Raw genomic sequence first — 72,089 nt, forward strand, 5'->3', positions numbered from 1 at the left:
TGTGGGGCAGTGGGGGTTAAGTGACTTGCCCATGGTCACACAGCTAGTAAGTGTCAAGTGTCTAAGGCCGGATTTGAACTCAGGAACTCCTGAATCCAGGGCCAGTGCTTTATCCACTGTGCCACCTAGCTGCCCCTTATTCATTATTTTTAAATGTTAAATATTTCTAGAAGAGTTTTGACTATAGTAAAGTCTGTTAGGTTGATGTTAATATAATTATTTAAATTAATTTCCTTAATTTTCAGAAATTAAAATGTAATGACTTGGTAATGATTTCAATGGATAAAAATTATACCATTTTAAAACCAACTCATTATATAGAGGTAGTTTTCTATCATTGATAGAGATCTGGTATGGGAATGAGGAAGGCCTCAGTTCATGTTTCACTTCTTTTTTGGGGGGAGGAGTGGCTGGGTAATGAGGGTTAAGTGACTTGCCCAGGGTCACACAGCTAGTAAGTGTCAAGTGTCTGAGGTTGGATTTGAACTCAGGTCCTCCTGAATCCAGGACCCGTGCTTTATCCACTGCTCCACCTAGCTGCCCTCTCAAGTTTCACTTCTGATGCATAATGGCTGTGTGACCCCTAGCAAGTCACTTAACTTCTTAATGCTCTAAGCCACTCTCTAAGACTATGTTACCTAGACTTGCATTAATTAGAAAGAGTTTCCTCACCTGACAAACTATGTAAACTATTGTCAAAAGATCAATTGTGGCTGTCTGTTTTTCATATAGCCTGCAATCTAAGAATATTTTTACTTATTAAAAACAATCAAACTTTATTTAAATATGTAAAAACCATTTAAACAATTCTTAATTTGTGGACTGTACAAAAGCAGGGGATGGCACATACATATACATAGACTGTATATGTGTGTATATATATATGGGCATGTATATATGTACATATGCACATATGTGTGTATGTAAAAATACTCACATGCAAAGAAATTATCTTATATGTTATTATATTTGTGTATATGCACATCTACAGGAAATATGTGGGGAAAAAACAAGTAAATATTGAGAGGAAGGTCCACAGAATGTTGGAGGGATACCCTGATAAGGATTTATGGACAGGTATAGACAAAAGTTTACCCAGGATGGGTAGGTAGGCATGGATGTGTCATTTGTAGAATTACCTCTATTGATAAACAATTATTCCATAGAGATAATGAAGTATATGTAAGTATCCATACAAGCAATTATATAGAGGTACAATGACAATATGTGTGTTAGAGGGGCTTTAAGAATGACATACTCGAGGCAGCTAGGTGGCACAGCGAATAAAGCACTGACTCTGGATTCAGGAGGACTTGAGTTTAAATCCGGCCTCAGACACTTGACACTTAGTTGCTGTGTGACCCTGGCCAAGTCACTTAACCCCAATTGCCTCACCAAAAAAAAAAAATGACATACCTTAAGGAGGAAAGTATCTGCATCAAGTAGTGTCCCATTTCATAAGTTTCATTCACTTTAATGCCTTCTAAGACTTCTTTGATGTCCTTATTTCATCCACCTAGGTTCATGTAACCTGGCAACAACAACAACAACAAAAAGTCCCAGTTATGTACTTTTCTCATGGTAACAAGTGACATTTGAGGTTAAAGCTTTGTTTACATGCTACTACGCAAACATTTATTCCTGTCCCCTGCCATTGTGTAATCTGTTTCATTTTCTCTTGGCCACTTTATCGTAACTATATAATTTGATCATGGGTTTGAAATTGAATCAAAGTGGTGTTTTTTTCTCATTTAAGAGAAATGCATTTTTCATATATTTGGAAATGAAGGTGCTGCTACAAGGCTGAAGAAAGAAAATTATTGTAATCAGTCTTCCAAGTTAAAATATAGTACTGATATGACAGCAGTTTTTTAAAAGAAGAAACATTGAATTTTATTAGTTCTGGAATAAAACCTTAGTGTCATTCAGGAACAGAGAAATAATTAATGGGAAGGACAAAATTATACTGATGCTGCTTTCTTCTTGTTCTCTTCCGAGGCCTGTTTTCTCTGAATTTGATTTCTATAGACTATGACCTATGAAACATTGTAAATATGATCAAAATCACAATTTCTCCATGAAAATGATGCTTTCTGAATTTGTCTTTACATTGCAAACATCATGCATAAAGTCAGTCTCTTTTAGTATTATAATTACTTCTAATGGCTTAAGGTACCAGAAGTAGCTTTGTTTTAAAGGGTTTAAAAAAAAAAAAACACCACAGGCTGAGAAAAAACAAAACAAAAATAAACATCTGGCCTCAGATAGGCATCACATTTTAAGTGTGAGACAGGGCCAACATGTCAGTCTTCAGCTAATATATGTATAGAAATATTGCAAGGAGCATTGCTTCTTGAATACATAACAAGTTAGTTCACGGGGTAGGAGAAAAGGGTCTAGTTGGGGTCTGCTGGTTATGTTGTCCTTTATAAGTGATGCTATTTATAGATAATAGTCTTCTCTTTAGGGTCAGTAGATAAATGGATGATTTCTCCCTCAGAAATAGATTTTAGTGAAGAAAGATAGGCAGAGAGCTATGTACCTAACCTTTTGTTTATGGATGTTTGCTATTTCCATCTATGGATTCACTGGTACTAAGGAATGATGGGAATTCTGTAGCTTTTCTGTAGTTTCAAAAATGTTTACCAAAGGCTAATGTCTCTGACCCCTGGCTACTGCTTGCTGATCCACAGCTTCTGTATTCCAGGAAAGACAGGACAGCTGCTGGAAAGCATCATGACTTTTATTCTGTGGTCCAGAGCCTGTCAGCTTAAACAGCAAGAAAGATCAAGAAACTAAAAGAGTGTGACAGCCTTCTCAAGTTTTCCTAGGGTCTGGATGACCATGTGATAGTCTAGGGTGGCTTAACAGAAGAAAATAATCAACATAAGTAGAACAGAAAAGTAGAAAATATGCAGGAAGAGATTATCTCTGTTGCTCAGCAAATATGGCCAAAATATTAACACCAATTTTCCCATGTATCAAGGTTTGTTTTTTTTCTAGTACCTAAACACATGTTGATGGCCTCATACAAAGGAGGCATTATGGGACAATGAAAGAAGTGGAGTTGGAGGGTCTAGGTTCAAATCCCAGCTTTGCTATTTATTGTATCATTTTGGGAATGTCACTGAATCTTGAAGCACCTCAGTTTCCTCATCTGTAAAATGAGAGGATTGGACTAGGTAGCTTTCTAAGTTATTTTCAGCACTACATTTATGATCTGGAGACTATCAGTCAAATAGGATAGTACCAGTAGTGTTTTGTTTTTATAAGTTTAATTACAGAATAGTGTGATACTGAGATTAATATCATGAAATCTAATATATCAGACTGCTTTTCAGTTAGTAAATTTCTTATAAAATATACCCCTTACTCCTAACACTCAAACTGCTCTTAGATAGTATTGAGCAACATTTGACACTTTAGAAAAATAGATGTTCATTTCAGAAAGGTTATAATCATCCATATTCTAGAAAGAGGAGGAAACTTTGAGACAGAACACCTGGATTTTATTCCTGCTCAATCATTACAAGTTACTTGACTTCTCTGTGCCGATTTTCTCATCTGCAAAATGTGAACACAATTAAACTTACTACTTCTCAACATAGTAATATAAAAAGAAATTCAATTCAATAAAAATATTTTAAGTATCAATTATGGGCATACACTCCAGTACAGAGCAAGATCCAAAATATAAATAATGTGTATCAGTATGTTGTACCTATAAACCACTATACAGCTGGTGTTTTTCTTCCTCCTTCTGTTCCCCTCTTCAGAGACTGTGCTATTACAAGGAAGAGCAATGTGGATTCGACTAGAGGTAGTGATGGGCAGTGAGGAGGACCTTAGAAACAGCTGGAGAGGGTGCATTCAGGGTTAAGGTTGGAGTCATGCCCAGATCAGCACTGGGAGCATTAGTCCTTGACCATACTGGCTATTGAGTCCATTCATCCTGCTTTATGATGCTTTAGTCAAGACCAGACAATCAGAGGTCCCCACCAGGAATCAGACCACCCAAACCAAGGAAAGCACCAATTCCCTTGAATTCTAGTTCAATTGGAGCCTGAGTTCCACAGTTCCTTAACATGAGACCAAGTTCCAAAGTTCTTCCAGGGTTTCTACTTTGCTATTACCCATCCTACCATTAGTCAAATATCTTGTAGACACTATATTGTTATATATTACTTTTCCTGCTTAAGAGAAGACAACACAATAGAACTAGATGTTCATGTCTAGAATTTCTGTGTTCAGATTGATACTATATCTGGTGGATTCCTTGGGTCTGAGAGAATGTTGAGATCAGTACCATATTGTAGATATTTCATATATATATTTTTAATATATTTCTTAGAAATGTCCTATAGCTATTATGTACTCCTTATTTCTGTATCAATTTTGTGCTGAGAAAATAGTGCAAAAATATCCAAGCATATTTGCCTACTTCTGAAGACAATCATTTTGTCAAGGTCATATAACACTACTTATTGAAATACAGCAGGTCAAGAAGGTTGCTAATTGTTCACCGGTGGATGGGGGCCCCAAACTAAGCTCCAATTAGATAGATCCACAAATTCATCTATCCCTTGATAGTCAGTCAGTGTCATATTCTAAGAAAGAACAAGTTGAGAGGTAAGATATTGATAAGTCTTTGGTAAATACTTATATAGAGAACATAGTACTCAGAATTTCTAACCATTGGGACATGCATGAATCACCAGGTTGAAAGTAAGATTCCCCAGAAAATTTCAGGGATTCAGTAGAAAGTAGAAGGGAAATATGCACATATACACAAATATATATGTATGTATGTATGTGTATATGTATATGTACCCACACAAATATATATACAAATGTACATATATATAAATATATTCACACACACACATATATATACGAATACACACATGTGTATCTGTATATATCAGACTCATTTTCTTTCATAAATTATTCAATCCATCCAAATTTCTTCTGTAGTGAGAGTTACTACATACTTCCTCCTATCATTAGGCACCGTGAGTCCCCAAAGTAACCCATATTTCTATATAGCATTCAGTCATGTATACCATTTAACTAATGAAATTTTCTTATCAACCAATAGTTTGGTAGTCTACCTACATGTGTTTTATTTTTTCGTTATAATGTCAACTCACCAATTTTTAACAGAAGGAAAAAAACCAAATTAATGGATGAATTTCTTTTTTCTTTACTTTCATCATAAAGTACAATCAATATATTATTAATTAAAAATAAAAGTAAAATTTGACTAAAAGGGATGAGTGAATATAGAAAATGATGAAATGGAAAAAAATGGTGAAGAAAATTTTTTAAAATCCCAACAAACAAAATAAATTGATGAAATAGAGAGAAAGGGAAATTGTTCCAGAGACCAGCTTTCCTGACTGTGAGGCCAGCTCGTGTCATAATACTTAAACTAAATAAAGGAGGATCTCCAAAAAGGTCCTTGTACAAATACACATAATTTTCACAAATAACTAGTGCCAGAATTATAAGTATATTGAACATTTCTGTTTACTGTTGTTTTCTGTTCACAGCTGCTATTTCATAGTTTCAGTTGTGCTAGCAATGAGACAAAATGTATCCTTTTACCTGCAGTTGCTTTTGTGTTACAGAAAATAAATTTTGCAAAACTGCATTATGATTGGACTAAATAAAAATTTCTATTTTAAAATAACTTTTTATAAAAATGTAATAGCCAATTATTCAAGTTTAAAAGTTTTATATGGTATTTTTTTTTTGCGGGGCAATGGGGGTTAAGTGACTTGCCCAGGGTCACACAGCTAGTAAGTGTCAAGTGTCTGAGGCTGGATTTGAACTCAGGTACTCCTGAATCCAAGGCCAATGCTTTATCCACTGCACCACCTAGCTGCCCCTATATGGTATTTTTTAAGGCTCTATGTTTTATGTTCTAATTTCTAATTCCACTCAGATAATTCCAGTATTTGATTTTGTTAGTAAACAATGTAAATGTGGTTATTTTTATAAGCCTATTCCTAGCATCCAGCATTTGTTAGTGTACTAGAATACATAGTCAAAACAATATATATTTTTTCAAATATATTTTAAAAGTCCTCTAAAAATTTATTTTTTTCTTTGAGAGACATAATAGAAAAGAAAAAAAATCTGATAATGTTGAAATAATTTTTCCCCTCCATGATGGTTGACAAATCAATGGCAAATACTTTTTGTATAGGGAGACTTCTCTATTTAGGTCTTTTCAGAGAAGGAATTTCCTTAATAGCAGAATTTGCTCTTACTGATTTAGTTAAGCCTCTTGGGAATAGTCAGAATGGGATTCAATAAAGGGAGATTGAAATGCGCTCCCTTTTCACAGATGTTTTACTAAGAAAGGAAAGTCAGAGCAAACTATATTGGAACAATCACATGGTGGACAGTTTCCCTAGTAAAAGATTATAGCTAAGGAAATTGGATTAGAACACATACTATTACCCTAAAGGAGGGCAAGAGAAAGAATCAATTAGATTTCCTACTAGAAAATAACAAGTCTTCTGGTTGTCACAACCTGACTTAGATTACCCTTCCATGTGGGGTAGGAAAACTATCTACCAGAATTTCTCCCTCTTGTAGTAACATGGTTTACATGAAATTTTCCCAGAAAGGTGAGAACTTGGGAACTGGATTGCTTTAGGGGGCCAAGGAATCAGCTTCTCTTCCCTTGTTTCATCTTCCCAATAGCCTTTAGTCCCATTAACATTGCTTCCTGATCTCTCAAGGACATAAATCTTTCCCACCCACATGAGGTCATTCATATTTAGTAGCTATTTTTAAAACCAGTCATATCCCTTCCTGATGATCAAATAAGTTTCCATATGGAGACTTAGGGACAACATCTACTCAAGCTAAACATTGAAGTATTCTATGCTATGGCTAAACAAAAGTTCTTGTTAATCATTAATAAAAATGCCTCATTTCATTCCAACACCAGGCTTATTACAAATTATTCTTCTACATTGATTATATTCCACGCAAACAGTCCTAGCTCACACAAAGTATTCTATCTCCCATCTTTGGGCCTTTGAATACAATAATACTCTTTAACTGGAATTTATTCCCTCCTGACTTATCCCTCTGAGAATTTCTAGCTTCATTGAAAATATATCTCAAGGGGCAGCTAGGTAACACAGTGGATAGAGCACCGGCCCTGGAGTCAGGAGTACCTGAGTTCAAATCCAGACTCAGACACTTAACACTTACTAGCTGTGTGACCCTGGGCAAGTCACTTAATCCCAATTGCCTCACTAAAAAAAAAAAAAAAAAAAAAAAAAAGCAACAAAAAAAGAAAAATGTATCTGAAGTATAACCTTCTACATGAAGTCTGCTTAACTCACCAAATGCTAGTTTCCTCTGTCTGTATCTTGTATCTCATTTGTATATATTTTATATTTACTTGTGTCCATTTTGTTCCCCCTATAATTGTAAGCTACTTGGAGGAAGATTTTTTTTCTGTGCATTTCATTCTCAAACACTCAGTTTGGTAAATGCTTGTTAACTGATTGTTAGGAGTCCATTAAAAATTATCTAAGCACTATCTCTCTCCTCTATCATCTATTTTTGGCCTCCTCTTCCCCTTTTCTAGCTCTTCCTTCTCTCATTTTTCTTCGTTTTTCCATCTTCCAAACATCTAAATACATTAATTACTGGTTCTAGCTACAATGTTATATTTTATAACATCATTACACCTTAAAATATAATAAAGTTCATTTAGTCCAATTCATACCTTCAAAAGGATTATCTACTACATACCTGATGAAGGGTCATGCAGCCGTTTTTGAAAATTTCCAATGATGGAGAATTCAATATGTCCTGAAGCAATAAACCCTTTGTTTGTATGCCTTAATTTTTTAGGTATTTTCTCTTTTATCAAACATCTGTTTGCCTCTTTGACACCCTTTGATTTTTGCCTTAAACTTTGAATCTAATTTCCTCTTCCATGATAGCTTTCATATTTTTAAACACATACTATACACTCAACAATTCAAATGAAGTTTTCTTTTCTCCATGCTAAATATTTCTATTCATTTCACCTAAAGAGCATTAACTTGAGCTTCCTTAAAATCCCAGTTGTATTCCTCTAAATGATAGTCTAGCTTATTTAAAAATAATCCTTTCTTAAATGTGGCATTCAAAAGTATGGACAATGTTTCAGATGCTATCTGACCATATGTGGAGTATAGAGGAGCTATCATCTTTCTATTCATAGAAATTATGTTTCTCTTAAAGCATTTTAATATTGCATTACTTTTCTTGGCCTCCACATCAAACTGCTGACTCAAATTGAAGTTTCAGTCTACTAAAACCCCTGGGGCTTTCCCATTGAACTGCTGTCTAGCCATACCTTTTCTATCTTGGACTTGGGAAGTCTATTTTTTCAACCCAAGTAGAAGACATTATCTTGATCTCTATTACAGTTTAACTTATTTGATTTTGCCCAATGTGCTAGCCAATTGAAATATTGTTTGTATTCCAATATTGTCATTGAAGGCATTAAAATCGCTCCACGTTCATGTCATTTTTGAGGAGGTCAGAATGGGAGAGAGGTTTTTTTTTTGTCCTTCATTCTAGAAGAGGGCCATTACATCAGGAGGCACTGTCATGACTTGCAGTGAATTGGATTTAAGGAGGGCTGTGCAAAGTCATTAGCCTCACTCTTTCATCCAGAGGCATATCTGGGTCCAGTGGCAAGGTATATATGAGGATGATTGGAGATGGTCCCAGATGTTTGAAGCATTTAGGGTTAAGTGACTTGCCTATAGTCAGTCAGTTAGCCTTCTCAAAGGGAGGAGGGAGGAAAAGAATTTGGAATGTAAAGTTTTAAAAATGGATGTAAAAATTGTTTTTACATGTAATTGGAGAAAAATAAAATATTACATAATGAAAAAAGAGATAAAAAAGAAAATGTTAAAAAAAAGTGAGGAAAACCAAATTACCAGGATCAAAAATAAAAAGGGTTGATTCACCAACAATGAAGAAGAAATTAAAGCAATTATTAGGAGTTATTTTACCCAATTATTTGTTAATAAATCTGAAAACCTAAGTGAAATGGAGGAATTTTGACCAAAAAATTAAAAATTATCCAGATTAATAGAAGAGGAAGTAGAATACTTACATATCCCCACCTTAGAAAAAGAAATGAACAAGCCATTAAGAAAAAATCCCCAGGACCAGATTAATTCACACCTGCATTCTACTAAATATTTAAAGAAAAATAAATTCTAGTACTATATACATTTTTCAGAAAAATAAGCAAAGAAGGATTCCTTGAAAACTACTTTTATGACACAAATATATTGTGACACCTAAACCAGAATGAATAGAAACACAGAAAGAAACTATAGACCAAACTGTCCAATGAATATTAATGCAAAAAAATGAAATCAAATGCTAGCAGGGAGATTACAGAAATATATCACAATGATCATGCCCTGTGACCAGGTATGATTTAAACCAGGAATTTAGGATTGGTTTAATATTAAGAAAAGTATCAGCACAATTGACCATGTCAATAACAAAAACTATAATAATCATATCATTTTCTAAATAGATGCAGAAAGACAAAAGACTATGCCTATTCCTATTATTGGAAAGCATAGGAATAAGTGGAGCTTTCCTTAAAATTATAGGTAATATATTTCTAAAACCATCAATAGGCATTATCTATAAGGGGGATAAACTAGAAGCCTTCCCAATAAAATCAGAGGTGAAGCAAGGATACTCACTATTATCACTATTATTCAATATTATACTAGAAATGCTACCAATGACAATTAGAGAAGAAAAAAATTGGAGGGATTAAAATAGGCAATGAGGAAACAAAACCATCGCTATTTGCAGATTTTGTGATGGCATACTTGGAGAATTCTAGCAAATCAACTAAAAAAACTACTTAAAGTAATTAACAACTTCAGCAAATTTGCCTATCAATTGGGGAATGGTATACGATTGTGATGACATACTATTGTGCTATCAGAAATGATGATTAGAGGCATTTCAGAAGAAATCTAGAAAGACTTGCATGAACTGATGCCAAGTGAAATGAGCAGAACCAGAGGGACATTATACAGCAATATTATATGATGATCAATTGTGAATGACAGCTATTCTTAGCACTGCAATGATTGAAGAAAAGTCCAAAGGACTTATGGTGAAAAAATGCTATCCAACTCCAAAAAAAGAACTGATGAAGTCTGGATGCAGAAAGATGCATACTTTTTTGTACTTTATTTTTATTTTTGAAAATGGATAACTTGAGATATGTTTTGCATGACTCCACATGTATAATGTATATCAAATTTCTTGCCTTCTCAAGGAGTGTGAAAGACAGGAAGGAAGAGGATTTGGAGCTGGATATTTTAAAAAAAGAATGTTAAAATTGTTTTTGTAATTGGAAAAAATAAAATTAAATATAATATTCTTTTTTTTTGTTTTTTTTTTTTTGTTTTAGTGAGGCAATTGGGGTTAAGTGACTTGCCCAAAGTCACACAGCTAGTAAGTGTTAAGTGTCTGAGGCCGGATTTGAACTCAGGTCCTCCTGACTCCAGGGCCAGTGCTCTATCCACTGCACCACCCTATAATATTCTTTAAGTTGAAAAAAAAGTAAAATTCATGTAAAGGCCATGAGATTGAGCATTTAAAGATTGTTGATTACTTTGGAGAAAGCAGTTCCAATCAAATGGCAAGTCTAGAAGCCAATTTAGAAGAGATTGAGAAGAGAGGAGGGGAAAGTGAGGAAATCAAGACAACCAGTACAGATATTCTTTTTGACTAGTTTAGCTGTGAAAATAAAGAATGTTATAGAAAGGTATAATTTAAATAATTATAAAAATAATTTTTTAAAAGGATTTTTGGGGGGCAGGGCAATGAGGGTAAAATGACTGGCCCAGGGTCATACAGCTAGTAAGTGCCAAGTGTCTGAGGATGGATTTGAACTTGGGTTCTCCTGAATCCAGGGCCAGTGCTTTATCCACTGAAACCACCTAGCTGCTCCTATTTTCATGTTTTTAAGAATAAAGGAACCTGGTCAGTTTTACAGGAAAATAAAAGATAGGAGGCAGTAAATGAGAGATGGAGAGGGAGGGAGGGAGGGAGGGAGAGAGGGAGAGAGGGAGGGAGAGGGAATGGGAGGGAGGGAGAGAGAGAGAGTGCACGCAAGAAAGCAAGCAGGAGGAGAATATGCCAGCAGTACAAAGCCTAGCCTTTTCTGTATACCATGGTCAGCTAGTCATAGTGAAAGATTTTTTTTTAACTCTTTTTTTTTTTTTTTTTGTCTTTCAAACATAGGCGAGCTGGCTGATGCAATGAAAGGTGACAGTTTAATAGTTCTGGGTAGTACATTGTTCAGTTCAGACACATTATACATCCCACACAAACAGTGAAGATAAAAGCATCTCTAGTCTCCTCTGTCATCATTATCATCAACAAACATTTTTTTGAGTGCCTGTTATACGCAAGGCAATGTACCTTGTCTCTCAATTGTTCTCAACCCTAATTTAAAGTTATATGCTCTATAAGTTTCATTGTCCCACTATTCTCCTCCAGAAATAGTCAAGGATTATATAAATTCCAATAACACTGATTTTTTTTTTAAAAAAGTTATAACTGCTTGTTTTTCCTGAAGATGAGATGGATTCAAACCATCAAGGAACCATCTAGTGAAATTTTCTAGTGACTGTTCCTCTAGGGTCACATCCAAATCAGGGCCCCATAATGAAGAGGTGTTCTTGGCATTATCAAAGCATTTACCCCAGCAGAAAAGGAAAGACATTCAAGTCTCCTCTATTCTAGGTGGGTTTTTTTTTTTAAGATCTCTTAAAAATTCTTGCCTGATGGAAAGGTTTCTATGGAAACTGACTTCAAAATACAATATGAGGGAAAAAAGAGAAGTACCTTCAGTGAGTGAATTAAATGGATTTCCAAGAAGCCTCTAAGTAGGTTAAAATACAAATGCAAATTTTTTCCTATGGAAAATGTCTAAAGGAGATTAGATTTGTAGAAGATTTAACTTCATATTACTGGTGCTCTGAGAAGAGTAGGACTATTTTGTTACCCCCCCCCCGCCCAAATTTACACATTGGATGCAAGTCATGCATTGTTTTTAGTACGGTCCATCTTCCTGATACTTTACATGAATACTAATGACCCCTTTTTGGCTACAGTACCCCCATTTTTCTTGCCATTATGGTGTACTCAAAATACATTTCCATTTTAACACTGTTAGTCCTCTAGCACATAAAAGCATTCTTTTATTAGGAGAATGAATTATAAACTAAAGAGTACAGCACATTCCAAAATGTGTGTGTGTGGGGGGGGGGGTTGGGGAGGCTCTTCCTTTGCTAATTGAAAAATATTTGAAAGCAGTTAATTGTTGTTGTTTTAATCTGTGATCATTTTGGTCCTCCTCCTCTCTAAAAAAATGGCTTTCTTTTTAAGGATTAGAACTACCATCATCATTGAGGAACAGGTAAATATTTTCATGTAAAATATCAGTGAATAGGAATGTTTCTCTGCTGTTGGAGAAAGTGGAAATGTCAGCACCCTGGTACCCTGTTCCCATAATTGGTATAACATAATTAGATGCTTAGTGGGCTATTATTTCTTGATAACCTTTTCTAGGCTATTATATATAGTGCTATTATATATTTATAGCAATGTAGTTATTATATATATATATATCACAGGGCAAAGTTTTATCTATTGTCATTTTATCTTGTACTTTTTGTGTAATTTATCTTTTTTAGAAAAATCATATAGGAAATTAAAGAATATCATGGGTATTGAAACATTTGTGTGTGTGTGTGTGTGTGTCTATGTGTTCTTTGATCTATGATATTTGATTTAAAGGCCTTATTCCATGTATAACTGATCAACCTTACATGGTTACAGAGTTGGAGTGATTCCATGCACCAAGCTATAGTATATTTTACTGTATAATTTGTATTCTTTACCTACACCTTTGAGTTTGCAAGTGTTAAAACTAATGGTCGAGGCCTCCAGGGTTAAGCTTTGGGGGGATATAGGACTACTAGGGGTTGAGATTCACATAGTCCTTTATACCCTATGAATTTTATATAGTCTTGGAAATATCCTAAAGCTCAAGATTCTGAATAACATATTTATATCTACATCTTTGTCTTTAAATTGTTCAGTGTTTCCACAGCATAGTCCTAGAATCACAAAATATAGATTAGAGGTATCTTAGTGTTATGTATTGGTAGCACAAGCTCTGGGGTTCATTTTCCCAATTCAAAGTCTGACTAGCAGATTGAATTCCCCAATTTGAGCTACTGTTACCTTCCTCAGAGCTTTAGGGATAGCATTGAGGGAATAGGGATTTTTTTCTACCAGTAACATTAGGGTCACAAGACCTCAACCATTATGTTCCCTACACTATCAATTACTCATTTACCAGTAAAATTTTTGTTCAGTTGTGTTTCAGTCATGTCTGACTCTTTGTGACGTATTTGGGGTTTTTCTGGCAAAGATACTAGTTTGCCATTTCTTTTTCCAACCAGTAAAATATCTCTCTAATATTACTTTAATATTTAACATCACTTACATTTTACAAAAGGGTATTTATTGAGAAAACATAGTAAGGACAGAGGGAGGGGGGGAAATCCCAAATAAGGAGCCTAAAATGTTGGTTCTTCAGGAGAGTAAACTCAAACATAAAATGGTAACTCCTGACTTTTTCCTTCCACTGAGTTTCTGTGTGGCATAAGTGATGGATGAGAAGTTCTCTTGCTGAAATGATTGGAACCTTGGCTACTAGGTACATTTCTGCTGGGCCAAGATAAGCAGGTTACTCCTTGAGGGAAGCCTGTAACCAAGATCAGCTGCTATGGCTACTGGCAGATCCTAGTCTGGATTCCAATTGCTGGACCTCTAAGTGAATCTCCTGGCATTTCAAGGTCAAATGGTTTTAATCTGGTCTCTTCAGACTCTGATACTATTTTACCTAAAATGAGGAAAGGATACAGATAATAGAGACAGAAACAGGTGGAGACTGTACTCTGGGTAGCACCCAGAGGCAGCTAGGTAGCACAGTGGTTAGAAATCTGAGCTGGAACTAAAGAAAATGAGTTCAAATCTCCTTACACACTTACTAACTTTGTGACTTTGGGCAACCCAACTTATACTCTTCTTTCCTTGGTTTCCTAAACTGTGAAATGGTAATAATAAGAGCATTTACCTTCCAGAGTTATTATGAGGATCAGTGCCTGGCACACAGGAGGCATATAATCAATGCATGTTTTATCCTTGATTCTACCTTACTGTCACAACTACATGGTAGCCTGGATGAGAATTAAGGCAGACACAGCATTGCCTGTCAATAGTATTTCCACATCTTTTCCTCCCACCTGAAGTCTCTCCACATTTCTTTTTTTTTTCCATAACTCGAAAGCCAAAAGGGTAGAGACAGAAATTATAGCTGTTTGAGTCTTTCGTATACGCATTCATTTATGGCTCAGAAGTCAATTAAAAAGGGCTTTTCTTCACTAAAATGTAAGTTGACAGGTAACAGAAAATATTAGCACATGTTCTAAGACAAGGAAAAGACCCTCTCTGGCTTCTGTCTTCTTCAGAAATAGCAGCCTGGCAAAGAGTATTGGAAATGACCCAGCCTCCCTTGGCCAGTCCCTTCATCATGAGAGAAATCATCTAGTAGGGAGGTATCAGACTCATGACCTAGGGGCCCCAAAGCATCATGCATAATTCCTTAGTCCAAGCAGAACTAGCTTAAGATGCAGTTGGGAACTGTAGAACAAAATAAATAAAAAATATAGTACAACAGAGAAAATGTGAATGTGTGGTTTTTGGAGTCAATATACAACCTGGCTTGCAGGGATCAGTTTCTATTTGATTTAGATACCACTGATCTAGTCTATTTTTCCTATTTTATATATGAGGGAGAGAATTTAGAACCATAGATATTTGTTTTCTCTCTTTCTCATTTTCTCTTCTCTATTTCTTTCTCTTTTCTCTCTCCCCTCCTTCATATGTATACATATACATACATTACAGTCAATTAGATTTTCTCTTTCTCTCTCTCTTCTGCCCTCCCTCTTCCTCTCCCTCCCTCTCCCTCTTCCTCTGTCTGTTTGTCTCTGTCTCTTTCTCTCTCTCCCTCTGTCTCTATCACTGTCTCTCCACAGATATAATTTTGTACCCTAAATCTATCATTTCATTCAGGAGATAAGTGGTATGTATCATCATCCATCCTCTGGGATCATAGATGATCATGGGTAGTCACCATATTGATCATGGTTCTTACAGTTTTCAAAGATTATTTTGCCTTTATAGTGTCATTGTTTTTGTATAAATTGATTGGTTCTGTTCATTTCATTCTTCATTATGATTGTGCCCAAGGGTTGTTGCAAAGATCAAATTAGATAAAAATTGTAAAATGCTTAGCACAATTCCTGGGACATAGTAAATGACAAATGGATGTTAGTTATTGTTGTTTTCATTATTGTTGTTTTCCTTCTCCTTTTATCTGTAATAGACTTGGGAGGGTGTTGAATTTTTTTTTAATTATATAATGAAAATGATCCACTTTATCTTCTGAGATACTCTCTATCTTATTTTGTCATGAACTTTTCTCCTATTCATAGATCTGATGAGTATTTTTTCCATGTCTCTTAAATTTGCTTTTGATGTGACCTTTTACATCTAGGTCATATACCTATTTGTAACTTATTATTGTAAAGGTCATAGGTGTTGGTCAAAGTCTACATCCATATTAGTATAATTTTCCCCAGCATGTTTTGACAAATGGTGAGTCTTTATCTTTCTAGTTGAGTTCTTTGTGTTAATGGAATAATAGATTAGATATATTTGCTTCTGTATGTTATGCAGCTAATCTGTCTCACTAATCAATCTCTCCCTCACTCTATTTTTTAACTATGAAAAATTGTTTTGAGAGTTATAGCTTTGTAGTACAGTGTGAGACTTGGCAAACTCAGACCCCTTATTGTTGTCTAACTTGTTTTAATTATTTGCTTTCATGTTTATGACCTTTTTTCCATTTCATATGAATTTCATTATTGTTTTTCTGGTTACATAAAGCAATTCTTTGGTAGTTCGATTAGTATTATATTTGATATTAAATTAATTAAGGTACTATCATCATTTTTAGTATATTAACTTTAGGTCTGTTCCTCTTCCCTCTCACTCCTTGCTGTAATGTATATTGGAAAGTTGACTCACAGGTATTTTGTATATTTCTGCTTATTTTAAATTGAATTTCTTTTTCTGTCTCTTCCTCCTGGATTTTATTTGTGCTATATGGAAATTCTGATGGATTTTGTGAATTTGTTTCACATACTACAAATTATATGAAGTGATTGTTTTTAATTGAATTTAAATTAATTTCCCTAGGGTTCTTAAAATATGTAATCATATCATTAGCAAATATTGACAATTTTGTTTCTCCTTTAGCTATCCTTATTTCTTCAATTCCTTTTTTCTTATTGCTATAGCCAACATTTATAGTATTAAGCCAATTCATATTAATAGTGGTAGAAAAAGCTTTTTTACATAATACAATACCATATCTGTTTCAAAAAGAAATTTTATAGGAAGCCCTATTTTTCTACTTTTGCCATCACTTTTTCTCATAGTAGAATTACTTGATATAAAAGGTTTTGGTTTCTGCCATGGCATTTTATTTATAGCTAGTTCAATTTCTTCTACTGAAAATGAACAAACTGGTTTTTTCCCCTATTAATTGGAACAATTTCTATTTTTGGCAAACATTTATTTATTGTCCTTCCAAAAATAGGTAATGTTCATCCACCTTACCACTCATCCATTTTGTTTCTTCCAGTAGCAATGGGCATTGTTTCTTCTTCACACTGAGGGGTTAAAAAAAAAAAAACACAACTCATTCATCATATCACCATGATCACCACCACCACCATCTTCATTTTACGTAAGCATCAAAGACTTAATTTTACTTTAATCCCGCAGGAATTTTCTTCCAGATGAGGTCTGAGGCTTTCAATTTTGCTTTTGTTCCTTAGATTTCTTTCAACTGAAATATTTTCCTTTTCTTTTGTTTAAAGCTTTTCTCTTTCATCCCTTAAGAATTTGGATTTTATTTACTTCTTCTCTAAAAGGGTACATTTTTATTTTAGTAAACTTATAATGCTGTATTGTGCTCTTTTTGTGTTTTCCACCATCTTGATGCTCCCCACTCCATTTTCATTTTTTATTTTGGTGAGGCAACTGGGGTTAAGTGACTTGCCCAGGGTCACACAGCTAGTAAGTGTTAAGTGTTTGAGGCCAGATTTGAACTCAGGTCCTCCTGAATCCAGGGCCAGTACTCTATCCACTGTACTACCAAGCTGCCCAACTTTTCATCATTTTTTATAACAAAATAACATTTCATTAGTTTTATATGTGACAACAAACTTGTTTAGGTATTTCCCAATTACCATACACCAACTTTATTTCCCATTCTTTACTACTATAAAAATGCTTATAATACAAATATTATATATATATGTTTTTAACATCAAAATTTGTCTCAGCATATATTTGCATTTTACACATATATGAGACCTTATATTTGAGGGGCAGCTAGGTGGTACAGTGGATAAAGCACCAGCCCTGGATTCAGGAGGACCTGAGTTCAAATCTGGCCTCAGACACTTGACACTTACTAGCTGTGTGACCCTGGCCAAGTCACTTAACTCCCATTACCCACCAAAAAAAAAAAAAAAAGAAAAGAAGCAAAGAAAGAATAATTTATTGACGAATGCCAAAATTCTGAAGTGAAGGACAGTCTGGAAAGGGAATAAAAAGGGAGTAATATTAAAAGAACAATAATTTCCACATAAACAAAACAAATTGATCTCAAGGTTAGGACATGTGGAAACAACTTAAGCATTCCATAAGCATTCCAGAAAAACATAAGTAAAAATGCCTGAATATGAGAATGCAAGAAATAATATGAGAAATGTTCCCAAAATTTCTGAGTATAGAAATTTGGTGACACAAAACTATTAAACCACCAGAGATTGTAAATGAGAAAAAATATATATTTGAGATTATATATAATATATATATCTTGACAAATACACATGTACATATATACATATATTTGTATATAAATGTATGTATATACATATACATAAACATACTTTTATAAACACAAATACACATATTTATATCCTTTTATTTTCTTTTGTTTTGTTTTGTGGGGCAATGAGGGTTAAGTGACTTGCCCAAGGTCACACAGCTAGTAAGTATTAAGTGTCTGGGGCTGGATTTGAACTCAAGTCCTCCTGAATCCAGGGCCAGTGCTTTATCCACTGTACCACCTAGTTGCCCCCTATTTATGTCCTTTTTTTTAAAAAAAAAAACTTTTACATTTATGTGACACCTGTGTCAAGCATATAGACATTTAGTCATTTTGGATGGATGGAAGGAAGGAAGGAAAGAAGGAAGGAAGCAGGGGAACAGGAGAACAAGGTAGAGAAGGACAAAGCATAAGAGGAGAAGAAAAATGAAATCAAAGAGGATTAGTAAAAAAAAAAGAAAGATACATATATAAGAAGAGAAAGAGGGAGAGACAGAGAAAGGAAAATACTGAATAGATATTGAGGGTTACTAAAATTTAGTTAATTCATCCTGTTTTTACTTATGCTATATTTTTTCAAATCTTACCACCTTTTATCTTTGCATTTTGGGATGCCAATTAGACAATTAACCACAATTCAGTTCTGTTTATACCTTTAAGCGTTGATGTTTAGTGGCTTATTTTGAATATAAGGTAGTGGCTAAGGAGATAAACTATTTTTTTAAATATAAAGAAATGAAAATCATACTTTTATTTTAAGTTAATATTATGTTAGAAATTCATTTAAAAACAATCTATGCTAATTTGAGTTTAGAAAACACATTTATATAAAATTACCTTAAATCCTATATTTAAAATATTATATTTGGATTTAAAATCATTATGAGAATAATAAACATGTGCTTACCAGCATCAATGCTTGTTGCTAAAATACTGCATTTGTACATGCTCAGAATAATTTTAAATTCATTTTGATTAGAGCAAACCACTTACTCTCAAGAGGTTGACAAACGTTAAAGATTTCCACTTTAGTGGTTTACACTGACATCAAAGTTGTATTGCATCTTTGCAAAGATCTGTTTCCTTGGCAACGCAAAGCATACTTTTCATTTCAGGAGAGCCAATAGAACCAAATGAGATTTTATTTTCACGTTAAATACCACAGCTTAATATGGATAATTGCATTGTGCAGAATATAGGATTCTAATTAAAAGGATTCTGCAGTCCTCTTAAACAGGATAAAAGCCACATTGCCTAGTCAATGATAGTAAATATTAAAAAAGCTTCTTTTAGTGATGCAAAAATAATCAAGATGATATTTTTCATATATAGTAACCATGTAAAAATATGGTAAACTGAGGGACATTCAAATTTCAGCTCTACACACAAGTATAACTTTTAAGAAGTCATTTAACTTCTCTGACCCTCAGTTTTCTTAGCTGCAAAATTAGCTGCAAAAGTCTCTACTAGCTGTAAAGCTCTATATATTTATGGTTTCTAGTTGATGAGGAATCTAATGCAGAGACCAGTACAGTTAGCATATACTATCGATACAAAAGCATTTGCAACACTCAGCAGCTATTCAGTAGGTTGAAAACAACCAATTGATCTTGTTGTTTGTCTCCTGTTAATAGTTCCTTGATCATTTTGGGAAAATAGTAGAATAGGAGTGCAAATAAAAAGCATAGGATAGTTCAGTAACTTTGGTCAAATATTGTGCATCCAGTTTTAAAACCTGAACAGTCTGTGCAGACAAGTCTGTGTTTTCTGAAGAAGTTGTGGCATTTAGGATCGTACTAAACAGGGTCAATACTAAAACCAGAACAAATATCCCCATGCAGTAGGATTTGAAGGACACATGCAAGTTCTTCTGGCGGAAAATATAGGAAGGCAGTATGGTTTGCTGTGTTTGTAATTAGAAGATTTCATTTCAAATGAACTTTGACAAAATCATAAGCTCTGTGGTGGTAGGGACTGTCTTTTGCCTCTTTTTGTATCCTCTGCACTGAGTATAGTATCTGGCACAAAGTAGGTGCTTAGTAGATGTCATAGATTGCTTGATGGAAAACCCTCCAGTCTTTCTGGACTTCATTTTTTTCATCTGTAAAATAAAGGTCTTGGTTTAGGTAATCTCAAAGATAATTTCTGGCTCAGAATCTTCGATCCTATGAATCCTATGACCCTATGTGATTGAAATTCCACCCCCACTTTCCTTCCTTTATAGCTGAAAGTCTTAAAGACAAAAGCTTTTGTATGTTACAGTTTCAATTCTTGTCATGGATGGGTTATATTGCATGGCCACTGATGTCCCTTTGTTAAGGCTAAAATTCTAGCTATTCTGTCTAAAATATCTAATGAGTGGTCGCCAACAAATTACAAGCCTTAGCAAGAGTTAGGCTTTTAAGCATTTATCAAGGAGAATAAGAATTTGGTAAAGAGAGAAGAAAAGGCCTAGATTCCTATCTATTAAAGGGAGAGCACATTTCTAGCTCCGCTCTCCACCGGAGTCCTCAGGAAAGAGCTCGAGTCAGAGCACCCAGCTCTTCCTTCTTCTTCCCACTAGCAAACGTCACTTCCTGATGCCAAAGAAACGACTCCTGGTCTTGCCCTCAAAGACCTTTGCTTCATGGGCGGAACTCTTCTACAGTAAGTCTCCAGCAGGTGGCGTCATTCCAATCGTTACACCTTCTAACTCACAGAATCCATGTTTCCATATATTTGGAAAGGAGGCAGGATGAAACAAAACAATTTACCAACTTCCTCCATTCTTTTGCTTTTTAGTTCACTTGGGATAATAGCATTTCAAGGAATCTCATATCATTTAGGCCAACTCCTTCATTTTACAGAGTTAAAAAAAAAATCAAAGACCCAATAAATGTTAGTTAATTTGGTAAGGTCACATATGTATTAAATAGAAGAACTATAATTTGAATTTAGGTATTTTGCTGCCAAATCCTATGCTCTTTCCAGTATACCTGTATATTAAATACTATTTTATTTTGGTGAGGCAATGAGGGTAAAGTGACTTGCCCAGGATCACACAGCTGGTAAGTGTCAAGTATCTCAGACCGGATTTGAACTCAGGTCCTCCTGAATCCAGGGGCAGTGCTTCATCCACTGCGCCACCCACCTGCCCAAAAGTACTTTTTTTGTTTTGTTTGTTTTTCTGTTTTTTGTTTATTTGTTTGGTTGTTTGGCTTGGTTTTGATTTGTTTTGCAGGGCTATGAGGGTTAAGTGACTTGCCCAGGGTCACATAGCTAGTAAATGTTAAATGTCAAGTGTCTGAGGCCGGATTTGAACTCAGGTCCTCCTGAATCCAGGGCCAGTGCTTTATCCACTGATCCACCTAGCTACCCCTTATTAAATACTTATTAGGCACCTACAGGGTTGTGAAAGATTTTATTTTCATCTCTGAAGTAACCAACACTTAAACATGGGACAATTCACAGTCTACCTGGGCCTTGGTTTCCTCATATGCTCTACATGAGGAAGGGATGAAAAGGGAACATAAAACAAAAACAAAAACATCTTCAAATGCTGCCTGCTTCTCAACAACCAAGTATTATCACATTCTATGCTTTTAATATTGTAGCCCAAAAAACAAAATAAAATAACCAAAAATCATTGTCACAATATGACACAGAGTTGTTTTGGTACTAAATAGCTTTCATTTTTTTTCAAAATGAACCAGGTACTACTTTTCCTTCTGAAGTGACCTCAATTCTTCAGAGACAAGGATTTCTGTTGTTGACTTTGCAAGTCAGGAGCCCATTTTTTCAAGCTTGGCTGTATATATCAATAGTATGGGAATGTTTATTGCTTTTTTTCTTTAATAATAGCTAGCATTTATATTTCTATTGAAAACATTTTAATGTAATTCTATTATTCAGTCACAAATTACATAATGTGAAGATGGTGTTAATATCCTCAATTTACAAATGGGGAAGTAGGAGGTAGGTGTTATTATTATCCTTATTTTACAAATAGAGAGACTCAGGCTGAGAAAAATTATGTTACATCCCTAAGATCCCATAGGTAGTAAATTTTCGAGGCAGGAGTCAAACTCAATCAATCAATGTTTACCACTTTGTCTGTGTCAGGTACTTTGCTAAGTGCTGGGTATACAAAAAGAGTCAAAATATAGAATCTGTCATAGAGGAACTCACAATCTAATGGAAGTAAACCACAAACAAACAATTATATACCAACAAACAGGATAAATAGGAAAAAAAACTAACAGAGGGAAGGCACTAGAATTTAAAGTGTTGGGGAAAAGCTTCCTATAGAAGATGGAATTTCAGTTGGGGCTTAAGGGAAGCCAGAGAAGCCAAAAGTTGGAGATGAAAAGAGAGAGCATACCAGGAATGGGGGATAGCCAGAGAAAATGCTCAGGTCTTGCTGATTCCAAATCCATTACTCTATTTAGTATGATACTTACCTGCCACTTTGAACAGAAATGCTGTCTTGATTACTAACACATGGTCCCATGAAAAAGAAGAGATAACAGGTGACATATAAGATGTGAATCACATGAATAGATTATTTTTAGGTGTACCAATTTCAGATGAACATATTATCCTTTTACCTTTTCTGCCTCAGTTTCCCTAAATATAAAATGTGTATAATAATAGCACCTACTTCCCAGGGTTGTTGTGAGGTATTAAATAAGATAAGAATGATAAAACATTTAGGTCAGTACCTGGCACATGTAAGTACTATATAAAATAAATAATAGGGATGATAGCTAATAATAATAAATGCTATTGTAATATTTTTAAATGATCAAAATATTATTATTGTTGTTGTTTTTATCATAATCTTATGGCATTGGAAACATCACTAAATTTATTTAGGTTGCAGCTGCCTCATTTATTAAGTAGATTTAAAACTAATTACTTGTGTGAAGATGTTCTGGTGCAGGAGACCTCTTAGGGTACTTCAGTGTTCTAAGATCAATGATTTCACTAAAGAATGAGAAGGAAAATGTCATGACAAATAAGTGATCATCTAGTTTGGAAGATTTGGTTTCAAGTTTTGTTTCTAATTTATAATCTATGGTAAAGAGAGTTCTCCTTATCCTTGAAATCACAGGTTCAAAACCTACCCTTCCCTCACCCATTCACTCCCAGTGAAATCAAAAGCTAGAATATAATTATTATCCCTGGATCTCCTAGAATTAAAAAGGTTAGCAGCACTAACTGCTTATCACCATTTACCAGGACAGTATATGGGAAACTGGAAATAGTCTCTGGGTCATATAACTCAGTTGTTCAGAACATAGTGTTAATGAAGCCAAGATCATGAGTTCAATCTTTCTATGAGCCAGCTAGACACACAGAGGAACACTTTATTCCAGGCAAAAGCTGTCCCCAAGTCCCAGCCAGCTGTCTCACAAATGTGAACTGTTGGTCTGAAGATGGTTCAACATAATGAATTAACCCTGAAAACCCTAGAAAAATAACTCAGAATATGTGCCTCAGTTTTTTTTTTAATAAATGAAAAGAAGTAACCAAGACATGATGATCCTAATTTTTCCCTGGGTTTCATATACCTTTCTACTCAATCACAAATATGAAAATCAGTTGACTATGTAGAGTATTAGACAGTAGTAGTGCTGACCCAGAAGGTCCTCTGAATTTGATAATATAGTAGTATTTATGAAATTTTCAAGTTTATTGAGAAAGTTAGCAATAGGATATGGGCCATAATGTCACTGAAATTATAACTAACAGTTCTTGGATGATGGGACTCCATCTACCAATACAGATGGGCACCTTTTTTGTAACATAAAACTAGGTAACTGAAAGGTTAGCATACTTGCCCAAGACCACACAACTCTTATATGTGAAAAGCATGGCTCAAAGGGCCATGTTTCTCTGGCCTTCAGGCCAGCATTGTATCTACTATGTCACTACCACTTCTCAGGAGGGAGGGCATTGATGAATTGTTTACATATATTTTCTACAACATATGGTGTACTCCTACCAGCAAGATCTTATTCAAATACCTTACTGAGACATAGAAATTTTACCCTGAGGTTTCAAAAGCTAAGCTAGAGAAGGACAGTCTCTGGAATTTCCTACTAAGTTAGAAGGGCTTCAAATAGGGACTTAGATAAAAACAATAATTATATCATGCAAGAATGAGCATGGCTAAGTTGATAAGTGTTTATCCTCAGATGAATATCACCTTATGTTGTTTTGTTTTGCTTTTGGTCACAACAAAACTCAACCAGCTTGGAAGTACCAAAAATTATATACCTCAGGACCACTTCTTTAAAAAGTAGCACAAAAGAACTGAAGCTTGCAATAGTACCCCATTATGCTCTAGGAACATAGCCCAACTTTGGCATAAAGTTAAAAGTTAAGAAATAAGCTGGAGAAATAAGCAAACGATAACAACAACTGATACCAAAAACCTACCATGGTGACAGGGAAGATCAAGACACAAACTTCAGAAAGAAACAATGATATTAAAATACTTATAAGCAAAACCTCAAAGAAAAAATGTGAGTTGGAAATAAACTCTAGATTTCCTGGAAGAGATCAAAAGTAATTTAAAAAATCAAGTAAGATAGGTATAAGAAAAAAGGAAAAAAGAAATGAGAGTGATGCAAGAAAATTATAAGTGTCAACAAAATGGTAAAAGAGACACAAAAATGCATCCACACACTCCAAAACTAATGCCATAAGACAACTCCTGGAGCAGCATAACCAAGAAAAGAACAGAATGAGACTATTTTCCAGCCAAAGATGGCTTAATTAGGCAACTGGGATCACCTGCTGTTCAGGCTTAGAGAGGAGAGCAGCACATAATGCAGAACCAGCCCCAGGAAGGCCATGCCTCCAGAGCCTCAGAATCTTCAATTGCTTTTTCTGAAGCTTGGCTTGTGGACTGGTGAGGGGGTCCAGCAGTTGGGGGGCATAGCTGTGGTCTTTGCTGGAACTGGGGCAGAGCACCCATATTCTGAACCAGCAAGCAAAGTTGAGGGACAGACACCCAGTGGGGGAGGTGCACAGGCATGCCAAGCTTCTGACCATAGAGAATCAGATTTCAATCAGGCATCTGTTTTCAGGTCAAAGAGAAAGTGGGCCATGGTTATTTCCAGGCCAGGAAGGCTGAGAACAAGCCCAATCAACCCCTGGGTCACTCTGTACTTCAGGACAGTAAGTCCTGGAAACATTGTTACACATTAAGAAGGAGTTAAAAGCCAAGAAATAGGTGGTCAAGATGAGTAGGCAGAGAAAACAGAGGACAATAGACAGCTTCTTTGGGGAAAAGGTAGACCAGAATATACACTCAGAAGAAGATAATAACAAAGTTAAAGCTCCTGCATCCAGAGCTTCCAAGAAAAATATGAATTGGTCTCAGGCCATGGAAGCACTCAAAAAGGACTTTGAATAGAAATTAAGAGAGATAGAGGGAAGATTTAGAGAGGTAGAGGAAAAAATGTAAAGAGAAATGAGAGTGATGCAGGAAAGTCATGAGAAAAAAGTCAACAACTTGAAAAGCCTAATGCAAAAGGAGATACAAAAGCTCTCTGAAGAAAATAATTGCCTAAGAATTAGGATTGAATAAATGGAAGCTAGTGACTCTATGAGAAACCAAGACACAGTAAAGCAAATCCAAATTAATGAAAAAAATAGAGGACAATATGAAATATTTCCTTGGAAAAACAGCTGACCTGGAAAATAGATCCAGGAGAGATAATTTTAAAATCATTGGGGCAGCTAGGTGGCACAGTGGATAAAGCACCTACCCTAGATTCAGGAGGACCTGAGTTCATACCTGGCTTCATACACTTGATACTTAGTAGCTGTGTGACCCTGGGCAAGTCACTTAACCCTCATTGCCCTGAAAAAAAAAGAAAAAAAAAGGATTACAGCCTTTTGCACATAATTCAATTAGAATAAAATAGTCTTTATTTTAGGCACTAGGAGAAAATGACCAAGTGGGAAGTCAAAGACTTTGCCTCAAGGGGAAATGATTCAGAGAAATATCTGAGATACCTATCTCCTCAAATAGAAGAAAGGCAAAAGCTTTTATAGATGGTTGATGGGGTGACCACCAGTCAATGGAAAGTTCCCTTTGGGGGTGGGGAAAGCTTGAGTGTGGTGGTGGTCCTGACTTCTGTAGTTATCTCTCTCTGATCAGGCAGTAGCCATGCGTAATGGGCTTATCTCTCTTACTTTTCAAGGTGTGTCTGTCCCTTAGCTAGTAGGCCAGTTTAAACTTTAATAGTTGCAATCCTTATGTCAAAAAGATGATGAAATCATGTTACTAATATCAAAATTAAAAGGAAAATTCACCAAAACCATGAAGCAATAAAGATTATTATTCAAAACTATTTCCCCACAGTATATGGGGAAAAGCCAATAAATCCTACAATATAAATGAAATTTATGAATATTTACAAAAATATACAGAAACTAATCTCAGAAAAAATAATTGAAAAATCAATTAATATTTTGTTAGAGGGAAAAATGAAACTAAAGAAACAAGAGATAGCAAACAAAACAAAACATAACAACATTCCCCCTCAAAAAAAGTTCTAGGATCAAATGGATTTGTAAGTGAATTCTTTCAAACTTTAAAAGAAAAATTAATCCCAATAACATGTGATGTTTATAAAAATAGGAAAAGAAGGTATCCTCTCAGACTCCTATCATAGAAATTTACTTTTAATATCTCAACCAGGCTAAGTCAAAATAGAGAGTAAACTGAGGCTCTAGATGACTCTGTGGTTTATCCCTAATTTTACTGGAAGTAAATGGCAGATCGAATTTTTGATTCTAGGGTCTTTAACTCCAGACTCTATTATCTTTCAGATCTCACACCAACTTTTATTTTTGTTATCATTTTTTTACCCCTAACTTTACAAGAGCAGCCTAGCATTTGGATGATGATTTTACATTCCACTTACAAATATCGTTCTTTACAAATTTTGGGCCTTTTAGTATTTTCTTTCTTCATAACAATTGAAACCTGCCACTGTGTCTCCTTATGTAAATGATATTCTAGTGAAGAAGAGAGCACAAACTCCATGTTATCAGTTTTGAATACCAGTTCTCATATCAATGACTGACAAGAGTATTAGTTGAATAGGGCTTTTTAGAATATTGAATCACTTATGTGCCATGTATTTATTACCCAGCGGCATATATGAATCAAGCATTCTTTACATAAATTAAGTTATGCAAATGCTCTTTAGAATACAGAGTCTATTATATTTCCTAGTCATAAAATTGCCTTTGGGCTTCAGGTCAATCATCTAGCTTTGCAAACTTCCCCACAATTTACATGAGGTATCACTTCTGATTCTTTGCAAAAACCTCAGAGGAAAGTGGATATGTCAAATAAAGCACCTTTAAATTATTGAAAGCCAGAAATTTTTCTAGCATTGTACCTTTCAGGCTTTGAGCTGATTTCTCATCTTAATTTATATATAACTTCCCTGGAACCAATCTACATGGGGAGTAATACAGCCTTGCTTCTATTCCCCTTCCAGACACAAAGAGATTGTGTAAATTTTCTAGGGTAGACTGGGTCCTTGCTACAATGCGTAGATAGAACAAATGGAAATTAAGCAATCTAATGACTCTGGACATGCTTCCCATGACTGGAGCTGGAGCCCAGAATATGAAAGGGACATTGGGAAGCACTCTTGCTCAAAAATATCACTCTTCCTCAATTCTTAGCAAGTTCTTTTAAAATGCAAACTGTTGGGGCAGCTAGGTGGCACAGCCCTGGAGTCAGGAGGACCTGAGTTCAAATCCAGTCTCAGACACTTAACACTTACTAGCTGTGTGACCCTGGGCAAGTCACTTAACCCCAATTGCCTCACCAAAAAATAAGTAAGTAAGTAAATAAATAAATAAAATGCAAACTGTCTGAAAATTTTAAGCCCCATTTTTTTATTCACAGTGTTATTTGTTTATGGATCCATATTGCTTGGTCCATAGATCTTTGGGGACATTGAAGACACTCCAAAATGTGATAAATTCTCCTTTCTTCAACCTTACCTCATGTTGCTTCTCCATATAACTCTAGGCTCTGGCCAAACCAAACTGCTTATTATAATATCTTTTCATCCATCCAACATAATTTTGCATTTATATATATATATATATATATATATATATATATATATATATATATATATATATATATATATAGTACTATTTTACATTGAATTTATTGTATATGTTCTTTACAAAGTTCCAGGAAGGCAGGGATCATGTGGGCTCTAAACCTTATATAACATACCCAGCTCAGTGCTCTGTTCACAGTAGGCACTTGATATTGATAAAGTGATTTGTTGTTTGACAATACAAAGAGATGATTTTTTTCACATTTAAAAAAAGCTACATAAAAGGAATGGATTTTAAATGCTTGGGAAAAGAGGATAGGAATACATTTTTGGCAATGATACTTTCCTAGGGGACATTGGGATTGCAAACATCCATATGAAAGTGGAAAAAATTCAGCTGGTATATGTTGTCAATTTTAATATGTGCTGTCGTGAAGTTCTTTTGAACCACCATGTAAATTTTAAAATGACGCATAAATTAAAGGGTAGAGAAAACAGTAGAAAGACAGAGGAAGTTCAGTCCATAGTTTTTTGGGGGGGAGACTGGGGGAAATTAGGCAAAGGTTAGTCTTTTCACTTCTCTTCAGTCAACACCACCCACACCTCCTTGAGGGTTGCTGAGGGAATGGGGAGGGAAATGATTTAATGAAGGTAACAGTTTGAAATCAGTTTTCTTAGTAATTTCCTTCACCTCCTTTTCCATTAGGGAAAGTAGAACCACTGGGGATACTGGTCTTATGCTATGGGGTGTGAAATGAATTGACTGATGAGAACAAAAACATACTGGTAGCAGCTTGTGCGCTATGATTTGGAGAGGATTTTGATCAACATATTACCTCAATTCTAGGGGGTCTGTGGATGCTACATATATTATCTTTTTCACTCTCCAGACTTAGGATTTATTTTGTACATGGAGGTCCCAAGTGAGGAAGCTTCTTCTATTTGTCAGGAGCTATACTGTAATTTAAAGTCTTAGCAAGTTCCCTAGTTCAGTCAGAGGTTATATGATTTCCCCTAGGTCATACAGTCAATATGTGACAGAAACTCAACTGAAACCCAGCTAATTCTGCTTCTAGAAGCACTTTATTTCTTGTACATTATTGTGCCTCTAAATAATTGTGATTATAATTATTTTTTATGAAGAAAGACAAGGATTTATTATTAAGTGGGTTTCAATGTTTTTCTAGCTAGTAGTATGGCAAGCATTGGCCTTATACAGTTATTAGGTAGAAAACATATTTGTTAGCCATAGTTCCTAGTAGGCAAATCCCTGGAGGCAAAATAATTTAGAACTACATAATTCAATAACTTTAAATTGAATAGAATATTAAATATAAAGATTCAATTAAGGAATAGCAAGTTTGCAAATGCTCCATAACCAGAACAATGCATTTCAGACTTCTGGTTTATTTTGATTTCCATTCTCATGTATACTTCTGATACAAATCACAAGTAAACAGATTTCAAGCAAAAGGTTTCATCTCCTGATTTATGCAAATCACTTGATTCAGTTCCAATTAATTTTTTTCAAGAAGTTAAGCACCTAATTTAGTTAGCTGACAATGGTTTTCTTCATTAAGATTTATGAAAGCTTTGAATCTGGACACCAGTGTAAAATGAGGGAGTGACTTGTAGGAAAGCCAAGACTCCAAGAGGATTATGGATTAAATTTCTCCTTCCCTTCTCTGTTTTAAGGCACTATCACATCATATTGTCAAAGCTTTGATCTCTAAAGGGACAATCCTTATCTTTTAAGTCAAATAAGTAGAGTGATGTCCATAGAGACATACATACATTAAGGCACAGATTTTACAATGAAATTCCAATCCATAATTGTTCTTTAGTCAACATCTCAAAACCTTTTTCAGAAGTATCTTCAGTAGTGTGAGATTTAAAATTGGATATTAGATCATAAATCTCCCCTACTTAACCTTTCCCTGGCGTCTTTCAGTTATCCTAACCGACTGTTAAAAACTTTCATATTTTACCACAGTAGACAAGCTCCAAAACTGAACTTTCTTCAGGTTTAGATTGTATAATTTGCCTCTAACAAAGGTCAAATGAAGACACAGAAAAACTGGATAAAAAATTAAATTAAATTAATTTTTACTGAGGGTTTTCTAAGTTCTAGTTTCTGTTGTAGATTCTAAGAATACAAGGACTACCAGATATGCCTTGATGTGTATTACAGTTTAATAGAAGGGATAAAATTAATATTGAAATTATTATGACACAAAATATAATGTGATAAGAACAAAAGGGAAATACAAAGAGATCTAAGAAAGTTAGGAGAGATAACTTTCAGCAGAGAAACAAGAAAACAGAGTTGTTCCCAGCACAAACAAACAAACAAAACTGATGCCCTGCCCAAGCTTCAAAATTTAAAAGAAAGAAAAGAAGGAAACATGCATTTATTAAGTGCCTGTTATATATCAGGCCCTGTGCTAAGTATTTAATAGAAATTTAAAACAAATCTCAGTTCATCTTCCCAACCATCCTTAGACATAGGTGTTATTTTATTTCCCAATTTTACAGTTTAGGCAGGCAGAGGCTAAGTGACTTGCCCTGTGTTACCTAGCTATGAGTATCTGTGGCATGTTTTGAACTTAGATTTTCTGGGCATTAATAACATATATTCCTTCAGCAGAATAGAAGTGAACTGAACCTTGAACCTTGGTATTACAAATTATCAGTGAAAATAGAAAATTGTCAGGTAGTATATTTTCTTCCTTGCTAATTATCCCTACCTGCACAGAAATCCAGTCTAGTCCTCTTGTATTCCTCCTCCAGGATTTCAGCCTCTCCAGCAGTTACATTGCTGTGTCCCCAGTGTCTGTCTCCCAGTAACCTCATTTTACAGGGTCCTTCCTACACCTCCAAATGAAATTGTCGTGAAAAGTTTACTTTGTTACAATATTTATGCTGCTTTTTCCAAGACATATTTTATAGCTCTAGACAGTAAATTGCTAGTTATCACTATCAGAGTTAGTTTCATAGCTCCTGAGGTATTTATGTTGAGAAAGAAGAGAACTTCAAAATGGAGAGAGATGAGTAAATAATGCCACAAAGCTAGGAATGCTTAGACAAATGCACATATATGGGTCAGGTTATGAGTAGTTGTGGGAACACTAAGTAATCCCATTTGATAAACGGGGAGTACAGAAAGAAGAATAAACTGTAGTGTGAAAAAAAATAAATTAAAAGGTCAAGAAGTGAAGGTGGAGCCAGATCATTAAAGATCTGAAGTCTGTAAATAGTTGAAAGACACTGACCATTGTGAAGCAGAGAAGTGGATGTGGTCAGAATTGTGCATTAGGGAGATGATTTCCATAGTTTTAGAGAAATTGAAGAAAAAAGAGACTAAAGGAAGGGATATGAGTAAGGCGGGTTTTCTTAGTCATCTAGGGAAGAGGTCTGAACTGAGGTGGTAAAAGGTTGAGTGGAGAAATGCCAAAGAGTTTGGAGTTAGAATCAACAAGAATTTGTAACTGATTGGATGTGAAGGTTGAGAAAAGAGAAAAATCAATCATGAGCCTGAGGTTTTGACAATGAACCACTGGTTAGATAAGGTTTCTATTACCCAAAATAAGAAAAGTAGGGAAAGGAACAGGTTTGGATGTGTGTGGTGGAGGGAGGAGAGGGGGATGTGGATGTTGCATGGCAAAATATTTAGTTTTGTGAATTTGGAGATTAAGGCACAGGAGAGTGTAGAATATGAAAAACCAAAACACAAGAAGAAGAACAAGATTATATAGATTTGGCAGCAATTTCTTAATGGTCAATGGAGAAGGCGGGGGGAAGGGAAGAAGGAAGGAAGGAAGGAAGGAAGGAAGGAAGGAAGGAAGGAAGGAAGGAAGGAAGGAAGGAAGGAAGGAAGGAAGGAAGGAAGCTTTGAAACACATGCTTTGCAGATGGGAGCAAGAAAATAAATTAACCAAGGAAACTAAGAAAGGACACACAAAAATATGAAGAAAATAATGTCATGGATATCAAAAGAATAGCAGTTCTCTAGAAGAAGATGATGGTCTACAATATCAAATGATATGCCAGTTCAAAGAAGTTAATGACTTAAAAAGAAAAAAAAAATAAGTGGTCATTTTTGTGAAAATAATTACCTTGATTGGCTTGAGCCCCGCAATTATCCAGGTAATGAGAATAACTGTATAAGGACTGGCTCCATTGGCAAACACACCAGCAATCTTTGCATCACCAGGAGTAAACCTAACTGGACACATGCAGAGAATCAGTAAATCTGAAGTCAAATCCTTATCTGACTGCAGCATATGTGACCATGTATATGGATCTTATCTTCAGCTATAATTTTTTTTTTCTTTTTGAAGAGATTCCTCATCAGAACCTTGAACTGAACTGCCTATCACCAAGAACGCCTTCTGATCAAAGGCCATATCTTCCACACCTGGAATTCCTCACACACATAGCCTCCCTTTGGGAGTGGGCCTTTCTAATCCCACCTTTCCTCCAAATTCCTTACCTGCCTTTGTTTATATAAACCCTTGCAATCTATTGTATGGATTCCTATTTGGCAATAGGCTGGATAGCACCCATGATCATGTTTGATTTTTTTCCTTGCTTAATAAAATCTTAAAAAAATATATAGGCATTGTCTTTGTCTAGCTTTTCTTCCCTGATTAGGTAGAAGGGGATTTAAATCTCAAGAACTGGTCCTTGCATTCTCTGGTCTTCCCTTTTGGGGAAAGAGAGATCTAAATTCCATTAAGAGAGCATTTGCCTCAGTTTATATTTGTGACCTTGGTGAGTAGATTTATTGCATGGGGGATTAAAAAACATGCTGTCAGCAGTTTAGGAAAGAATGGTAAATCAGTGGAGTCAACAAGTATAGACTACTTATTCTAAAAGGTTAGAAATGAATGGGGAGGGTCAGCTAGGTGGTACAGTGGATAGAGCACAGGCCCTGGAATCAGGAGGACCTGAGTTCAAATCCAGCCTCAGGCACTTTACACTTACTATCTGTGTGACCTTGGGCAAATCACTTAACCCTCATTGCCCCACAAAATAAATAAATAAATAAACAAACAAACAGATAGATAGGGAGAAGAAATATTAGGTAATCAGTTTAGTGAATTTTTTTTGGGGGGGGGATATTTTTTTTTGTTTGTTTTTTTTGTTTTTTTTAAGGGAGGCAATTGGGGTTAAGTGACTTGCCCAGGGTCACACAGCTAGTAACTGTTAAGTGTCTGAGGCCGGATTTGAACTCAGGTACTCCTGACTCCAGGGCCGGTGCTCTATCCACTGCACCACCTAGCTGCGGGGGGGGGGGGGGGGGGGGGGGGGGATATTTTTATGTTAAACACAGCAAAGACCTAAACAAAAGTACAGATAAGGGGAAGGTAACCTGTACTTATAATCACAATGGTGTTTACCACCCTAAACTCTCTTGGAATAAGTATTAGGAACCAACATTCATTCAAACTTTCCACTTGGATATAAATCTGGAGTACTGCCTCCAGACTTATTCCTTAATCTTTACTCTACCTCCAGGCTCCCACCACCCAAAACAAATGCAACCTTTGAAGATTTGCAACTGGATACATTATTCATTACTTCTCAAAGTCTTTCCCTAAAATCACTCATGTATAAAGATTAATATTCTTTCAGCATCCATACTAATAATAGTCTATCCAAAATTAAAAATGAAACAATATTTCATTGAGTTTATTTTGTATAAGGCACCTTGTTAAGTTCTGAGGACACAAGGTAAGGTTAAAACAAAAAAGTACCTGCTTTCAATAAGTTTATATTCTCATGGAGGGGGCAATATGTGAATGACTTGGTATATGTAAGCTATATAGAGAATAGGGAGGAGGTAAATCTCAAAAGGGAAAGCCTTCTGTAGAAGTTGAGATTTGAGCTGAATCCTAAAAGAAGCCAGAGAAATAAAGAGTTAGAGTTGAGGATGAAAAACATTCCAGATATGGTATGAAGATTGAGAAAAAGCCATTAAGAGTCAACACTTAACAAATCACTGACAATTTCATTTGAACAATGAGATTGAAAACCAAACTGTAGGGGATTTAGGAATAAAGGAAGCAGAGGCACCTAGTATAGATATATTTCTCAAGGATTTTAGCTGAGAAGGGTAGAAAAAATATGGGATGGTAGCTGGCAGGAATGTTAGGATCTCATCAGGAGTTTTATTTTATTTTAATTGATCTAGTTATCCACCCATTTATTTATTAACTTATTTACTTGCTTGCTTTTTATGATTTTTAAAAAAATTTCTCCTTCACTTTTTTTTTTCTTCAGGGCAATGAGGGTTAAGTGACTTGCCCAGGGTCATGCAGTTAGTAAGTGTCAACTGTCTGGGGTTGATTTTGAACTCAGGTTGTCCTTAACCCAGGGCTGCTGCTTTATCCACTGTACCACCTAGCTTTCCCTCTTGTTTATATTTTAGAATAGAGATAGACATAAACCCTTCTAGGCAACAATGGTGTGTACAATAGGTATGGGGAAATTAAAGATTACATAGATTGGAGGTGATAGTGGAGACAATCTAGTAGGTATCTTTTCTTTAAAATATAAGGAGGAGGAATAAAAGAGGAATTGACCTGGGCAAGGGAAAAAAAAAAAACACTATCTCTTTATCTCAGTCTGGAATGAAGGAGGAGATAGTGGGAGATGTTAAAATGGTCTAAGATAGGGAGTAGAGGAGAAGGGGGAACTCTTAACAAATGGCCTAATTATTTTCAGAGAATAGAGATCAGATCCTTAGCAAGTGGGGTGAGAGAGTGGGGTACCATTTCTCTAATTCTTTTTTTTTTAGCTTGTTTGCTATTTTGTATGGATCACTTTTCAATTATTTATTTATTTATTTTGTGAGGCAATTGGGGTTAAGTGACTTGCCCAGGGTCACACAGCTAATAAGTGTTAAGTGTCTGAGGCTGGATTTGAACTCAGATACTCCTGACTCCAGGGCTGGCGCTCTATCCACTGCACCATCTAGCTGCCCCCATTTCTCTAATTCTGTCAATAATAGCTTAAAGACCAGTTGTTTGTACTTAGTTCTTAAAGAGGACCAGGAAATCAGGGTGGTGTCATGACTTGTGCTGAATTGGATTTTTAAGTGAGGGAGATCTGTGCAAGGTCACCAACCTCACTTTCTTCTCCAGAGCCATCTGGGTCCAATGGCAAGATATACATCAGGACAACTGAAGGTGGTCCAGATGTTTAAGGCAATTTGGGTTAAGTGATTTGCCTAGGTTCACACAACTTCTAAGTGTCTGAGGTGAGATTTGAACTTAGGTCCTCCCAATTTCAGGGCCAGTGCTCTATCTACTGCACTGTGTAGCTGCCACTAAAAAAAAAACTACTATTAAAAATATGTCCCCTTAGCTTTCAATATCCCATCACAAAAAAAATCAAAAACTCTTCCTTTCTCTCTCTGTCTTCTCCACGGTGGCTTTATTCTCTGTTCTCTTTCTATTGACTATTCTTCTCAGGCTTTGATGAGTTAGCAATTAACTGATGCAGTCATACAAATTCGATAATGATTTATATGATAAGAATAATGACATAAAGGAAAACAACTTTGAAAGACTTCAGAATTCTGCCTTATGGAGTGACAAAGCTATACTTTGGTGAAACATGATTCACACTTTTGTAGCGAGGTGGTAGACCACAGGCACACAATAAGTTATCCACATTTTAGACATGGCCTGTTTGTGTTTTTCCTTGTCTGTTTAGCTTGATTACAGTTATTTGTCATAAGAGATGGCCCCATGGTAACAAAGGGAGGAGGGGGAAATGGGTGAGAAATAACAGTGATGTGAAAACAAGAAAATGGTATCAATGAAACTTTGCTGATTTAGAGAAAAAAAAACAGTTGTGAGCCCCATTTAGAGAGAACTCGTAGATGCTAGTAGCAATGGTTTACCTCCCCTCATCTATAAAGGAACTGAAGTGTCATTTTAATTTTGGAAGTAAGTGGCATAATATAGGGCTGGCAAGGAGAAAAATAATTTATTCTTTGAGACTGGAAGGAGAAAAGAAAGGACAGATAGTGATTAGGAAAGCTTTAGGGGTATGGAGGGTGCTTGAAACTTCAAACTTCTTAACAAAGTCAGTTATTTGATGAAAGAGAAGAGAGTTTAGGGCTCAAGGAAAGATACAAAAGTTTGAAGCAGCTACCATGGGGAGGGAAGCAAAGAATCAGAGTGCTTGGCACTGGAGTATACATAGGAGAGGACTGTGATAAGGCTAAATATTACAGACTATAGTGGACCAGTAAGTCCAGTACTAAGACTTCCGTTAGCTGCTTTAATGAACTGATTTCTATTTGAGCCTAAACTTAGGTCAAGAACTTTGTAACTATCTCCCATTAGCCTGATGGAGTTCAAGGGGGAATAGTTGAGGGAAGGAGTTTAGAGAGAGGAAGGAAAGGTATATATCTTTGTTTTATTTTATTTTTTGGTGGCAAATGGGGGTAAATGACTTGCTCAGGGTCACAATATCTAGTGAGTGTCTGAGACTGGATTTGAAATCAGGTCCTCCTGACTTCAGTGCCTGTGCTCTATCTACTTACTGTGCCACCTACCTGCTGCTGTATAGATCTTTATTTGCAAAAATACCCCTGCAAAACAGTGACTAATTTGCTACTACATAAATTCAAATCTAAAGAAAGAAGATTAGAATCCACTTTTGGTAAACCAGAATAGTTCAGCTATTGTAGAAACAATTGTGTGTGTGTGTGTGTGTGTGTGTGTGTGTGTGTGTTTATGTAACAAACCAATTTAGAATGTTCATGGACTTATTTCTCTATCCTTTCTGTAACGATTGGAATAACGCCACCTGCTGGAGATTTACTGTAGAAGAATTTCACCCATGAAGCGAAGGTCTTTGAGGGCAAGACCAGGAGTCTTTTCTTTGGCGTGAGGAAGTGACGCAGGTAGTGGGAGGAGGAAGGAAGAGACTGGCGCTCAGTCTCGCACTCTTTCCTTTGGACTCTGGCGGAGAAGGGAGCTAGAAATGTGCTCTCCCTTTAATAGATAGGAATCTAGGCCTTTTTCTCTCTCTTTACCAAATTCTTATTCTCCTTAATAAATGCTTAAAAGTCTAACTCTTGCTAAAGCTTATCATTTATTGGCGACCACTCATTAGATATTTTAGACAGTTTAGCTAGAATTTTAGCCCTTAACATTTCTCTTTTATCTCTTTTCAAGATCTCTGATCTACAATCTTCCATTGCTGAAGATTTGTAATTGACCGAATGGTCAAAGAAGGAACAAAAAATGTTAAGAAATGAACAACAGGGGACAGCAGGAGGACCTGAATTCAAATTTGGCCTCAGACACTTGACACTTACTAGCTGTGTGACCCTGGGCAAGTCATTTAACTCTCATTGCCTTACTAAAAAAAAAAAAGAAAGAAAGAAAGGAAGGAAGAAAGGAAAAAAGAAAGAAAGAAAGAAAGAAAGAAAGAAAGAAAGAAAGAAAGAAAAGAAATGAACAGCAAAAGCCATGGTAGAGTGAATAGAGTTGGCCCCAAAGAGTGTTATTCAAGTCCTGCTTCTGATATACACTATACGACCCTGAACAAGTCACTTAAACTTCTCAGTGTTCTAGGGAAATGTCTAACACTTGTAAAGAATTAATTGATATTTGAGGTTTTTATGACCCCATCTGGAGCACAAGATATGGTTGCTCAAAGTTTACAAAGGAGATCACGACCTAATAAATTTACCAGGGCATCGGACATAAGTAAAAATGGATGTCCTACAGTTAAAGGCCACATAGATACCATGTAAGGGGTTAATTCTGCCGTTCTTTGGGCCTTACCTGAGATTCCTACCACATTTAAAGAGTCAATAGCATTGCATCCAGGGTCTGGTTTATGTACTAATTCTGATTTAGAAGCTCCTGTATCTAGCAGACAATCATAATATGTGTCCCCCACTTTGAGGGTCGCATGGGGTTAAAATTCTTTCTTAATTCAGGTCATCTTTTTCTTTGGCTTCCTGCAATTTGGGCACTTCTGGAACTTCAGGTTCTAGTAATACAACCAAATCATTCTCAGAGGCATCTTCTGCCTTCCACTCCAGGTATTTGGGAATTTCTGGGTCATAATAAGGAACTCTTTTCTTTGAGATAAAACTCAGTTCTTTTGTGATTCTACATTAGGGACATTTTCTGAAAGACCTCGGGTAGACTTTTGTGCTTCTGCATTCCTATCCATTGGTGTCAGATCAGAAATTGCTTCTTTAGTGTTATCCACAGGGTCACCAGCTTCTTCAACTTGAGAGTCAGCAGAATGAGAGTGAACCCTCTTTGACACTCTGGGGCCTCAGGAGTTCATGGAGTTCACATAGCCTAGTTTGTAGTTTCTGTATATAGGAAGCAACAGAATTATCACCTCCATCCATTCCACAGTATCCATTGCCCAAAGAAGCCATAGAAGGGATCACGCCTGTAATCGAAGCTCTGAAAAGTCAGGGTATTATTGTCCCATGCCATCATTCTCCATGTAATACTCCCATTTTTCCAGTTAAAAAACCCAAGCCAGATGACAAACCTGTTTATCATTTTGTATGTAATTGTGACTATGTATATTCTGGGTATGGTTTGGGATTATATTTATTTATATATATATATATATATATATATTTATATATATATATTTATATTTATATATATACATTTATATATATATACTTATATATATATATAAGTATATCCTAAGTTATGCAGTGTAGCATGCATTTTTACCATCATATAGTCTTTGGTGAAATTAATACGAGATTTATGATTTATGGAAACTTACCATTTCAGAGACTGATTGCTCCTACAATGAGCTTGATGGAGATGGTTCAACTCCATGTTGTAGGCCCTGGAGAGAATATATGTACAACAGAAGGAGAGATAGGTACATGTAAGATACCCTGATGGAGGCTGAGAAAACAGCCAAATATATTCAGGAAATCCATCGTTTGCTTATGAGAGCAGCTATGTAAAGCACAATTGCTGGACATAGTCCAGTTTCTTCCTTTCTCACTCCAAAAATGGTCTGGTGTCATGTTAGCTTTAAAACATGTACCTGGTTTAACTTGGCTTTTTCACTCAATCTGGTGGCATGGTCAGAACCCATCCACCTGAGACCTAGCATAATTATTAGATGTCTATGCACCACGAGATGTAGTATGGTAACCTTTCCATAACATTTTCAGGTGTCATCATGGACACATAACTAAATTTGGCCTTGATCCAGACAGATAGTGGTAAAAAGTGTTGGTAATGTCATAACTGTTTCAATTTTGTATTGCATATGAATATGAGTATCCTCCAAAGGGGGGACTCCAATATGCTGTATATATCAAGTTTAAAATTTTTTTGTATATTTTGAAGAACTTTCATTATTTAATTTGAACAGTTTTGGACAATGCTATGCTAAAGGTTATTGAAAACCCAGCAGTTCCAGAGACAACCAGAACCCAGAGATAGCCAGAATCCAGACCAGAGTCCAATTCCCCTGATGACATCTCAACCCTCCTTTGAAAAAGAAAAGATTTTAAGGACTTTAAATGGACATTTTTGTTTTTTTGTTTTTCCTTCTGTTACTACATACCTCATCCATAATATGTATTTTCCCTTTCCTATATTGTTATTAGTATATTGTTTGTTAGCATTGGTTATGATAGTCTGTTATTTTAAACTTTATTTATTGTTTATTATTTATTGTTCCATCAAAGAAACATCCCGTGTTTCTTGATGAAACAAAGGGTGGAATGTAAAGAATTAATTGTTATTTGTGATTTTTATGACCCCATCTTTTGTCTAAAATTATTTTAAAAATCTAGGTGCGCATATTGGCCTCTGGAGCTCTGCAAACAGCACAGTGCTCCATCCACTGACTGTAGCCATCGCCATGGTGCTGACACCTCACGTCATCACCACTTGCCAATGCCTACATGGGCCTGGCAAAATTATAATGATTGGAAGCCAAGTGAGGGAAGTCATGTGACTGTCAGAGCAGGCAGACAATTGGCCAATTGGCTGGGGCTGTGTGTGGTCAGCTTGGGGTCTGCTGGGAGGAAGGGAGGTTTTTTCACCGAAGGCAACAGGATGCTGCTGTGTGTTCTCAGCTGATTCCTGGGCGGGGGTGTTGTTCAGGTTGTATAATTTCCCTTTCCCCATTTTATTTCCTTTCCCTTGATCCTACTGATTCCGTTTGTGTTTTTTTAAGTTCTTTCTTGTTAAATAAATCCTGCTCTGTTTTGAGGGAGTTTGTCTGTCTCCTTCCTTGCCCCAATATTGTGGCGAGCCACTTAGCTAACACTCTCCAATTAAAAATTGGTCCCCACAGACTATAAACTGTAAAGATTGTTACCTTCCATTAGGGGAGGGAATTTCCTCATTTGGGAATCATCTGTGGAAATGAAACTAGAGGTTCAGTCATTATGCTGATCTGTTCTGACCCTGAGAAGAGGGAAAGGGACAACAGAGGGGAGAAATTCATTGTGACTAAAAACTCATAGCAGGGTAGACCAAGGATCATTTAAGGCAGAGGAGTTAACTGTTCACTTATTTTCTCTCTTAATCTTTGAGAAAGACAGCATACTTACATACAAATATTTGTGTATGTATGTGCATATGTTGTATATATGTGTGTGTATATATATATATATATATATATATATATATATATATATATATATATATATACAACTTCATGCATGGTTCAAACATCCTTATTTTAAAATTACAAAAGGGAGAAAAGCTACCTGATTCTCCTACAGTTTTTGCAAGTTTGAAAAGTAAATGTGCCCACTCATTGATTGAATCATTACACATTCACTTGTCCAGCCAATATCTGTTTTTACCCATGCTTGCTTAGGATGACATTTTAAAATGTCACTCTAATCACTTGGCTAATTTCAAAGTATATATTTTCAAACCATCAGGGCACTGCTTTTGCCAGATATTTAAACCTGAGTCGTAATGCTGTCTTGTAAAAGACTGATTATGTGAGTTGCAAGTTATTTCTTGGGATTATACTGGGTTACTACTGTGTTATCCCCTGTCTTACAAGACACTCATTTGCTATGGAAAATTTGTTATAATAGTAACATTGAACCTTTAAAGGTACTTTTAAAATCAAAATATCAGCTCAGCCACCATCTGGGAATCCTTGGAGGTAAAACTTCAATGGTAAGAAGGGTCAAATAGGTGCAAAAAAATATCTTCATGGATGAAAGGGAAGCAGGAAAAGCATTAGAGCCATCAGGAAAAAAATCAAAGATCTTTACTACATGGTTATTATCAGTATGGCATGCAGGAGTCAGAAGAAGAGTCAGTGTCTCTTTTCCTGAGGGAAGATGAGAGTATAAGATTTGAACCTTTGTTTAGACCAGTGAAGCATTATGTTGTTTAGTTGTGTCCAATTCTTTCTTACCCAATTTGGGGTTTTCTTCACAAAGATATTGGAGTGGTTTGCCATTTTCCTTTCCAGATCATTTTACAGATGAGGTAACTGAGGCAGTTAAATTACTTGTGTAGGGTCACTTCCTGAGTCCAGGGCTGGCAATTTATCCACTGTGACATCTAGCTACCTATTCAGGGGCTACAGTGGTTCAGAATTATCCCTGTAATAAGAATCACTTATACATTGTTTGAACCAGGGTGAATTTGGACTTTAACAGGAGTAGTGTTTGTCACTTTAACATATGTATGAAATTATTTAGAACCTTTGGGCCTCCTCAAAGATGAGACCTAATTCTGTTGTGTTTTACTTTCACCTAGTACAACATAGTCTTTATTTTATAGGTGGTGGAGAGATTTGTAGGTGTATTTTTGAGGAAAATAAATTAAATTTAAAATAAATTCATTTGATACAAGCCATTCTCCACTTGATAAATGGTCACAGAATATGAACAGGCAGTTTTCAGATGAAGAAATCAATGATTTCTATAGGCATATGAAGAAGTGCTCTGAATAATTTTTGATTAGGGAAATGAAAATTAAAACAACTCTGAGGCACCACCTCATACCTACCAGATTGGCTAATGTGACAAAAAAGGAAAATGATAAATTTTGGAGAGGATGTAGGAAAATTGAGACACTAATGCATTGTTGATGGAGCTGTGAACTGATGCAACCATTCTGGAGAGAAATTTGGAACTATGGCCAAAGTGCAACCAAATTATGCATACCCTTTAATTCAGCAATACCACTACAAGGTCTCCATCCCAAAGACATCATAGAAAAGGTAAAAGGACCCACATATACAAAAATATTTATAGCAGTCTTTTTTGTGTTAGCAAAATATTAGAAACTGAGGGGATGTCCATCAATTGGAAAATGGTTAAACAAGCTGTGGAACATAAATGTAATGGAATACTATTGTGCAGTAAGAAATGAGGAATAGGAAGATTTCAGAAAAAAAACCCTGTAGAAACTTCTATGAACTGATGCAAAGTGAAATGAGCAGAACCAGGAAAGCACTTTACACAGTATCAGCAACATTGTTTGATGATCAACTGAATGACTCAGATTTTCTCAGTAGCACAATGATACAAAACAAGTACAAAGGACTCATGAAGGAAAAAGCTATCCACATCCAGATAAAGAACTGATGGACTCAATGAAGAGCGAGTATCTTTTCATTTCATTCTTTTTTTCATTTTTTTCTTTTTGATCTGTTTATTCTTTCACAACTGTGACTGATATGAAAATATGTTTCATATGATAGCACATGTATAACATATCAAATTGCCTACCCTTTTCAGAAGAGAGGAGGGGAAAGAGGGAGGGAGAAAAATTTGGAACTCAAAACCTTGTAAAAAATAGTGCTAAATGAGGCAGCTAGGTGGCACAGGGGATAGAACACTGGCCCTGGATTCAGGAGGACCTGAGTTCAAATCTGGCCTCAGACACTTAATGCTTCCTAGCTGTGTGACCCTTGACAAGTCACTTAATCCCAATTGCCCCACCAAAAAAAAAAAAAGAGTGCTAAATTTTTTCTTGACATATAATTGGGAAAAAATTACTGAAAAAATAAAATAAATTCATTTGGAATGATTTGTAAAATACCTTTCTGAGAAATACCATCTTATGTCTATTGAGAGTACTGGGGACTATTCTATAATAACACCATCTGCTAGCCTTTATTCAGAGCCTGGGCATACATTTGTTTAAGCAGTAACCTCATCGTTGTTTAGGTTGGACAAATCATTGAGGAAGAAGTGTTCTGATGTACTTTGGTACCAGAACAGAATTTTATACTGGGAGAATGCCAGAGTGATTGTGTAAGGGAGATTGTAAAAGAAGGGTGAGACTGAAAGATGGTGGTCATGGGGAATAAATTATGCAATGGGAAGAAGATTGTGATGCTTTGTATTATGAGGTATGTTTAGGGCCTTTAATTGAAAAAAAATGTCATTACATTTATAGCTCTAATAGAAAATAAACTAAAAAAAGGAGCTTGTAATTGATTTTCCTCTTTTTACACTCAGCATCTACCCCCGTGCCTTGAACTTAGTAGTTTAAAAGTATTTGTTGAATTGAATATCTTTTTCTCCTGCTGCTCCAGAGCATAACTACTCAGTGACCTTCACATGGCTCTCCAGCTTTTAACACTGATGTATTAAACATTTTATTGAATGAATGAATGAATGAATGAATGAATGAATGAGAATGTTCAAATGCCTAAAGATGCTGGTAGGGATTTAGATTTTCTGCCAATTAAAATTATCCATCCTGTCCCCCACAAGAGGTCTTTGCTACTTAACATAAGATATACATTTTGGTATTCACAGGTTCTGAACCATTTTTTCCCTCAGTTCATATAATATTATTTATTCCAAAAATATTTCATGAAGATCCACTACATTCAGGAAATGATGCTGGGTTTTCAGTAGTATATGCTCTGTGTGTTTGCACATACACTCATATAGCACCGTATTAAATACATATCATTTAATTGGGTCCTGTCCTGCTCAGCAGTAAGTCCTCATGTAAGTATGACTATATTCAGACATGGATTTTCTTTTATCTGATTTGTTCTTAGATTTCAGGCTGTATTTCCACCCAGAAGGAAAAGCAGAAGATAAATCTTTTATGTATCTAAAAATGTAATTTTCATGGAAAGAGATATATTGCTATTAATCTTATCTTTTAAAATGCTGCAGTTTTCAGACAAATATTATTCCAACTTATTTTAGGGCAGGTATCTTACTTTTGAATAAATATACTTGGTATCCCAGGCCTTATTGTGAGTTTATGTTCATTCATTTATTTGTCAGTACCACTAAAAACTGAACAAAGGGGGAAATTTTAAAAAAAGGAAAAATTCTAAATCATTAGACTTTGATAACTTAAAAGTAAAAATTAAACCCCTAATGATATACTTTCCGATTTGATTTAACTTGAAACATCAAATAAAGTTTCTTCAAAATTCTTAAGAAAATATATATATAATATATATAAAATAGGTATTTTGAGTATATGTAGGCACATAAATCTACATAAATATTTATTATATAATATATCAGATAGTAAATGTATAATTGCCTTTGCATAAATATATTCATATTACATATTTAGTTTTAAAATATACATTTTCCTATAATATAATAGTTTTCTAATTTTATATTATATAACTATACAATATATTTAATAAAATAAAACAATATAGTATACAATAAATATGTTTATATTTGTACAAATATTACAAAGCATTGATACTGTATTAATATAGTTATTGTCATAAACATATACTATTTCAAAATTATACATTCATGTCACATATAATACATATGTACATAATACACACAAATATATACTCAAGTCAGTAGGACTTGAGTTCAAATCTCACCTCAGATACTTGACACTTAGTACCTGTGTAACCGTTGGCAAGTCATTTAACCCCAATTGCCTCAAATATCCTGGGCCATCTCCAGTCTTCCTGATGTGTAATTTGCCAATGGATCTAGATGGCTCTGGAGGAGAGAGTGAGGCTAGTGACTTTGTGTAGCCCTGCCTCACTTAAATCCAGTTCACCTCCTGATGTCACAGGCCTCTCCTAGACTGAAGGAAAAACAACAACAATGCAATATAAAATATATACACAATGTGCATGGTACATATACATGTAATATAGATATATAGATATAGATAGTAGATAAAGAGCTGTTCCCAAACTCAAGAAAGATCTGAGGTCAAGGCCTACCCCTGACATATACTGGCTGTTTGACACAGCACATGTCACTAAAATGTGTATTTCTACACATCTGTGTATATACATATCTATGTAGACATGTATATATACACAGAGAGCCCTATGTAAATGCTAGATATTATTATTGGTAGAAGTAATATTGGTATTCATGTATGTGGCATAATCTTTTTTATTCATTTTTGTATTATACAAAATAGATGTGCCTACTTTTTTTTCCTCCCCCGGAACAATTTAACTTAAAAAATTGTTCTCTATTGGATAACTTCTAATTCGCTCAGTCATGAAGTCATTCAAAATGGGTTTGCATAAAAAAGCATTCATTTAAAATACAGTTTGAATAAAATGGTAGTTTTCATTTAGTTTAAATGATTGCTTAGTAACCCTCAGTTGCCCCTGAATAAATTTGCAGTAGCTTGAATCCTGATGTATTTTTTTTTTAAAACAAGTTAAGATTTCCTGAGTGGTCTTCCTTTTCTTTGTCAAAATGAGTTTGAGTGATTTATATGGAAGATAGACAAGGGAACTAATCAATTGTTGGTTATTAACTAAACATAAAATTGTTTCTGTTATTCTCTTTTGGTCCTTATGCTTTGGCCTGATTAGAGCCTTTTGAATGTCTTTTTCTTTAACCTGCGCAATTAAGCACTTAGGTTTCCGACTTTCCTTCACACAAAACTCTTAGAAAATGGATCACCTGTTTATACCATTTAATTTTCTACCTTAATGTTTCTTCTCTCTAGTCTGTGTCTGGGAGGCCCTGTACAGGTAGGACAAGCATTGCAGTGAAGACGGAGGAGGATCCAAACTGTCCTATCTACCAAACCATACAAGTTGGTCAGGAAGGTTTCTTCTGAATAATCCAACAGGATAATATAGAAGCAGAAAAGTATTTATAAATGTTTCAGTTCTGTCAAGGAAGTCAGGATTAGACCAGAAGGTAGGATGCAGGGAATTCTTAGACTCAACCTGTCTCAAAGTCTGACTCAACCTGTCTCAAAAACAAAATAAAAAACCCTTTATGGGAGTCACATCTTTCTTCTAGGCTGACATTTTGAGAAATGGAGAGGGACTTGAACCCAGTCTATTATGCCCTCAGTTAATGTGGTTGAACCAGTGAGATTGCTTATAGAGACACTATGAAATAAGTATACAAAGCTCCTTTTGGTTATCTAATGTTTATTGCTACTAATAACTGTAGAAACTTTCATTCACTGATATTTTGATGAATCTGTGGTTTCCTCAATTTAGTATTCCCTCCACAGGTGTAGATCATAATATTTCTTTGTCTTCTTAATCATTTATTCATTTTTGCTTTTTTTAAAGGGTCTGATATATATATATATACATATATATATACACACATATATATACATATATATATACACATATATATGTGTATATATATATACATATATATATGTATATATATACACACACACATTAATGACTTAAATAACAAAATCATTTAAATTTTTAAAAAATATATTTTTTTCCCAATTTACAAAAACAAAACAAAACAAAATAACAAAATCTTTCCCTCCCTCTGAATCCTCTTTGGGATGAAAGATCTTTTGTAACAAATTTGCATAGTCATCTGTATATTTCCATATCTTTTTTATAGAAGATGAAGCCAATGTAATGGACCACTTTCATTGGTTTTTAAATAAACCAATTAAAATCAAAATTGAATATTTTGAGAGTATGTAAATTTATACTTTGCCCATTTTTATCTCTTTTCATATGACTGGAAAATATTTTTAAAATATTCTTAATGTTTAGGCCATTTCTGCAAAAAAAATATTTGTAGAATCATAGATTTAGAAATGCAAGGGAATTTATTTTACAGATTAAGCTGCCAAAAATTAGAGAGCTTAAGTTATTTACACAGAATGACACAGATAACAGGATGAGGAATAAAATTAAGAACTGAGGTCCTTATTTCTAAATCTGCTGTGCTACCTTGGTAATATGAAGCAGACTTCTTAAGCTCATCATGAAACATTTCCATTTTACTTTGAGATACTTATAATTTTGGTTCTTTTGAAATCATGGCATCCTGTGATTCAGTCACACATTGCTATGATAACATTGGTGCTAAGGATTCATTGACATTTGTGGTTCCCTAGAACACATATCTGGGTTGTTTTCTTTCTGCTTATAGTTTCATCTCATTGTTATATCCTACAAAATTTATCCAAAGTTTGTGTGTGTGTGCTCACACATGTATGTACATACATAGATGCATGAATGCATTCATACACATCCAGAAAATGTGTTCATGTGTATGCACATATATGTACACACAAATCTCTATGTATCTCTCTCTCTATATATATATGTATATATCTATATAATCTATATTTCCAATCTGTCCAAGGTACATGTGTATCAAGAGAAAAAACATGTTTATGTGCCTAAATACATGTGTATATATCTACATATATGTGTGTATAGGTACATATAGAGAGACATATAGATAAATAGATTTATAGAGATATAGATAAATACACTTATGGGTACACATATAAATGTGTGTATATATGTATAAGTATGTATATGTATATATGTGTGTGTATAAACATTTAATTCAAAGAGGCAATATAATATAAACACTTGAAGACAAGTATTAACTGACAAACATTCAAGACAAGGTATCCACCCTATAGTTAGACATAGAATGATGTTCCAAAGTGCCAAAAATAAATGAGGGCATCTATTGTCTCTTCCATCATGAGATAGCATTTGGTAGCAGTGATGTTGACCAGGAAAGCTATCCAATGGCAGCTGAGTCTGTTGAATATGTGTTTTCCCTAATCACTCTCTAAAATGATATAGTTCTGAATTAGTTAGTCTGTCATGTGGCAATAGCAATAGCAATTGAAGGTTATAAGACATGGGTAATCTCATGCATCTGCTAATGTAAAATTGTATTTCTGCCACATTGAGTTGAATAATCCACTTGTTTGTTCAATTAAATTAAAAGAAGTCCCTTGAAAGTGCATTACAAATCAATATTTAAAAATGTACAACCAATTATATGTGTAACTCTATAGAAAAAATCCCATTAACAAATTGTAATAAAGAATAGATTTTTACAAATAATGAAATTCCATATTGGTTAGTCACCTCTGTGATTGAGGAGGAATTTCAGCAGGATATTAATTTTTCCCAGGAAACTAAGAAACATAGCTTCTATGTGGTCATGGAAAGTTGATCACTTTAACATCCATGTGGATCTTCAGATGATTCAATTTGACAAGTATTTTTTTAAAGCTCTTAGTAGTTATAAAACACTATGGAAGTTGCTGGGCATACACACATACATACAGACTCACACACATGGACCCTTTTCTCAAGGAATTTAAAGTCTCATATAAAGACAAAACTAAAGAATATTCAAATTTAGTAATATCATTAAAGCATGTATTTTCCTAGAAAGAAAATAAATTCTTCAGTATCACTTTTTTTTCCAGAAAAAAAACGAGAGAAAAAAGTGCAGTTGGGTACACTGAAAAATAATGATAAGATAATATTATTAACTTTGTGGCTTTCATTTTCCCCAAATATAATAATAATAACAACAGCAACAACACCAATAATAATAATAATAATTTAAAAATAATAATACTGTCATACTATGGCAATGAAAATTTTAGAGTTCTTTCTTAAAAGTAAAGAGTCACCTGTATAGTATAAATAGATTTCTCATTATGTAGATAAGGAAACTACGAATTAGAGAAGTTAATTATATTGACAATGATCATACATCTAGTACCTGTCAGTCAAGAATCGAACCCAAGTGCACTGTATTCAAGTCCAACGTTCTTTCTAACATTCCATGCCAAGAAAAACATCACACACATACAAAATAGTCTTGAAAGATTTTATAATTCCATTTTATGAGCTAAACATGATCTATGGTGATATTAATAAGCATCACTTGCTTCCCTCCCTGAACAGAATTTCACTAACACTAAGGCCCCAACAGGTTCTTCTCTAGCCCTTCCTATGAAATTCATAAAAAAGCCATGAAAATACATTATCCATTTATCTCTATGTGTATATGTTGGCGTGTATGTATGTGTGTGTTTAGGTGAGGGGGTTTTGGGAATGTGTGTGAACAGTTATACGGAAATATGTGACAGTGTTTCCCTGGTCTACAGATGGTTTTTACCCAACTGACCATTAGTCATAGAAGCTCTTCTCTTTTTTTCATAGGAAATAGGGTTGATGACAAAGTCACTGCTTACAGGAAAAGTATTTACAATCGCTCTAGGTGGAAATATTTAATACCTTAAAATACTTGTTGTTATCACTGAAATTCTTCCTCTGGAAGACTGCCTTTGTGTGTTTAAGTGGAACAGTAGTGTTGTCCTCTTGGATGAGGTCAAAAGATTCAAGTTAATGAATAGTAAATTGGAAAGGAGCAATTGGGATAAATAATGGCTTCTCTTTTTGACTCCAATTCATAATGATACTACAACTAGGAAAGTTCTCACAAGACCTATTTAGGTAAAGGGATTGCAACTGTGATTTCCTTGGTACAGTACTACCAATACAAATTCTCACCTTCTCTACATCTTAAAACCTTAAAACATTGTCTAGAGTACTGTGAGGTTAAGTAACTTTCTCAAGGTCACAACACGAGTGTGTACCAGAGATAGGACTTGAACACTTGTCTTCCAAGCTTCATGATCAGTTCTTGATCCATTCCATCATACTTCCTCTCCAAGAGCACCATAACCCAATTCAAAGTCTTCCCATACTGAAACTTTGTAGGTTAGGTGTGTTCAGTAGCTCCCCCAAAAAATGTAAAGGTGGGGTAAAATGAAACTGTGGTATATGAGACTCTAAATATCTATTTCAATCTTATATTGACTCATCCCATGAGTTGGGCTTCTGTTTATGTGTGTGTGTGTGTGTGTGTGTGTGTGTGTGTGTGTGTTTTCCCTCCATTATAAATGGAGAGTTCATTCATTTTACAGAAGTCTTATTTCCTTCTTCCTCTCTCCCTTTCCTCTGACATGAACCTCCTAGTGTAGGAATGCAAATACAAATCTCTCTAATATAGTCCTTTCTGAGGAGAGTTAATGACAGTGTAGACATAGCAATTACATAAAGCTTTCTGTGTTGGGAGCAGTCTCCACTTTAGCATCTCTCCTACATCCAGGTCTTCTCACTTTATATGTTTTTTAAAAAATAACTTTGATTTTCTCATCTACAGGCTGACCCTGCCCTAGGGTTTTCCTGTTAACAGTAAGGGTCAAATTTTAATTGGGAGGCTCACCATAATATTGGGGTTCAGAAAATAATGAGAGACCTCTAGGTCCAAAGATTCCTCCCTTCCAAATTGCTTTTTTTTAGTTATTTCTCCCAGACTAATAAGAAAGGAGATTAACAGCCTCTTTTACACAAACAAAACAGGTTTTATTAATGGGAACAAAATTTACAACAAAGGTGACATTAATAAAGCCAGGGACAACAAGGAAGGGAATAGGTGAAGAGAAAATGAATAAGCTCCCTGGCTCTAGCAAAGACTGAATCAAATCCCAAACTTGCTTGCTGCTCAGCTAGCTCAAAGAGCTTCTACTCACCACTACCTGGGGCCTGTAGTTTTTCAATGAGGGTCAGCTGTGCAGTCACTCTCCAATTCGTTCTGAAGCTATCTCTCACAGCTCCTCTCTCCCCCCCCTTTTGCCGCTCCTACAGGAAGGGGAGGTTCTTAGCCATGCTGAGTCTCCAATTGGTTCAACATATGCCCTGGGCTATCTCCATTATAATTTGACCAGGCCCATGTGGGCTTAGGGGAACTACTAGAGGAGGCTTAGATACTTAGTTGTTCTTTTCTATAATTCCTTCAAGTACACACTCATCTTCTCTTAGGCTTTTTCAAGATCACATATTTTCAGTATGACAATAATGAAGCAGAGATGGGGTGATGGAAACCCCAAATCACAATTAATTTCTTACATAACTCAGTAAGGGGAAGAGTAAAAGCCTTTCTTCCAGGTTAAAATGTAGCTTCTTCTTTAAACTCTCTTTGTTGCAAATAGTTTATGGCTTCTATTTTGACATCATGGTGTCTGACCCACCGCCCTGCCTTGACCTCCAGTTACCATATATCTCTAAACATATATCTGTCATATGTATTTCTTGTCTAACTTCCAAATCTCAATTCTTAGTCACTTTTTTGGTATTCTTTGGTTCTGGTCCATTCTTTCTTCTCAAGGTTGTCCTTGTTCACCTGATCCTATATGTCCACCCTTTCCTTGAATTTAACTTATTTCCATGGTCTAAGCAAGACATTTGAGGTCGCTCTTCAAGTTTTCACGACCACTTCATTGTCCAAAGATGTGTGGCACCAAAGAAGATTTAGAGCTGGAGAGAATCTTAGAGATCATCTAATGCAGCTAACCATTACAGCAACAAGAAAACTGTGGCTCAGGGAAATCATGGCTCACCTACTGTCACAAAGGTAATAAGTGGCAGAGCCAAGATGCATTGTTCCTTCATTACTGTACTCTACATTTTATGAAGCCAGGGACTATGTTCTATTTGAAATTCATGTTTCCCATAGCACCCAAAACAGTACTCTCTACAGAAAATATGGTAAGCAGATGATTTTATCTTTTGTTCAATAAAAAAATCTAATTTTGTAGCCTAACTAATAATGCAAAAATCATAATTTTTAGATATAAAATTGTTATTATTATTATTATTTTGTAGGGCAATGGGAATTAAGTGACTTGCCCAGGGTCACACAGCTAGGAAGTGTCAAGTTTCTGAGGCCGGATTTTAACTCAGGTCCTCCTGAATCCAGGGCCAGTACTCTATCAACTGCACCGCCTAGCTGCCCCTGTAGATTTTTTTTTTGATTGCTAAGGATGAAAGTATTAAAATAGGTAACAAAAAGTTTTGACAAATTTTTGGATAGGTAATTGGGTAAATCAATTTTTTAATATTGATTTTCTATTATATGGGAGGTACTGTGGTAGGAAATGGAAGGACAAAAAAGACTAAAATTAAATCATTTCTAACCTATAGGGGCTTATGTCCTATAAGTGGAAATCTGGACATATTGTTGTAAATATGTATTGTAAATAAAAAAATATATGAAAGGGAAATTTGGTGTGATTTTAAGAGTGGGAGGGAGTCAAGAGCAGATGGGAGGATCAGTTAAGACCTCATGAAGAGGATGGTGCTTTAGCTTAAATTTCATGAAACTAGAGATTCTATGAAATGGAAGTGAGCAGGGAGTACATTCCACAAATGGAGGACACCTTGTGCAGAGGAACAGAGATGAAAGACATCATGTTGGGTTTGAGCAATAGCAAATGAACCAATCTGGTTGACTGTAGAGGGCATGAAAAGTAGCAATGGAAAGAACGGTGGAAAGGTAATTTAGAGTCAGATTATGACTGGTTTTAAATATTAAACTCAGAGCTTGCATTTCTTCCTAGAGTCACTGGAGCTAATTTAACAGCACTATGATGTCATCTAACCTATTACTCCTCACCAGAAGATACTGGTCTTTACTGTCCACAGAATATCAGTAATAATGATGGCTATCATTTCTGTATTGCTTTAAGATCTACAAAAGGCTTTCTTTATAATAATCCTGTGAGGTAAATGGTATAATTATTTTATGTACATTCTGCAGTTAAAGTAATTGAGGCTTGGTGAAGTTGAATGATTGTCTAGGTCATACAGTTAGTATGTGTCATAACTCAGATATGAAACCAGGTCTTCAGATTCTAAAACCTATTCTCTTTGCACTTTACCATTATTATGTACAAAAGAACTATAACCATAAAAGGAATGTGTATGTATCCTGAAATTAAGGAAGATGTAGGAGTTGGAGTCTAATATTGCTTCTTACCTATATATTATTATAATTCCTAACAAATAAAGCACATCTAGGTGGCACAGTGGATGGAGCACTGGCCCTGAGTTTGGAAGGACATGAGTTCATATTTCACCTCTCTCATTTAGCAAGTCATTTAGCCCCAAATGCCTTGAACATCTGGGGAACCCTCCAGTCAACCTGATATGTATCTTGCCACTGGACCCAGATAGCTTTGGGGAAGAGTGTAAGGTTGGTGACTTTGCCCAGCCCTCCCTCACTGAAATAAAATTCAGTGCAAGTAATGACATCACCTTGATATCATGGTCCTCTTCCAGAATGAAGCACAAATGATGACAACAACAAATAATTTAACACATTTTCTCATTTTATCCTCATCACCATAGGAAGTAGATGCTATTTTATCCCCACAGAGGAAGAGATTGATGCAAACAGAGGTTAAGTGATTTGCCCAGGGTCACATAGCTTGCTCATGTCTGAGCAAGGATATAGGTCAGGTCAGCCTGACTCCAAGTCCAGGGTTCTAGCCACTGTGCTACCTACATACCTCCATGAGTCCTTATTTGTCTTGAATTCCACCGCTAGTCAACAACATATGTATAACCATAATTTATAGATAGTTATTTAAAACATGTCTCTGAGTTATTTCAAAATGAATTACAATGAAATAAATTTAGAAAAATAATAATTGATTTTTTGAGTAGCAAATTGTAGAAATCATATAAACTAGAAGTTTTCATTTCATTTCCTAAAGTGATGGTATCTCACAATGTCTATAACATTGTTTTCTTGTTTTGGTTTGTTTTGGTTTGGTTTGGGTGAGGCAATTGGGGTTAAGTGACTTGACCAGGATCATACAGCTATTAAATTGTCAAGTGTCTGAGGCCGGATTTGAACTAAGGTCCTCCGGCCTCCAGGGCCAGTGCTCTATCCACTGTGCCACCTAGCTGTCCATCTAACGTTGTTTTTACTGAAAGAGTCAGCACATGGGATTTTCCATCTATTCTTTTTGTAAACTTGCTTAAAGCAATGTTAATGGTATTTAGAGTCACAAATCTATATGTTGATTTTAAAAATACCACATATAAACAGAGAGAAAGTATAGAATCACTTTCTAGATACTTGTCTCATGTAAGTACATCTGTGTTATTACCATGATTGTGACTATGAGGCAAACGTGGCCTGTCAGCAAAAGGACCAAGTCATTCACTATCACCTTTGGTTTGTAGAACTCTACAAAAAGGAATCTCTGTGTCTCTTACTTTATGAAATATATATTATACTGCTTTCTATTTTGGCACTAGAGAAGTTCATATGAAGACAAGATTGTGGAATCCAGTGAAGAGGTTGTTGTTGTTGTTGTTTTTTTTATCCATTTTTCATCTAGAACAAAATAGAAAGGATTTCTACTCCTAGTAATTTAGCACCTATCACTAAGAATAAAAAGAAGTTCATTTAAAGAAATTTATGGATACATTAAGAGACAGTAGAATACCTTTCTCTATACTAGTATGCATATGATTGTATATTGGACTATGAATCTGGAAGTTATGGATTCAAATCCTCCCTCTGATACTTACTAGTTTAATTATGTGACACTGCAGGTTACATAATTTCTGCATGCCTTAAGCAAATGCTAAGGACTTACCCACTAATTCCTAGTGGCACTGGATTCTACTGTAGTGGAGGAAAGTCTTCACACTGATGAAATCAGAGATTCTTGACTTTCATGTACATTACCTGTTTTAAATTCTAGTTTAAAGTTACAAGGATGGGTCAATAAGTCAGAAATATTTTGTGAGTTCTAATTATTTTGTGTGCATTATAAATTTATCAATTTTCAAAATGGATACTTTGCTAAATATATAATATATTAAATATTGATAAAGCCTATCTTAATATGTAATATTTAGACGTTCTATAAATAATTATGGTTTCTATAATATTTATTACTTTAAATCAGTTGATTTCCACTTAGTGTCTTTGAGGGAGAAACCCATGTTACAATGACATTCATATACACAACAGGACATTACAATATAGAAGTAATGACCCCTTATAATTTCTACACATTCAGGACACTTACGTATGATCTACAGAGTGTATGTTCAAGGTGGAGGCAGGTGTTCATGATGTAATGTGGAGTACTCAGTACTAGAGACTTTCTTTTGGTATTAGGAAGCCTGTCATAAAGCTGTGTAGTTAGGAAGTTATTGCACTGAAAAACAATCTATGTCCATGTTTCTCAAATAAACTATTCTAAAGTTTGACTCAAATTCTTTTTGGCTATTGTCCTGTACTCTTACAAGTGTCTAGGTGAAGAAAGTGTTGGTTAATGATTCTCACTGAAACAAGAGCTATCTCTAAAGAAACCTGACATATGTGTCACAAAATCTACAGAATGTTCAGAATGAATTTTACAAAAGTAAAGAAAGATTTTTATCATAATAATTACCGCCATGGCTACATGGGATAGAATCCCTTTTTAGTTTTGTTTTCTTTTTTGACTCTAGGTAATTGAACCATCTGGTCCAAATAACCTATTTGTAATGGGGAGGGAAGAAGAGAGCCATGTTGATTAATATATTGATTCAAACTAGTTTATTTTTAATATGCAGCAAATCAGAGGGAACATTGGTCATTACTGTAACATTTTTATACAAGCACAATACTGAACACATAGGCAATTATTTGCTGATTTTGCCGTTATGTTTGGATGGAGAGAACTAACTACCAATAACATGGTGCATGGTTGGACTGCTACTTGACCATTCCTCTCCTGCTTTCTGCATTTCATTGCAATTTCTTTCTGTTCTAAATTCTTTTACTTCAGTTCTTTTCTGTTATGTTCTTTTCATCTTCCTTTGTATATCTCTTTCTTTCCCCTTCTCTCTTTCTCTCTGCTTCTCTGTCTGTCTCTCTGTCTGTCTCTGTCTCTTTCAAACACACAGTTACTCACACACACAGACATATGCATATACATAATTTAAATATGTTTACTATTTGTGCCCATTTGAATAGCGTTTAGGCTATTTATTTTGTTATTAGTTGTGGGGACCAATTTTTAATTGGGGAGCGTTAACTAAGCGGCTTGCCGCAATATTGGAGCAAGGAAGGAGACCAGCAGCCTCCCTCAAAACAGAATGGGATTTACTTTAACAAGAATGAACTTACAAAAAAACACAAACAGGATAAGTAGGATCAAGGGAAAGGAAATAAAATGGGGAAAGGGAAAGTATACAACCTGAAGAAATACCACTGCCCAGGAATCAGCTGAGAATACACAGCAGAGCTCCTGTCACCTTCCAGAGTCTAGCCAGAATGGCGAATTCTTCTCCCCCAATCCCAGAAACCCCACAGCCCCCAGCCAATTGGATGGCTGCTCTGACAGTCACATGACTGCCCTCACTAGGCTTCCAATCATTATAATTTTGCCAGGCCCATGTAGGTGTCTGCGAGTGGTGATGATGTGAGGTGCCAGCACCATGGCAACAGCTACAACCAGTGGGTAGAGCACAGTGCGGTTTGCGGAGCCCCAGGCCAGTGCGCACCAAGGCATAAAAACCTTAAATAACAATTCTTTACATAGTCAAAATAATGTTTTGAAAATTAGTAAGTCCTCTATATTACACATTAAAATCTATCATAGTATGATTGATGTATATTTAAGCCACCTAGCCTGGGGAGACAGAATACTTGGGTTGGGGGAAAATATGTCAAGGACTATCACATGAAGCACTTTTTTGCTAAGCTTTAGAGGGAAAAACTAGGAGTCATGGGTGGAAGATGCAAAACAGCAGAATTACGTTTGATATAAGAAATGAAAAAAAAACTAATCATTATATTAGAGCTATTCAAATATGTAATCTACTGCTTCAGAGAGTAAGTTATTTCTACTAAGAAGAATTCTTCATACACAGTCTGTATTTCCATAGCTTAGGGATGTGGTAGAAAAGATTCTTTTTCAGATACAAGTTATAGTAGCTGGCCTCTGAGGTCCACCCCAGTCATCAGATTCTGTGATAGTTTTCATTTCTTCCTTTTATAAGCACTAGGTGGTGCTGGCAAGCAAGGCAGTCTATACCATCAATCACCCCTGGGACTGGGACCCTAAATTCCAATTCCTCCCTCCAGTTTCCCTTTGCATGAACAGAACTTGCCTAGAAACTTACTCCCCTTCTGTGGTGTGATTTTCCTTTCCAAACCTGTGCATACACTGCCTTCTAGGGAAAAGAGGAAGAAAAAAAGACTGCCCCCTTCATTAGCTACCAATTTGAAATTACTAGTATTAGCTCCTCATCTTGGATTCCTGGGCTGACTGATAATCCACATCACCTTCTCTCATAAATACTAATTTCTATTAATTGTGTGACTCTAATCCCCCAGACGGTATGCACTAGGAAAATCCTTTCCCCTTCCCATCTCAATTCAACCTATTCCTTTGTATTTTTCCAGCACACATTAAAGTAAGTGGAGGTGGCTCAGATGCAATACTTATGTGATTTTGATTTAGCTTCAAGTGCCCAAGAACAACTATTGCCTAAGAACAGTATTATTCAAAGATATAACAGTTCTAGGTTATGATTCCTCACTATGCATCCAGGAGTGATTTTAACTTCCCCCTATATCTTTTTCGGTTGGAATGGGTGAAAACAGAAAGTAGGTAAAAGTAAATAAGAGAGAAGTTGGTATTTGTTTGAGGAAAGTATATGAGCTCTTATGTAGTCTTATGGAATAGCTCTCTCTTGCTCTCTCAGACATGCACACACGCATGCCAGATGTGTAATGCAAATCCTTGTACCATCCTTTCTGCATTGAGTTAGTGTTCCTCCTGTCCTCATCAGGGGTAGAGTGATGCCAATTAACTACCTCAGGAGCATGCTGTTATGTGTTTAAAAACAAGCTCACAGATAGCACCAGCCAGCCTTCTCACACATTTGCCTGTCCCCACTTATCTAAATGGCTGGTAGAAAGAATTTGGATGTTGTTGTAAAAAAAAAAAAACAAACACACACAGACATTCATCACTAATGGTAGCAATACTACAGCACTTTCAGATCTACAAAGCATTTTCCTTAAGTTATCTCATTTGATTGCCTTGTAAGGTTAGAGCTCTTATTATTCTCATTTTATAGATGAGGAAGCTCAGATGATGAGAAAGTAAATGATTTATCCAGGATCATACAATTAGCAAGGCCCTGAGTTGGGATAAAAACTCTGGACCTTCTGACTCAGAGCCCCAAACTTATCACCAACTAACTACCTAGTCTAGGAAACAAACAAAGAAACAACTCAGAACACAAGCTCTTTTGACAGGGGCCAGTGGTATGATATTTTCACATAAAGAAAAATGTGCATATTAAATAATTTAGGATCCTTGATGGGAATTACTATTTCTAAATGTCTTTTCCTGGAGTTAGTATATTCCTTCTGGGGTGATAGGACCATTAGCACATTACAGACCCTGATTTAAAGGTGCTGTATGTTTATCTGGGGTCCTGTAAAGAGGCTTCTAGTACTCTCTGAAGACCGCAGCTGAAGACTGCTTAGAGCTTCACCAGCATGTGTTTTCTTGGAAGCGTCCTGACTTAAGGTCCCCATGTTCCCTGAGTATCTCTATTAGCACTGGTAGTACCAGAGGGGCCATAGTGTATTGGTGAAGTTGTTTCTCTTAGCTGATTAATGCCCTATTAGAAGGATTTCAGGAAAAGCCTTCCAAGAAACTTCTTCACAGGTAGTGCTTGGGTCCACTCAGCACAGATGAGTAAGCCAAATAATTATGTCCCTAAACAGCACAAATATTGGCTATATTCAGCCATCTGAATGCAGCTGATGGGATTTGGTGGCTTAGAATTCTCTCTCCTTCCATCCGACAGCAATGTTGACAGTAGCCAATTGAAACACTAAGTTCTGTTGATTGTGGCTGAATGCAACTTCGAACTCCTCTTTTCTGTTTTTTTTTTTGTTGTTGTTGGTTTTTTTTTTGGTGTGGACAATGAGGGTTAAGTGACTTGCCCAGGGTCACACAGCTAGTAAGTTGTCAAGTGTCTGAGGCCGGATCTGAACTCAGGTCCTCCTGAATCCAGGGCCGGTGCTTTAATCCACTGAGCCACCTAGCTGCCCCCCCAATTTTTTTTTTAATTTTTGTGGGGCAATGAGGGTTAAGTGACTTGCCCAGAGTCACACACAGCTAGTAAGTGTCAAGTGTCTGAGGCCAGATTTGAACTCAGGTCCTCCTGAATCCAGGGCCGGTGCATTCTCCACTGTTCCACCTAGCTGCCCCAAACTCCTCTTTTCTAAGGGAAAAGTGAAGCTCACAGAACTTTTAAATTTATTTCCTAGAGCCTGGATGAGAGAAAATAGAATTTGCCCCTACCTCCCATCCATATTATAAATGTAACTAATAAACAATTTGCTTGTAGCAACTTCTCTCAGTCATCTGTGTTCTCATACCTATCTCATCAGATGGAAAACTGGAGCATCTCTTATCAAAAACATTTGTATTTTTACAGGACTCTCCACACTAGGTACTACCTCCAATCTGAGAATCCCTTTAAAAAGGGTCATGCAAATTTTGTTTCAAGACTCTTTCTGAAGGAGCATACACTGTTTCCTGAAGTCACTATTCCAATTTCAGATAGCTCTATGTTTAAGGAATTTTTTCCTTCTATTGACCTAAAAGCAGCCTCTCTAAGAACCACATCTTCTATTTCTGTCCTTTAGGTTCAAATAGAAAAAAAAATCTAATGACTCTTTTGCATTCTACACATTCAGAGATTTGAAGACAGCTAGCCTTCTCCTTCTACCATTCCTGCTACTACTCAAATCTTCTTTACCCTAGATTTAGCATCTCCATTTTCTTCAACCTTATATGTCAGCTTTAAAGGTGATATTATGTGGTGAATGGAGAGCTGATCTTGAAACCAGGGAGAACTGGATTCACATCTTACTTCAGACACATGTAGGTTGTAATACCCTGAATGAATCATTCAATGGATCAGTGCTCTAGGACACAGGTATCAAATGCTTGGTTCCTTGGGCTCACAATACTTCAGAAAGCAGCCAAACCAGATTAAAATATAATTGGTGAATATTATCAAAAAATGCAATAAAACATAGATTATCTCAACATGTGTTTTTTAAAGTCAATGTGCTGCCTTTAGGGATCTTTATGTACCATTTAGAGGCCCCCATTTCTATTTGAATTTGAAACAACTTAGTAAGAGTATATGTTGTGAAGAAGGGGCTATACTAGTAGACTTTATGGCTCTCAGTGCCTGTAAGAATATCAGTAGCCTTTTCCTGTTGCTATCTTGAATTTTTGAGTCACACCAAGGATTCAGTTCATTAAAATCTCTACATCTTTTTCAGATAAATCTCCATCTTCATATGCTTACAAAACTCTTTATTTTTAAACCCTAGGGTAAGACATTATTTATTCATATTGAATTTAACCTTGTTTGACTTTGGATCTTAATAGACTAAAAGTTTTAGCCTGTTGGTATGTAAGAAACTCAAAAAGTGTTAGAAAGGACTGAAGTGACCCTCTAATCCAAGTCATATATGAATAGAATCCCAATTTATACCACAGTCAATAAGTGGTCAACTAGACTCTGAGTGAATATTTTGAATGGAGGGTAAACAACATCTCTTGAGTCAGCCCATTCTACTTTTAGACACTTCTACATTTTTAGGAAGCTTTTTTTTTTCTTTTCCAGATATCAAATTTAAATAGGCAACTTACCGTGAGGCCACTGAGCAATTTACACATTATAAGCATTTTTCACTTTTTACCCCAAGCCAAAGTTTTCAGCAGAGTTTCTTTTGTCTTCTCCAGTGCCCACTTTTATATTGGAGTCACTAATTATAGAAGGCTTTGTGGACTTAGTTTCAGGAAATCTTATTGGGGTCTTTCTAGAATGGTCTATTTCATGCTTTATGACATCTCTTGGTGCATAAACTCTAATCATATTCAAGATGATATAATCATGAGACTTGCCATGTAAGATAACTAGATGTCCTGTGATATCTTGCTTTATTTTGCTATGGGCAAACAATTAAATCAACTCTGTCAACCCTGTTATTTCTTTGTGTGGGAATAATTCTTGTGTTGTTTTCCTTTAAGTTAAATGCAAGTTGTCTATGATTTTAATTATAGGAATAGTGTCAATATGGTTTGGAATTGGGTTAAGTTGACTCATTTCTTTCTTTCTTTTTTTTTTTTTTGGTCAGGGCAATGAGGGTTATGTGACTTGCACAGGGTCACACAGCTAGTAAGTATCAAGTGTCTGAGGCTGGATTTGAACTCAGGTCCTCTTGAATCCCAGGCCGGTGCTTTATCCACTGTGTTACCTAGCTGCCCCTACTCATTTATTTTTAACATAGATTGGGCATTTCTAGCACCAATAATTGTGTTAATATTTGTGGACTCAAAATGGTTTCGTACCCTCCATTTCCCACATTTTAGTGTGGCAATCATTAACATTTTTATTTTTTACAGAAAATACCCCAAATCATGGATTTTAAACATTTTTCCTTGTTACTCATAATATTGCTGATTATGCTGTTTGTATTGGGTATCAAATAAATTTGAAAAAATGAAAAAATGCTACTATATTTGGTTTTGTTTCATATTCTGGAAAATTTATACACAATGAAGTGTATTTCTTCAATGATTTTGTTTTCTTTAAATTCAATGTCATGGGCAGCTAGGTGGTGAAGTGGATAAAGCACCAGCCCTGGATTCAGGAGGACCTGAGTTCAAATCCGGCCTCAGAAACTTGACACTTACTAGTTGTGTGACCCTGGGCAAGTCACTTAACCCCCATTGCCCTGCAAATATATGTCAGTGTCTATAGATAAAACAGATTCAGAATAATCCTATTTCAAATTTCTAGCATATTCAGTGTTTGTTTTAAAAATGTTCTTTCTTAAATACTCTCACTTATGTCCAAAGAAAACAATGATGTTTCCAAATCCTTTGGCGAATTTCAAGTTATCTTTCTTTTTTTCACCTGCTACCTAATCCTATATTAGACATAGAGTACTATTAACCCAACTCTTTGAGATGTCTTCTCTAATGATTTGATGTGCCGCAGAAGTTTCCCAAGTTTTGAGTTTCCCAGGATCATTTCTACTTTATCATAGATCCCTTATCTTGCCAGCAATGGGAGTTTACACTTTTTTTTTTTTTTTTGGTGAGGCAATTGGGGTTAAGTGACTTGCCCAGGGTCATATAGCTTGTAAGTGTTAAGTGTCTGAGGCTAGATTTTAACTCAGGTCCTCCTGAATCCAGGGCTGGTGCTCTATCCACTGTGCCACCTAGCTGCCCCCGGGGAGTTTACATTTTTGACAGGTGAATTGTTCAGTTGGTCTGAGTTACAACAAACATGAAAAAAAAAGAACCTTCTGCCTGAATCAATGTTTGTGCGATCACGTCTTCCTTGAATTCTTGAAAGGAAAGGACTCTGTCATATTGTTCTTTGGGATTTTCCTTTCATTTCCCAATAACTTTCCTAGTTCACTAATCTGAAGGTAGTTGAGGTTTAGTCTATCTATCTATCTATCTATCTATCTATCTATCTATCTATCTATCTATCTATCTGTATATCATCTATCTGTGTAATTTGCAGCTTATCTTTGCTATTGCTTTCTCTTTGATTTTTCTTTACATATTAGAAAGTAGCAATACCTAGAAAGTGGTAAAGAATGGATGGGGGATCAATTTCTTGAACAGTGGAACTGGGTAACAAAATCCCTAGTCATTTTACCATTCAAATTTAGTTTTGAATTTCATTTCATGGTTGTACTGGTTGAGTGACAAAGATTTCAGAAATTTTTCCTAACAGTCTCAGAAGGAAAACATTAATGGGTCCAAACTACTGAATATGCTGGCTTTTAACATTAAGCATCCAAAAGAATGAATTTGAAACATGGTTCGATCTGCATCTAGATTCCACAGTTCTTTTTTTTTTTCTGGATGTGGAGAGCATTTTCCATCATGAGTCCTTTGGAACTATCTTGGACCATTGTATTGCTGAGAAGAGTCAAGTATATCACAGTTGATCAACACACAATGTTGCTGATACTGTGTACAATGTTTTCCTGGTTCTGCTCATCTCATTCAGCATCAGTTCATGTAAGTCCTTCCAGGTTTCTCTGAAATCTGTCTACTCATCGTTACTTACAGAACACTAGTATTCCATTATATTCATATACCACAACTTGTACAGCCATTCCACAATTGATGGTCATCCCCTCAATTTCCAATTCCTTGCCACCACAAAAAAAGCAGCTATAAATATTTTTTCTACAACTTCTCCAACATTTATTATTTTCCATTTTTGTCATATCAGTCAATCTGATAGGTGTCAGGTGGTACCTCAGGGTTGTTTTAATTTGCATTTCTCTAATCAATAGTAATTTAGAGCATTTTTTCATATGGCAATACATAGCTTTGATTTCTTCATCAGAGAACTGGTTGTTCATATCCTTTGACCATTTCTCAATTGAGGAATGACTTGAATTCTTACAAATTTTATTTAGTTCCTGATATATTTTAGAAATGAGGCCTTTATCAGAAGTACTGGCTATAAAATTTTTTTCCCAGAAAAGCAAAACACTTTTGAGGAGGAAGAGGGTGAAAGAAGATAGAAAATAGAGTAAATATGAAGGGGAGGGAATAGGATGGAGGGTAATACAATCAGCAATAGTAATTGTGAAAGAAATGATGAGCAGGATATTATTACAAGGAGATTTGAAAAATGAAAACCATCAACAGAGAAAACACTTATGGTATTTGAATATAGATTGAAGTATTTTTTTTTGTTAGTTCCTCTTTCTAAAGTTATTTTGTCTGTTTTCTTCCACAAGCTGATTAATGTGAAGATGTTTTGCATGACTGCACATGCATAACTTTTGTTTTGTTTTGTTTATTTGCTGGGAAATGAGGGTTAAGTGGCTTGCCCAGAGTCACACAGCTAGTAAGTGTCAAGTGTCTGAGGCAGGATTTGAATTCAAGTCCTCTTGACTCCAAGGCTGCTTCTGGATCCCCTGTTCCACCTAGCTGCCCCCCAACATGTATAACATATTGAATTGCTTGATTTCTTAGGGAGGGGTGAGGAGGGAGGGAGGAAGAAAATTTGGAACACAAAGTTTTAAAAAACTCAATGTAAAAAAATTTGTATTTTTTTTAACATGTAACTTGGAGAAAATTCTAAATAAATAAATTAAATTTAAAAAAAAGAAAGAAAAATATTCCTTGGAAACAACAGCATGGTGTCAGAACTTCTTGGCATGTGTATTCAGTTGTCAGACCAGTGAATATTTCTTTGTGATTTTAGGCAAGAAGATCCAATTTCACTCTTTAAAAACCTGTTGCTATGTAAAAATATCTACTTCAGTAATGTAAACTCAACATCTTGAACTGCTTTAACTTTCATTAAATTTGTCAGCCCAGAAAGAAAGCAAATTCCAATCCATATGAAAATTATCCTTAATAAGGTCTTTATTTAGTGGCTTTGACTGATTTTGTCAGTCAACATCAGTATTATGTAGGTCACTACACAACAAAGACAGAGATTTTTGAATAAAAAAGTTTGTCATATTTAGCCACCTAATATAATTAGTTCATTTATTATTGGCTTGGCTAAAAATGTGGTTTATGTTTTTTGCTTGTTTGTTCCCCCACTTTGATCAGTTACTTCTTTACTTAGAACACCTAGGCTAGAAAGTTAGGAAAAGGCCTATCTAGCCTAGAATTCCAGCATGGCCTGCTTCTTCCTTCAAGTCCTCCACCACGAGCCTGTTTGAGAGCCAAACTGAGAGTGGAAGCTTCCTCTCAGTCCAGAGGAGAGGTGGTCCTTACATACTGCTTCAAGCTAATTGGCTAACATCACCCAAATTCATTGGTTCACTGGACTTGAGGGTAGTTTATGTTGAGGTCAGAGTTCACACCCTCTGAGAACACACCCTCTTGAGGGCCAGGCAGGTATGGCTTTAATTGAATGAACTTTAAGTGAGTTACTCAGGGAAGTCAGTCAATCCAATCAATCTTAATCCAATCAATCCCCTTGAGAGCTGGGACCTTTTCAAAACCCATTATTTTCTTAGAGTAGCCATAATCCTAATAAAGTCAGAAGATTAAATTTTACTTTCAGAATTTGGATGAAGAATATATGAATACAAGGGAAAAAAGACACATAGAGGAATGTGAAAGTGATTTTCAGGTCAGTAGTAAAATGAAGGATGGATATAACTAGAGGTTGGTAGAGGATCTTAAACTCTCAAACCCTGGAGTATTAGAAAGATTAGATTTCAAATCAGAAGACCTATGCTAAATTTGGGACATGGTACTTTAAGTAAGACACTTTAACTCTTTTGGTCTCAGTTTCTTCATCTGTGAAATGAGGAATTTGGCATCACATTACAGCTCAAATGCCTATGATCAAGTTTAGTTCAATCCAAAATTTTCCCATAATTATTGTGTGGTAGGAATAAGCAGGCTGTATATTACATATGCAGAATTATGCACAATTTGGGATAAAATATATAAAATGAGATATATATGACTGGGAAGGAGAGAAGGGATAGGTCAGTTATGTAGTGAGAGGGAGTGACAATTAATGGACAAACCCCTGTTCCACTGTTATCCTTTCAATGACAGAAGACTCACAGTAAAACTCCCACTACACTAGATACAACCTCTTTTCCCCCCTCCCTGTGACAGATTTCAAGGAATGCATGAGGGTGGGACAAGAGCAAGCATGGTTGGGTTGGAATTTGAATCAGTGAAATAAATACACACATTGATAAGATCAGAGATCCACTGAAGCTAGGGACACACTGAACTCCTTGGTCCTACACTACAAAAAAAAAAAAAAAAAACCCTCCAATTTGACAGTTCTCTGTTACTTACCATTCTCTGGGTCTTTTAATTCAACCAGTTCCTCATGCATTTCCCTCCATTACCACCTAACCCACAACTCCAGATCTCTTCCTCAATGATATGTCATAAAAAAGGAAAAAAATTCTCAGAGGGCAGGGACTCTTTCTTTTTTGCTTTTGTATCCCCAGCACCTTGTACATAATCTAACACTTAGAAGGTGGGTAATAAATATCAGTTGAGTGATTGAGAGACTGTCAAATACTTTGATGAAATCCAAGTATACTTTATCTATGACAGTTCTTCAATCTATCAGTTGAATAACCCCATGAAAAATAAAGTATAGTTTTATATGCCGTGCTATTGATGACTCCATGCTGACTTATAGTTATTACTACTTCTATCTAAATGCTGACAAACTCTTCCAATACCCTAGAATTTTGCAGGAATTGGAGGTAAACACATCAGCTTTTAGTTTGAAAAATTGGCCTTCTTCCATTCTTTGAAAACTAGGGCAACCCTTGCCCATTTCCAGTTCTGTTGTTCATGCTTTTAAGGGGGAGGTGGGGGTGAAATAAAACTAAATTTTAAACTTTAGTTTTCAAGATTAGCTTGTGATTGCATTTGAATATATAAGTGTTATATAAATTGTTGTTATCATGGCTATTATTATTCTTAGTACTTTTCATATTATGTAGTTCATAGAAAGTATGCTAGTTAGCTTGTTAATAATATACTATAGTCTATAGTATAGGCTTTGAAATCAACTGGAAAAAAAATTAATGATGAATTCCAAAAGCTCATCACAAAACTTTTCAGATGCAAGATATAATGATGATAGAGGACTTAAATTATTTTGGCATTTTCAGATTTTTTCTGCTAAAAAGCAGAGGATCAGAGAAATTCTTGACCTATTTGGTGTTTTTTTAAAGACATTATTTCTAGGTTTCTTCTGCTCATATTCATTGTTCTAACATAAACCATCAAAAGTGGACAGTGGTCATCAGATTTGACAAGTTTCAGGAGGCTCCTTGACATCTCTCAAAATATTAAGCAAGGGGGCAGCTAGGTGGTGCAGGGGATAAGACCTTGAGTTCAAATCTGACCTCAGACACTTGACACTTCCTAGCTGTGTGACCCTGGGCAAGTCACTTAACCCTCTTCCCCCCCCCCCAAAAAAAAAAAAACATTAAGCAAGAAGACTGATTCACTGCTTTCTAGATAGAGGGCCAAAGCTAGTGAGTATTACATATCTTCATCAGTAAAGATGCAGTTTCATAGCTATGAATCCCATAATGCATATCATGGCAAGAGATCATCCTTTAGCATAGGCAAAGGAGAAAATAATCTTCAACCTTAAGGGCCCTGGAATTCACTTTGCTTAAAATCACCTTTATTGATCTGCCATCATATTTTTTTGTCTTAAGGCATGAAAATTCTCTTAAAATATGTTAATTGAACTAGAGGTGGGTAGTTAGAATAAATAGAATAAATTAAGCTCTTTACTCACATCATCATAAATTAATGTGTCAGATTACCTTAGTATGACAAAACATTTAAATTGAGTTGTTGGAAAAGGGACTAGAAAATAACTGGAGCATAAGATACTTCAATGGGCCAAGCATAGTTTTAAGCAGAAAATGGACATAAGGTTATTGGAACGATTGTGGTCTTTAAAATAATTGGAGAGCTTAAAGGGGTAGAAAGCATTGTTGAAGAAAAATTAAAGGCAGGGTGGTATTTGGGCATGAGTGTTGATAAGTGGAATTTAATTTCTGCCTTTGAAACTAGCTGTATGACTTTGAACAAATTGCTTAAGATTTGGGGGCCAACGTTGATACCGTTAAAATAGAAAATAAAAAGAATTTCAGTACTAATATCTCAAAGTTGTTTTGAGGATTAAATAAGATATCATATATGAAAATACTTGATGAATATAAAGCACAATGAAAGTGACAGACTATTTTTACTTCCCAGTGTTTCTTGCCTGTCCTGAAGCATCTAGATATAACTATTATGACTTGTAGTCTTCTCAAGGAGAACATTACCTCCCACAATGCTTTGCTGGAATACTTGCCCCCAAAATATCATTCATCATCAGAATTCAATTAAACTTAAATATGTATCCTGACTTTAGGGATTATTTCTTTCTTTTCTTTTCTTAATTTGTGTGTGTGTGTGGGGGGGGGCAATGAAGGTTAAGTGACTTGCCCAGGTTCTCACAGCTAGTGTCAAGTGTCTGAAGCCTGATTTGAACTCAGGTCCTCCTGAATCCAAGGCTGGTGCTTTGTCCACTGGGCCCCCTAGCTGCCCCAGAGATTATTTCCCAATACCTATTCTACCTGTGATATTATTTCTTATGTATGATCTATATTGGAGATCAATCCAAGATACTTATGTATCTTCAAAATTATTAAGAACTAGGCTGTTAGGGGCAGCTAGATGGCATAGTGGATAAACCAGTGGCCCTGGATTCAGTAGGACCTGAGTTCAAATACAGCCTCAGACACTTGACACTTGCTAGCTGTGTGACCCTGGGCAAGTCACTTAACCCCCACTGCCCTGCAAAAAAAAAAAAAAAAAAAAAGAACTAGGCTGTTAAATGCTGACATTCAAAAATTGCCATTGAGCTTGATCATTTGCCTTAGTGATGTTTACAGAGGTTGCCACAGTACTTCTTCTTGACCATTTTCATTTCTACATCTTTTATTCTCTTTCTAACTACTTTTATGAGTGGAAATGACCTTATTGATGAAAAGTAATGATTAATGACATAAACAAAATGATTTATTTACTTACCATTTTCCTAATATGGAAGCAGCTCTCAGTTCCAAATGTAAATCCAGTCTGGGCATGGTATTGTTTCCATATGTTTCTGTTTTTTTATTGGTAGTCATTAGTGATACCTATCTAAGATTTTCATTCTTTGATCAACATACTCTGGCTTGATAATCATGTTCATTTTGTTTTATAGGAGGCATTTGATTGGAGAACTCATTTCATTCCAGTTCTTCCCTCAAGTTGACATTATTCCATTAATCAATACTCTTTGTACATATTGTATCACAGAGTATCAGACCTACCTACTGAAACATTACTCTCTATATTGTATCATCACCATGAAGCCTTTATTTTCAGTTATATTCTCATAGCATTTTGACTTATATAGTAGTAATTCATGCATTATTCTATTCCTTAATTGGGTACAAGATTCTTGATGACAATATCTGTCTTATTTCAACTTATTTCCTTAGCTCTTTGAATATATTCATGAATTTAATGATTGCTGAATTGCATTCAATTAATTTTTTTTGGACTTTTGTAACTTCTTTTTAGTAATAATAAATATTTCCACTTAAAGTTTTGAGTTCCAAATTCTATCTTTCCTTTCCTCTTCCTCCCATCCCCCAAGATGGTAAGCAATCAAAAATAGATTATATTTTGCAATTATGTAAAACATTACCATATTGGTCATTTTGTATAAAAAAACTTCATTGATGGTGAGTTTACCCGTTTCATTTTTGATACTAGTACTTTGATTTTGTTCTGTCCCTTTTTAAAAATCAAATAAACTAATGGTTTATCTATTTTATTGGGTTTTCCCCCCATAAAATCAGCTTCTTCTTTTATTAATTCAATAGTTTTGTTACTTTCAATTTTAATAATCTCTCCTTTGGTTTTCAGGATCTTCAATTTGGTGTTTAATTAGGAATTTTAATTTGTTCATTTTGTAGTTGTGTTTTTTTAGTTGCATTCCCAATTAATTGATCTGCTTTTTCTCTATTTTATTAATGTAAACAGTTAGAGATATAAATTTTCCCCTAAGTACCACTTTGGCTGCATCCCATAAATTTTGTTATGTTGTGTTATCATTGTCATTTTCTTTAATGAAATCATCAATTTTTTCTATGATTTGTTCTTTGACTTACTTGTTTTTTAAGAATCAGATTATTTGCTTATGTATAGACTGAGCCAGTATAATAAAAATGACAATCCTAATTTATATATTAGTGACATACCAATCAAACTATCGAAAATATTTCCTAGATCTAGAAAAAATAATAACAAAATTCATCTGGAGGAAGGGTATCAAGTGAATCAATTAAAAAAATGTGAAAGAAAGTGGTCTAGTAGTACAAGATCTCAAAGTGTAATATAAAGCTGTAATTATCAAAACAATCTGGTATTGGCTAAGAAATAGAGAGGTGGATCAATGGAATAGAAGAGGAAAACTAGAAAACAGTATGGCAGAAACTAGGTATAGACCCACATGTCACACCATGTACTAAAATAAGGTCAAAATGGGTACTTGATTTACACATAAAGGGTGATACCAAAAGCAAATTAAAAGAGCATGGCATAATTTATCTGTCAGATTTATGGGCAGGAAGAATTTAGGACCAAAGATTTAGAGAGCACTACAAAATATAAAATATATAATTTTAATTATATAAAATTCAAAAGTTTTTGCAGAAACAAAACTAATGTAACCAAGATTATAAGGTAAGCAGAAAACTGGGAAAGACTTTTGAAACAATTACCTCTGATAAATTTCACAAATATAGAGAGAAGTGAGTAAAATTTATATAAATATGTCATTCTCCAACTGATAAGAAGTCATGTGAAAAAAATGCTTTAAATCACTATTGATCAGAGAAATGCAAATTAAAACAACTATGAGATATCACTTCATATCTATCAGAGTGACAGGTATAACAAAAAAAGGAAAATATTAAATGTTGGAGGATATGTGGGAAAATTAGGACACTAATGTTGTAGGGCAATTTGGAACTATGCCCAAAGGGCTACAAAAATATGTATATCCTTTGACCCAGCAATACCACTGCTAGGTTTCAATATTAGCAAAACTATCAGCATAATTGACCATACCAATAACAAAACCAACAGAAATCGAATGGTTGTCTCAATACATGCAGAAAAAGGCTTTGACAAAATACAGAACCCATTCCTATTAAAAATACTAGAGAGCATAGGAATAAATGGAGTTTACCTTAAAATGATGTCATATTTATCTAAAACTATCAGTGAGCATTATCTGTAATGGGGAAAAGCTAGAAGCCTTCCCATTACAATCAGGGGTGAAACAAGGATGCCCATTATCTCCTCTATTATTTAATGCTGTACTAGAAATGTTAGCTGTAGAAAGAAGAGAAGAAAAAGAAATTAAAGGAATTAGAATAAGTAAAGAGGAAATAAAACCATCACTCTTCACAGATGATACTGTTATACTTAGAAAATCCTAGAGTAGCAACTAAAAAAACTACTTGAAATTATTAACAAATTTAGCCAAGTGGCAGGATACAAAATAAACCCACATAAATCATTAGCATTTGTATATAATACCAACAAAATCTAGCAACAGTAGATAGGGAAATTCCATTTAAAATGACTGTACACAATATAAAATAATGGGAATGTACCTGCCAAGACAAACCTAGGAATTATGTGAATAGAACTATAAAACACTTTTTAAACAAATAAAGTCAGATATGAACAACTGGAAATATATTAATTGTTCATTAAATTTAATTTAAAAATGTACTGTAATCCTCATTTTAAAGATGAAACAACTGAGGTTCAGGTAGGGGCACAGTAAATAACTTTGGATTATCTGCAATAGAACATAAAATCCTTGAAGGCAGGGCTTTTTTGTCTTTGATATTGTAGCACTATACTCCAGCACAGAGACTTCCACAAGATAGGACAATTGAGGAGACTTGTTACAGCATTCCCAGAATTCCTGAAAACATTTGTGTTTTAGAATTTATTACTGTTGATTAAAAAAATACCCTACAACATTATGAGTTTTAACACAAATATACATCATATTTTTTCTAGAGTGAAGAAAGATGGATTTTTACACAATCTTATCCTTAATTTTTAGTATTTTACTTGAAGTGACCTGTT

Source organism: Dromiciops gliroides, chromosome 6 (genome assembly GCF_019393635.1).
Source record: "Dromiciops gliroides isolate mDroGli1 chromosome 6, mDroGli1.pri, whole genome shotgun sequence".
Lineage (NCBI taxonomy): Eukaryota > Metazoa > Chordata > Mammalia > Microbiotheria > Microbiotheriidae > Dromiciops > Dromiciops gliroides.